The 72,089-nt window shown below is 38.9% G+C and overlaps 5 protein-coding genes across 5 annotated transcripts in view; all 5 read right to left on the minus strand.

Annotated features, from left to right (window-relative positions):
* Nucleotides 1–10,024: 10,024 nt before the first annotated feature.
* LOC130040178 (olfactory receptor 2W1-like) lies at nucleotides 10,025–10,963 on the minus strand. Its single transcript, XM_056132184.1, has one exon. The coding sequence runs from the start codon at nucleotides 10,961–10,963 to the stop codon at nucleotides 10,025–10,027; it is 939 nt and encodes a 312-aa protein (XP_055988159.1).
* Nucleotides 10,964–27,380: 16,417 nt separating this feature from the next.
* On the minus strand, nucleotides 27,381–28,322 carry LOC130040179 (olfactory receptor 2W1-like). The gene has a single exon (XM_056132186.1). It carries the CDS (start codon nucleotides 28,320–28,322, stop codon nucleotides 27,381–27,383), a length of 942 nt encoding a protein of 313 aa, XP_055988161.1.
* A 9,218-nt stretch (nucleotides 28,323–37,540) lies between these two features.
* Nucleotides 37,541–38,479, minus strand: LOC130040236 (olfactory receptor 2W1-like). Its single transcript, XM_056132247.1, has one exon. It carries the CDS (start codon nucleotides 38,477–38,479, stop codon nucleotides 37,541–37,543), a length of 939 nt encoding a protein of 312 aa, XP_055988222.1.
* A 17,025-nt stretch (nucleotides 38,480–55,504) lies between these two features.
* LOC130040091 (putative olfactory receptor 2B8) lies at nucleotides 55,505–56,443 on the minus strand. Its single transcript, XM_056132108.1, has one exon. It carries the CDS (start codon nucleotides 56,441–56,443, stop codon nucleotides 55,505–55,507), a length of 939 nt encoding a protein of 312 aa, XP_055988083.1.
* Nucleotides 56,444–71,360: 14,917 nt separating this feature from the next.
* Nucleotides 71,361–72,089, minus strand: part of LOC130040180 (olfactory receptor 2W1-like) — a 936-nt gene continuing 207 nt past the window's right edge. Inside the window, exon 1 of the mRNA XM_056132187.1 lies at nucleotides 71,361–72,089. This exon is cut by the window's right edge and continues 207 nt beyond it. Within this exon, the coding sequence (XP_055988162.1) occupies nucleotides 71,361–72,089 (729 nt within the window).

The raw sequence follows: 72,089 nt of genomic DNA on the forward strand, positions 1-72,089 counted from the left end.
CCCATTCCCCACCACAAATGTTTCCAGTATACCTCTCCCCTTTCCAACCTTCCCCCTGCCTCTTTGGCAGACAATTTTTCCCATACTCTCTCTACTTTTGAGCATTATGGTTTGCAATACAGATACTGAGAGGTATCTCAGTTTGTATCTCAAACAGTATCTCAAACAGATACTTTTGGTCCTTTATCTACTTTGAGAACACATCTCCCATCTTGAGTGATTCCTCCAACCATCATTGTCTTAATGATCCATTCTCTATTCTAGTTGCCTTCTTCCACCAGCTCATGAGACAGGCCTACAACTATGGGCAATATTCCTGGCCCTTGTATCTACTGTCCTTGGGTATCAGTCTCATATTATGCTATTTTATATTCCACAGATTAGAGCAGTCATTCTATGTCTGTTCATCTTTTTCTGACTCATTTCACTTAGCATTGGACCTACTTTTATTTTTGAGATATGGATAAAACCTGTCAATTTTGTTCAGATTTTCCAGAAATCCTTAAAAATATATCTCACAATAGAGGGCAGATTAAAAAGTAATCTATCATGCCATACATCTATGATAAAACTGATAAAACTGACACGTATCTAGAAACTTAGTATAAATTATCAAGGTCTGTAGGTAGAAAAATATGTGTATGAGGATTGAATTCAGCTCTGGAGAACACTTGCCTGGAAAATATGAAATGAGGAGTTCAGTCCCTCAACTCACTCTACTGCATAAAGGAGGAAGAAAGAGAAGAGTGATCTGTGAGAAATCTTGGGAAAGACACAGGCTCTGTGTCTTTCAGGATGTGAGCTTGAAAGTCATTAACTAATGTGTCTGTTTAGCACCTGGTAAGTCTGTGATAAATATAGCATCTAAGAGGCATGACTTGCTGACTATTAATAAACTACACTATACACACAATATATGACTATTAATATGTGACTATTAATAATTATTTAATATCAAGTCAATATTAAAGATCAGTAACATCACATTCTTAAGCATTGCATCTGTTTTTGATGCTATGGAAAATCAATCTTTCTTAATATTTACCTTTATGTACATGTACAGAGACCATATCTTTTTTTCTTCTCTTTCTATTTGTGGCAGGACCTCTCAGATGTTGCGAAAGGACTTTACCCAATGATTCTTGGGTAAGTGGGCTCAGGTTTGCGTACCAGGACTTGCAAGTGTGGTACTGCTGGGCCCTTTGTTGCCAGGGAGTATCTTAGGGGCCATTTGGATCACACCTGGTGATACATGATGGTCAGGAGGCCATGGGGGGTGTATGCAAGGGAAAAGCCTTTACCGCAGTGCTGTTATGAATCATCCCCCCATGTTTATGGGATAAATTCTTGTTCCCCATATTACACTGTATCAAAAGCTTTTCTGATTTTTTTCCAGTTAAAACCAGAACTAATTTTAGAATCATTTGGTGTCACATACACAGCAGTCATCTGTCTGATTCCTCAGCATTGGACATTGAACAAGATGAGCAAGGGATGCAATTCCTACAGAAAATACTTCATTACAATGTCAGTGTTGTTTGAATTTTCCAATTATGGGAGTTGATTATTTGCCTTTTTTGAATTCTATAGTTGAATTCAACCAAATATTCACTCTATGGGAACACAAATATGAGATAAGAAATCAATTTTAGTATTTCTGAATACTGTACCCAAAATGAGATCAATGAAATGCTTGATGATGAAATTAATTAATATATTATCATGTGTATATTGTGACCATGAACCCCACAACGTGGGTCCTTAAAATTTCTAGTATTTGTTGCATTAACATCAGGGTAAGAGAAGAAATTCAAGGTAGGTTATCTTACCTATCAAATAATTTGAGATAGAGACATTGTCAATTCAAAAAGGTACTCAGTGTAACAGTGCGTACTGTTTTTGTGAAGTGAGAGTTAAACTGAGTGATTCAACTTAAGATTCTGGACTCAGTTTGGGTTGCTTTGGGTTAAATCCCAGTTTCAGAGTGGGAAGCAGTATGTGCTTGGGAATTGAGTGAGCATATTTTCAGAACAATTTCTTTGTCTATTAAGTGAAGATAATATTTTTTCCCAAAGGAAAGGTGAGAGCATTAATATTCCTGAGAACATTTGGTACTGTGGACGGTTTAGATTTCTTTCTGAAAAATTAAAAATTAACACACCCATAAATAATTATTATTCTCTCAACCATGATTTCATATGTTTTAACTTTGGTGTTATAATGAAGTTTTGGACCTAAATCAAATTGCCTAAAATTTTCTATGTAACTTAGAAAATGCAAAACCTATATCTGGTAAGAGAATACTTATGAGCCCGACATACGTCTTGATTCGGTAAATCTCAGAAGATGAGAGTAAAACGTTTTGGATCAAAGCTTCCAAAATGTTTCTAATATTCATTTGATATTTTTTTGTCATCTAAATTGGGCTTAGTGACAGGAATTATAGCACATAGAATTTTAGGGCCATATTGGACTCCAGATGCCACAGGTCCAGAGTCTGCCCTTGGTTGGCCTCACAATATCTCTACCAAATTTCTGTTTTTAAGTCTTCAGTAATAGGGACTCAAGTTGCACATAAAGCAATCTCCTTCCCTTACTCAATGCCCCATACTGACTTTGTATGTTGAGTTTAAAGGTACTTTTTTTGTGGCACCCAGACTGACTTTTGTTCATTGTTTGGAAAATAACACAAAACAGTCATGTTACCCCATATTAAAAATAGTTTTGTCATCAAACAAGAACACCTAAAAACAAAACTCAAAAATGAAGGTGAATATTGCATAACTTGATCTGAAGAACTGAAGTCAAAAGTAGAATATTGCCAATCACTTGAGTAGCTTCTGCTGATCCCTCATCCCAATCACAGTCATTCCTGTGCCCCAAATAGTCCCAATACTAATGATGTTTATAGTAATTGCCTTTGTGACTCGTACTCGCTGAATTATTCAAATGTCCATTTCTAGATAGTATTGTTTAATGTGTCTTTTAACTCACTATTATTATTGCTAATGTTTATTAAGTATATTCTTAGATTGTTCAGCCTGTATGAACTTGGTACCATGTGTTCTTGATTGCTAATGAATTTGACATACTTGGACTTTCTCAGATTATTAAACAAAAATATTGGTATGCTATATTTCAAATGAATTATAGTTTTCAATTTTTATTGCAGATATTATATCTAATAACAGGCTAATTTTAACAGATTACATTTTCAGTGATATTTCAGACAAATGGATCAAACATAGTTTAACATACTTTGAATGAATATCTTTGATGATAGTGAGGGAAAACTGAAAGCAAGCTGTCACAGTTGTCTGACATTTTCGGTTTCATTCATCATAAGGGAAGAAGTACATATTATTGTAGGCACAGTTAGTCAGTGGAGAAAATGATTTAAAAATAGTTCAGGTGCCAGACTTGAGGGCACTGCATGAAGAGTCTTTGAGATTCATTTGAAAGTATTTTGTGAAGAGAACTGAGCTCTCTCAGTTCATCTTTTCTCCTTCTATCACCTGATTTTAGGATGGTTATGAGGAAAATTAAAATGATAGATAACATATGCTTTGTGCCTCTTGGCACACAGAGATTATTGGGCAATTGAAAACTCTAGTAACTCCTCTAACTGAAATTTAATTTAATTTCCAACCTTGAAACAACATGGACTCTTATCGGTAATTCACACACATATTACAATTTTTTTTATCCTTTAACCTCTTTTGTTTGAAATTTATGCATTGTAGGATGTTTTACTTGTATTTTTTATATATCATAGAGAAAACTTACCAGAAAACAAAACTATAGGAAATCATCTTGTTCGAATGAGGAAAGAAGTCCCAACTCTCACGCTCTCATGTGGTTCAGTGCCTTTGTGGTCCCGTGGTGATGATCCCTGCATGTTTTTTTCCTTTCAGATAAGCTCTTCATAGGCAATGGTCCCCTAGAACTCTTGGAGTGGTCTCTAGTTCCTTCCACTCACACCACAGTCACATTCACATCAGAGGGTCACTAGAATTTAATAGATGTCTTTTAAAAACATGGGAACAAACTAAATGAGAGACTGGCAAAAGAGCTGATAAATTTAGGTAAATGTATTTTTGATGTGCTGCCTCTTTATTTTGAGCATTGCCAGCGATCAAACCCACAGCCTCATACGTGCTTGGCAAGTGCTCTTCTGCTGAGCTATACTACTGGGCAAGTATGCTTTCTTAATGTGATCTTAGAGACACATTTGCAGGTAGATTTCAGCGTAACCTAGAGAGGAGACTACTATAGTCATTTGTACATAAATGCAAGGATCATTTTTTTGTTACATGGAAATATTTTTGTGCAATACTAAATATTGTACCTGTGTGAAAGTGATTAAGACCTTAGAGACTGGTGCTCACAAAGGAATTTCTTCATTAGGAAGTCCATGTCTTACAGCAGAGACTTAATTCTAAAAGCAATTGTGTAGAATGTTCCCTTAGGTGCTAGGTCTAATTTTTTGAAATTTCCTTGTACATCTAACATGGAAAATTTTATCAAATGATTTTATGTTTTACTATGCTGCTTGAAGTTGAAAATATACACAATATGAGCACATTTAATTGCAATTTGTTTCATTTAATAAATTCATTATCAAGAATTTGGATAAATAAGAAAATTATCTCGATTTTGTGTCCACAGGAAAGAGAATATTTAATAAAATTTTATGGAATAAGAATAACTTTAGGTTCAACAATAATATCTTTGTTTTACTATCTATCTATTTAAAATAGATAATGTTTATGGATACTTTGAGCTACTGATAAGTATTTTTGTTCTCCTGCTTCCTGCCTAAGCCATTATGATTCATCAGACTGTATAAGGATATCATTTCTATATCAGCAGACTCATAAACATGTAGTTACCTAAATAGCTTGCCACTAAAATTGAGTTGGTTTTGAGCTTCACAAAGGGGTTTTTACTGAATCTATGACTTTTGTCATTTTTTTCACTTAGCTTTTTACCGCTAAGCTGATCCAATATATTTGTGTTCTTTTATTTTTACTGCTATATAAAATTTCACTACCAAGATCTCACCATTCTACAAAGAAGTAATCATCCATATCAAGAGAGGGGTTTGGCAGGGTGATACCATTTCACCAAAACTTTTCAGTGCCACCCTTGAGAACATCATGCAACGACTGAAATGGGAAAGAATGGGAGTGAAGATAGATGGTCGGCAACTACACCACCTCCGCTTTGCTGATGACATCATTCTAATAACACCAAACATCAGCCAAGCGGCACAAATGCTGATCGACTTTGACCGTGAGTGTGGAAAGGTCAGACTACAGCTGAATCTTACAATGTTTATGAGAAACAGCCTCGTTCCTGACGCCCCATTCGCTCTCAATGGAACGACCATCTCCGAATGCAACAGTTATATCTACCTAGGTCAAGAAATTAACATGATGAATGACCTGGCACCTGAGTTGTGCAGGAGGAAGAGAGCGGCATAGAATGACTTCAAGAACATTGAAGAAATAACTAAAAGGACAAAGAACCTCCAGCTACGAGCACATCTCTTTGATTCCACTGTTCTTCCTGCATTAACATATGCCTCAGAGACCTGGACCCTACGAAAACAGGATGAGAACACTATTCGGGTCTCTCAAAGAGGAATCGAAAGAGCTATGCTTGGAATATCACGATTCACTCAAATGAGAGATAGAATCCGGAGTTCTGATCTTCGTCAATGCTCAAGAATCAGGGACGCTGTCTCATTTGCCAAGGCATCGGAAATCAGATGGGCTGGACACGTAATGAGGTTTACAGACAACCACTGGACTAGAGCCATTACTGATTGGATTCCACGGGACATCAAAAGATCACGTGGACGCCCACCTACAAGATGGTCAGACTTCTTCGTCAAGACCCTGAATGATCGGTTTGAGGCTCTGCATGTTCCTAGAACGAACAGATACCATTGGGCTATGCTAGCACGCAACTGGGATGAATGGAGACGTTACTGGCACCTGCTCGAGTAAATCAATGAATAACGGGGATTAAGTGATTAAGTGATATAAAATTTCATTGAGAAAATACATTAATTTTTGTCTATTGACATGTTTATGGGCTGGAGCGATAGCACAGCGGTAGGGCGTTTGCCTTGCATGCAGCCAACATAGCCGACCCGAGTTCGATTCCTCTGCCCCTCTTGGAGAGCCTGGCAAGCTACTGAGAGTATCTCGCCTGCGTGGCAGAGCCCGGCAAGCTACCCATGATGTATCCGACATGCCAAATACAGTAACAACAAAGTCTCCAATGGAGACGTTACTGGGCCAGCTGGAGCAAATCAATGAACAACGGGAGGACCTTTACCTTACCTTTATGGTAATTTTTAAAATTTATGTCTTTGGTCTCTGTGGAAGACTGAACTATGAAGGACAATGTAGTGTATGTTACTCGGGACACTTACTTGAGTGTGATTGTTGGGCTTTGAATTAGTAAACAGTGCTTTGCTCATAAAGGCTTGTGTCCCTGTCATTAGTTGCCCAACTCGGCCTTCTCCCTCTTTATTTTGATAACTGTCATCTATGAGAGGCTCTGTCAGATGGTCAGGGCAGATGGATAGGGAATATATTCAGACAAATGCACAGTTAGTTGATTAGGTTTTTGTTCAATTATTGTAGATTATAATGACATGAAATTCGATGGTGCAGCCTACTGCAGACTTAGGTGATATGATATAGCCTGTTAACAACACTGGTGTCTCTTGAACCTTGACCCTACGAAACATGGTTCTGTGTAGTTACCATTAGTCTATTAGCTTCTACCATGCAAGACAACTTTTATGTTGCTACCATGTGATGTTTTCACTAATGCTAGTTGTTAATTTTGGCAAGTGTGTGAAAACTCAGATGAACTACATTTTGAATTTTGATATAGTTCTCATAATAGGAAATTCAATATGAAGACACTGAATTTCTGTTAGTACTGCAATTGGATTCATGAAAAAATTGGAAAATAATAACCATTAAGAAAAATAAATAGGTCATTTTTATACTCCAAGTTCACACAATATTTCTCACCAATAAGAAACAATATCAGGAAGAACAGGCCTACCTTTAGATATTTCTTTGTAATTTGTTCATGATGTCAGCTGGAAACATTTTTACTACCTAAGATATTTGAGAATTCAGTGTGAGTAAGGGACTGTATCTATATTAACCATTTTTAGAAGTTCCAGTTGTTTCTTTACAAATCTTTATGTAACAGGAGATAACTAAAATAATGAAGAACTAATGAGTTCTATTTTCGCATGACCACCAATATAATGTTTTAGAAAATCTTTGGATGCTAGTGTATTTCAAGCATTTAACTTGTATTTTGTGACAGGGTTCTCGTAACCTGTTAAAACCTGCTAAAAACAGGTTAGACATCCTTATTTTTTTGTGTTACTTCTGATAATTTTGGAAAACAATGTCACTACACTACAAACACTACAAAAGCCATTGTCCCTCCACCACAATGTCTAGGTCCTACCTGCTTTTTCTTAGTCATCATTGTCTCCTCTCTAGTGGTTTTTAGTTTTATTTATTTTTTTTAGTTTAGGGCCACACCAGATTATATTTAGAGGTTACTCCTGGATCTGCACTCAGGATTCTCTCTTGGCATGCTGGGGACCATATTAGAGGCTGGGGTTCAAAACTGGATCTGCCACACCCGGGGCAAGTGTTTTAACTGCTGTGCTACTCCTCTGACCCCTTCAGTTGTATATATAAAAATCACAGTTACATGGCAGATATTTGTACTCAGACTTACTGGAGGACCAAATCATGGTTCTATCTAAATTTTTGCAATGCTCCAAAGTGATAGTAGCTATTCTATCTTGACTATGAGAAAACCAGAAAGTTTATTTTTCATTCTTTCCTTTTCCAGTTACAAACACATACTTGTACATACTTCTAGGCTTATGATGAAGATTCTATAATATGATAGACATGAGAGAAAAACTACAGTGTCTTTCTCATCCCCAAAGTCCAGGTGTTTCATTGTCTTAGATGTAAAAAATCGCGACTGTGCTCCATTATTTATTATCAAATAAACATTTCTTATATGCATAAATTACATAACATTTTATTATAGATTTCTTAAACTTATTATAGGTCACACCACAGATATTGTTTGAATATATTGTAGAAAACGATTAGAAACAGAAAGATCTACATTGTCGAAAAGCTCACTAAAGCCTTTTTGTCAAATGTAAGTACAAAGGAGCACATATACTGACAGCCAAAGCACAGATGTGGACATATTTTGTTTGAACTGATAGGATGAATCAAGCAGCTACGTAAGAGCATCACAGATGATGAGCTAAAATTTCAACCAAGTTTAGAAGACAAAGGATTTAAGAAAATATAAAAAATTAGAACTCAAGATTTGTTATTAGTAATTTTCACAACAAAAAGCTGATACTCTATTCCAAGCCTACTTAGTTCACATTTCCAGAGGAAAGTAACCTGCATTTTAAATTTCTAGAGGCTCCTTCCTTCCTTCCTTCCTTCCTTCCTTCCTTCCTTCCTTCCTTCCTTCCTTCCTTCTTCCCCTCCCTCCCTCCCTCCCTCCCTCCCTCCCTCCCTCCCTCCCTTCCTTCCTTCCTTCCTTCCTTCCTTCCTTCCTTCCTTCCTTTCTTCCTCCTTTCACCACTCCCTCCTTCCCTAAATCTCTCCTTCCCTCATTCATCCTTCTTTCCTACCCTCCTTTCTTCCAACCTTCCATCCTTCCTTCCTTTCTCCCATACCCAGCAGTTCTCCAAAGTTCGTTCAAAGCCAGCTACATTTCCCATTTGCTATCATGCAACAAGCAAGTAAAGGGGAAGAACTTTTTATTTGAGCAGATGACCTGAAATTTGCACATATAACCCTCCTGGCCTTGTGTTGGTGTAAGTTAGCCTTCAGCTATGTATGTTGCCCAGTTAAGTTGGTACTGAAGGTAGAAGGAAGTCAGTAACAGGTGAATGGAAGAGAGTGGCAACCCTGTGAAATAAAGTCATTGTCCGTGTCATCAACATTAGGGCAAGTGTTACTTAAAATCTATTCTCAATACTTTGTACACATATCTAGGACTGGTTCAGCACATGCTTTTATTATACTTCTATGTATTTCTAATAACCGTGAAGTTTTTCTCACTAATGAGTTGCATTCATTTATGCATTTGAATCTCTTATTACCATGCTGCTCTGCAAAAGCTCTCTAGCAAAATTATTGGTACACAGCAAAATCCCAGGCAATAATCTTTTTCTTTATTTAAAAATTTTCTATAAAGTAGTTCACAATATTTGATTACATTTAATATTACATTTAATATTTAATAATCCCACCACTATTACACATTCCCAACACCAAATTTCAGACGTTTCCATCCTGAACCCCAATCCTTGCCCTAAAGCAGAACTGAAATAATAGAGTTTGTGTTGTTTCTTATGAAAAATTGCTGAAAATGCTACATAAAAGGTTTCTTAAAAGAAAGAGTGTGAAGGTTGTTGTATTTCACCCAGTGGCCATTAAGCCCTTGTATAAGAGATCACTAACTTGTTGTTAAATATTGAGCCTTGTGTGCTTATATATACATAGGTGTATATATATATATATATAAATATATACATACACATATAAATGTATATATATGTGTAAAAATATTAAAATTGGTTGCCTCCTACTATGAATCTCTTCAAATGTGGTGCGGTGCTCTTGCAGTATGGGTGGTGTATAGTATGAAGTATGGGGGTGGATACATGGGGAGGGTACCTGTTCCCAGTCCTGTTGAGCCCAGAGTTCTCAGTCACAAAGTCCGGCATATGGGTTTTCTGGGGATTCACTTGTGGGTGAGGCTCGGCCTCAGCATGAGGAGAATGTCGTGAGCATGCTGGCGGTTGAGTTATGGAGGTTTTTGGCTTCAGGCAATAATCTTTGAATAATATTGAACAATATCAATTTCTGTTGTTCAAAACCAGTATTTTTTTTCTGTAGCTCATTGCATTGATCTTTCATGTTTCTCATAACTTTGTTGACCAGTTTTTCACACACAGGATTTTCTTGACTGCATTCTTTACATCTTTGTTTCTTAAGGAGTAGATGAGTGGGTTAAGGCTTGGTATAAGTATGATGTACACCAGAGCAATGAACTTCCCCTCGTTTTGGAACGTGCTTCTCTGTGGTTTCAAGTACATAGACATGGCTGTTCCATAGAAGAGGGCCACCACGGTGAGGTGGGAGCCACAGGTGCTGAGGAGCTTCCGCCATCTTGTAGCTGACTTGATCCTCATGACAGTGCGAGTGATGACGCCATAGGAGAAGAGAATTGCTGACAGAGGCACCAGAAGGAATATCACTGAGAGAGAAAGAAAAACGACCTCAAGGACTTTTGAATAGACACAAGCAGTCTTGATGAGATCGAGGATCTCACAGAAAAAATTATCTACCTCTTGGTGACCACATCTTGGCAATGAAAATGTTAGGAGTGAAATAGATACGGTACTGCCAACAGCACCCAACCAGCAAGTTATGACCATCCTGTTGCAGAGCTGAGGGTGCATGATCACCGTGTAGTGCAGAGGCTGGCACACAGCTGCATAGCGGTCATAGGCCATCACGGCCAAGAGCAGACACTCCGTGGAGCCCAGGTCCAGGGCGATAGAAGCTTGTAGCATACATCTAACATGAGGAATGGATTTATCTGGACCCCACATATTTACCAGCATCTGGGGGATAACACTGTTGGTATAGCAGAGATCCAAGAAGGACAGATTGGAGAGGAAGAAGTACATGGGTGTGTGGAGCTTGGGGTCCAGGTGAGACACCAGGATGATCATTGTGTTTCCCACCAGAATCACAACATAGAAGATGAGGACAAGCCCCGAGATGATACATTCCAGTTGGGGCCAGTCAGAGAACCCCAGAAGGATGAAATCCGTGGAGGAACTTTCATTGTTCATTTTTACTGCTCCTTATGAGAGACTAGGAGAAGTAAAATTGACCATCAGTCCTAGGTTGTAGCACTGATCTCCACAAATTGCTCAGGTGAACCACCAATTCCCTCTTTCAGTGTTATTTCATATGAAACTTCGTTCACTATTTCCCTGTTGTTCAAAACTCAAAGCCCCTTCATATCTAATCACAGCTGGGATGGTGGTAAAAGTAAATTGTTGAATCTATTCATTCTTAACAGTTAGTTATTGAAAAGGTCTAATATGTTATTTCATCTAATATTCAATATATTTTGATGAAGCATATATCCACAAACTAGTGTTCCAGTTTTTAAAAACAAGTACACATGTAGGTATAAATGCATGACTTGAATTATGAATATTTGATTATGTGGGAGCCACCTTCCACATTGGCACTATTTATTCTGGCTCACATTTTTTCATCAGGTCACACCTGCATCCCTGGTCAGAGGTGGGGATGTAATCTAAGACTTTGCTCTTTCTTAAACCTATGTTAGAAAATCACTTAATCATTACAAACCTTTCCACTATCAAAGAAGTAAGATAAAAAGTGAAAGTTTATTTTTTGGGATAAAGACCATTGAAAAAACCATAAGAATCAGAATCACTATGCATATTCCCAGTCAAATTTCTTCATGTTAACCATTGATAGCAATTATAATCAAAATATGAATCACCATGAGTACCATTATTCATAACATTCTGTCTATTCACCTTGTACACTAATGTTGCTGCATCAACTTCTGTGTTACCGAGTATTATGCTCTTTTTTGTTTTTGCAGCTATTTTTTTATTGAATCACCGTGAGATACAGTTACAAAGCTTTTATGTTTGAGTTTTAGTCACACAATGATCAAACTCCCATCGCTCCACCAGTGCCCATTCTCCACCACAAATGTTTCCAGTATACCCCTCCTCTTTCCAACCCTCCCCCTGCCTTTTTGGCAGACAATTTTCCCCATACTCTCTCTACCTTTGAGCATTATGGTTTGCAATACAGATACTGAGAAGCCATCACGTTTGGTCCTTTCTCTTCTTTCAGCACGCATCTGACCTAGCGAGCGATCCCTCCAACCATCATCGTCCTAGTGATCCCGTCTCTATTTCAGCTGCCTTCTCCCACAGCTCATGAGACAGGCTTTCAACTATGGGGCAATATTCTTAGCCCTTGTATCTACTGTTCTTGGATGTCAGTCTCATGTTATGTTTTTTTATATTCCACAAATGAGTGCAGTCATTCTATGTCTGCCCCTCTCTTTCTGACTCATTTCACTTAGAATTGCATCCATTTTTTGAGATATTGATAAAACCTGTCATTTTTTTCAATTTTTCCAGAAGTCCTTAAGAATATATCTCATAATAGATGGAAGATTAAAAAGTAATCTATCATGCCATACATCTATGATAAAACTGATAAAACTGACTCATAACTTGAAACAGGATAAATTATCAAGGTATATAGGTGGAAAAATGTGTGCATGGGGATTGAACTCCGCTCTGGAGAACACTTGCCTGGAAAATATGAAGCCAGGAGTTCAGTCCCTGTGACTGCAGGAAAGAAGGAAGAAAGGGAAGAGTGATCTGTGAGAAGTCTTGGGAAAGACACAGGCTCTGTGTCTTTCAGGATGTGAGCTTGAAAGTCATTAACTGATGTGTCTGTTTAGAGCCTGGTAAGTCTGGGATAAAAATAGCATCTATGAGGTATGACTTTCTAACTATTAAAAACTACACAGTACACACAATATGAAACAATTATTTAATATAAAAATTATTAAAAATCAAGTCAATATTAAAGATCAGTAACATTACACTCTTAAGCTTGCATCCAATTTTTTTTCCCTCCAGCTTGCTTCTATTTTTGATGCTATGGAGAATCAGTCTTTCTTAATATTTATTTACCCTTATGTGCATGTACAGAGGCCATATATTTTTTTTCTCTTTCTGTAAAACCCAGCTCCTGGAAGTGCGCGGCCGCATTTGCAGCCACGCAACATCTTATTATCTCATTCCTACTTTGGACAAACTGGCAGGCTACTGAATTTAACCTGCCCACACGGCAGAGTCTGGCAAACTCCCCGTGGCGTACCCAATAAGCCAAATACCAGTAACAATGATGGGTCTCATTCTCCTAACTCTGAAAGAGCCTTGAATATGGCACTTTTTAAAAAATCTCAGGCTAGGACGAAGGAGACGTTACTGGGTCCTGCTCGAGGCAATCGACGAATAACAGTATGGTCGTGGTCATGGTCTGTTTGTGGCAGGACCCCTAAGATGCTGCCCAAGGCCTATACTCAATGATTCTTTGGTAAGTGGGCTCAGGTTTGCGTGCCAGGGCTCGCGGCTGTGGTGCTGCTGGGCCCTGCATTGCCAGGGAATATATTAGGGGCCATTTGGATCACACCTGGTGATGCTTGATGGTCAGGAGACCATTGGGATGTATGAAAGGCTCAAGCCTTTACCCCAGTAGTGTTATGAATCATGAACCCACATTTATGGGATAAATTCTTGTTCCCCATATTACACCATATCAAAAGCTTTACTGATTTTTTTGCAGTTTTAAACAGAACTAATTAATTGGTGTCACATACACATAGCAACTGTCTATATGACTCTTTGGCATTGGATATTGAACAAGAGGAGCAAGGGAGGCAATTCCTACAGAAAATTCTTCACTACAATATCAGTGTTGTTTATTTCCCATGAAATTTTCCAACTATGGGAGTTGATTATTTGACTGCTTTCGATTCTATAGTCAAATTCAACCAAATTATTTTCACTCGATGGGAGTACAAATATGAGATAAGACATTAACTCACTATTTCTGAATACTGTATCCAAAATTAGATAAATGAAATGCTTGATGATGAAATTAATAATACATTTTCATGGTATAATGTGACCATGGACTGCACACTGTGGGTACTTAAAATTTCTATTATTTGTTGCATTTACATCAGAGTAAGGTAAGAAATTCATTGTAGATTATCATAAGTATCAAATAACATGAGAAGAGACATCGTTTTTGTCAATTCAAAAAGGTAGTCAATGTAATAGTGTGTACTATTGTTGTGAAGTAAGTTGAGAGTTAAATTAACCTGAGTAATTCAACTTAAGATTCTGAGCCGAGTTTGGGGTGTTTTGGGTTAAATCATAGTTTCAAAGTGGGGAGCAGTATGTGCTTGGGAATTTAGTGAGCACATTTTCACGGCTGGAGCAATAGCACAGTGGTAAGGCGTTTGCTTTGCAGGTGGCCGGCCTGGCCAACCCCGGTCGATTCCTGCCCCTCTTTTGGAGAGACCGGCAAGCTACTGAGAGTATCTCACCTGCATGACAAAGCCTGGCAAGCTACCTGTGACATATTCGATATGCCAAACACAGTAACAAGTCTCACAATGTTACTGGTGCCTGCTGGAGCAAATCGATGAACAACGGGAGGACAGTGCTACAGTGCTACATTTTCAGACCAATTTCTTTGTCTATTAAGTGATAATAATATTTTCTTGCAAAGGAAAGGTGAGAGCATTAATATTTCTGAGAACATTTGGCACTGTGGATGGTCTACATTTATTTCTGAAAAATTTAAAAATTAACACACTTCCCTATATATAGTTATTATTCTCTCAAACATGATTTTTTCTGTTTCCACTTTGATGTTATAATGAAGTTTTAGACCTAAGTCTAATTGCCTAAAATTTTCTACGTAACTTAAAAAATGCAAAACCTATACCTGGTAAGAGAATACTTATGAACCCGACATACATCTTGAATTGGTAAACCTCAGAAGATGAGAGCAAAAAGCTTTGGATCAAAGCTTCCAAAATGCTTCTAACATTCATTTGATATTTTTTGTCATTTAAATTGGGTTTAGTGATAGGAATTAAAGCACATAGAATTTTAGGGTCAAATTGAACTCTAGATGCCACAGATTCAGAGTCTGCCCTTGGTTGGCCTCGCAAAATCTCTACCAAATTTCTGTTTTTATGTCTTCAGTACTTGGGACTCAAGTTACATATAGAGCAGTCTCTTTCCCTTAATCAGTGCCACATACTGACTTTGTAAATTGAATTTAAGGGCCATTTATGTGGCACTCAGACTGACTTTTGTTCATTGTTTACAAAAATAACACAAAATAGTCACTTTCTTGTTACCTGGAATTAAAAATAGCTTTGTCATCAAATAAGAACTCATAAAAACATAAAACTAAAAAATAAAGGTAGTTATTGCATAACTTGAACTGAAGTCAAAAGTAGAATATTGCCAATCACTTGAGTAGCTTCTGCTGATCCCTCATCCCAATCACAGTCATTCCTATGCCCCAAATAGTCCCAGTGCTGATGCTTTTTACAGTAATCACCTTTGTGATTCATACTAGCTACATTATCCACATGTCCATCTGTAGGTAGTAGTGTCTAATGTGTCTTTTAACTCACTATTATTATTACAAACGTTTATTAGATATATTCTTAGGTTGTTCAGCCTGTATGAACCATGTTTTCTTGATTGCTAATGAATTAGACATACATGGACTTTCACTGTCTCAGATTATTAAACTAAAATATTGGCATGCTCTTTTTCAAATGAAATATAGTTTTCAATTTTTATTTCAGAGATATTACATCTTTTAACAGCCTAATCTTTACAGATTACATTTTCAGTGATATTTTAGCCAAGTGGACCAAACATAGTTTAATGTAAGCTGAATATCTATGATGATAGTGAGAGAAAACTGGAAGCAAAATATCACAGTTGTCTGACATTTTTGACGTTTCATTCACTGCAGGGAAGAAGTACTTATTACTGTAGGCACAGTTAGTCACTGGAGAAGATAATTTAAAAATAGTTCAGGCCCCAGACTTGAAGGCACAGCATAGGACTCTTTGAGATCAGTTCAAAAATGTTTTGTGACTTGAGCAAGAGAACTGAGCTCTCTCAGATCCACTTTTCTCCTGCTATCGCTTGATTTTAGGATGGTTAGGAGGAATATTAAATTGATAGATGGAATATACTGTGTGTCTCTTGGCACCTAGAGATTATTTAGCATTTGAAAACTCTAGCAACTCCTCTTGCTGAAATTTAACTTCCAACCCTGAGACAACATGGACACTTACTGGTAACTAACACACGTTTAACGCATTTTGTTTTGGTTTAATCCTATCGCCTCTGTTGTCTGAAATTTATGCATTTTAGGATATTTCACTTGTATTTTTCATGATAGGATAGAAAAAAACTTACCAGAAAACAAAACTATAGGAAATCATCTTGTTTGGATGAGGGAAGAAGTCCCACCTGTCACGCTCTCATGTGGTTCAGTGTCTTGTGGTCCTGTGGTGATGATCTTTGCTTCTCTGCTTTTTCAGATAAGCTCTTCATAGGCAATGGTCCCCTCGAACTCTTGGCGTGGTCACTAGTTACTTCCACTCACACCACAGTCACATTCACATCTGGGGGACACTGGAATTTAATAGAAGTCTTTATTAAAAACAAGGGGAACAAACTGAACGAGAGACCGGCAAAAGATCTGATAAATTTAGGTAAGTGTATTTTTGATATGCCACCTCTTAATTTTGAGCACTGCAGCGATCATACCCACAGCCTCAGACGTGCTTGGAAAGTGCTCTTCTTCTAAGCTATACTCCTAGGCAAGGATGCTCTCTTAATGTGCTCTTAGAGACACATTTGCAGGTAGATTTCAATCTAACTAAGAGAGGAGACTACTATGGTCGTTTGTACATAATGCAAGAATCATTCTTTGTAACATGGAAATATTTATGTGCAATACTAAATATTTTGCATGTCTGAAGTGATTAAGACCTTAGAGACTGGTGCTCACAAAGGAATTTCTTCATTAGGAAGTCCATGTCTAACAGCAGAGACTTAATTCTAAAAGCAATTGTATGGAATGTTCCCTTAGGTGCTCGGTTTCATTTTTGAAATTTCCTCATACATTTAACATGGAAAATTTTGTCAAACAATTTTATGTTTTACTAAGCTTTTTGAAGTTGAAAATATACACAGTTTCGGCACATTTAATTGCAATTTGGTTTATTCAATAAATTTGTTACCAAGAATTTGGATAAATAAGAAAATTATTTGTGTCCACAGGAAAGAGAATATTCATAAAATGTTATGGAATAATAATAACTTTAGGTTCACCAATAATATCTTTGTTATAATATATATCTACTCAATAAATAATGTTTATGACTACTTTAGAGCTACTGATAAGTATTTTCATTCTCCTACTTTCTGCCTAACCCATTTTGATTCATCAGACTGTATAAGAATATCATTTCTATATCAGCTCGATCATACACATGTAATTACCTGAATAGCATGCAGCTAAAGTTAAGTTGGTTTTGAACTTCACAAAGGACATTTTACTGAATCTGTGATTTTGATTAATTTCTGTTTTCACTTACTCTTTTACCACTAAGATGATCCAATATATCTGTACTCTATTACTTATGCTATCTCAGATTTCACTGAGAAAATCAGTGAGTTTTGTCTATAGACATGTTGATGGTAATTTTTAAAATGTACATTTTTGGCCTCTGTGTAAGACTGAGTTATGATGGACAATGCTGTGTATGTCACTTGGGGCATTTATGTGATAATGATCGTTGGCTTTGAGTTAGTAAACAGATCTTTGCTCATGAAGACATGTGACACCTCCCTCTTCTTCCTCTTTATTTTGATGACTGTCAGTTTTGAGATACTCTGTGATGGTCAGGGTGGATGGATAGGGCATATATTCAGAGAAATGCACAGTTAGTTGATTTTGTTTTGTTCAAACATTGTAGGTTATAATGACATGAAACTTAATGGTGTAGCCTTAGGTCACATGATATAGTCCATTAACAACACCATTGTCTCTTGATCCTTGACCCACTCAAATGTGGTTCCTTGTAGTTATCATTAGTTTATTAGCTTCTATCTTGCAAGACAACTTTTATGTTGCTATTTTGTAATGTTATCAGAAATTGTCGTTGTTTATTCTGGCAACAGTGTGAAGATTCAGATGGACTCCATTTTGGATTTTGATATAGTTCTCATAATAGGAAAGTCAAAATGAAGACACTGAATTTCTGTTAGCACTGCAGTAAGGTTCATGAAAAAATTGGAAAATAATAACATAAAGAAAGAAAAATAAATAGGTCATTTTTATACTCCACTTAAATCACTTAATCACTTAACTTCCCGTTAGTCGTCGATTTGCTCGAGCGGGCGCCAGTAACGTCTCCATTTGTCCCTGTCACGTGCCAGTGTAGCCCAATGGCATCTCTTCGCTCCGGGAACATGAAGGGCCTCAAACCGATCGTTCATGATCTTGATGAAGAAGTCTGACCATCTGGTAGGTGGGCGGCCACGCGGTCTCTTGACATCCCGTGGAATCCAGTCAGTAACAGCTCTAGTCCAGCGGTCGTCTTTAAATCTCATTACGTGACCAGCCCATCTGATTTTCAACACCTTGGCAAATGAGACAGCGTCCCTGATCCTTGATCGTCGACGGATGTCAGAACTCCGGATTTGTTCTCTAATTTGAGTGAAACGTGATATTCCGAGCATAGCTCTTTCTATTCTTCTTTGGGAGACCTGAATAGCGTTCTCATCTTGTTTGCGTAGGGCCCAGGTCTCTGAGGCATATGTTAATGCAGGAAGAACAGTGGAATCAAAGAGATGTGCCCAGAGCCGGAGGTTCTTTGTCCTCTTAGCTATTTCTTCGACGTTCTTGAAGGCGTTCCAAGCAGCTCTCTTCCTCCTGCGCAGCTCGGGTGCCAGGTCATTTGTCATGTTGACCTCTCGACCTAGGTACACATAGCTGTTGCATTTGGAGATGGTCGTTCCATTGAGAGCGAATGGGGCGTCAGGAACAAGGCTGTTTCTCATAAACATTGTCTTCGTAAGATTTAGCTGTAGTCCTACCTTTCCACACTCACGGTCAAAGTCGGCCAGCATTTGTGCCGCTTGGCTGATGTTTGGTGTTATTAAAACAATGTCATCAGCAAAGCGGAGGTGGTGTAGTTGCCGACCATCTATCTTCACTCCCATTCCTTCCCATTCCAGTCGTCGCATGATGTTCTCGAGGGTGGCACTGAAGAGTTTTGGTGAAATGGTATCACCCTGCCGCACCCCTCTCTTGACATAAACGATCACTTCTTTGTAGAATGGTGAGATCCTGGTAGTGAATCCGCAATACAGCTCACGGAGGATCCTGATGTATTGGGCTTGAATGCCCTGATTGGCTAGGGCTTCAATGACCGCTTCCGTCTCAACAGAATCAAAGGCCTTCTTTAAATCAATGAACGTTAAACAGAGTGGCATCTTGAACTCCCAAGAAACCTCAATGAGCTTGGTTATCGTGTGGATATGGTCGATGGTGCTGAATCCTTTGCGGAACCCTGCTTGCTCGCATGGTTGTCCTTCATCTAGTGTTCTGCCAATTCTATTTAGGATGACTCAAGTGAACAACTTGTAGATGACAGACAATAGGCAGATGCGGCGATAGTTGCCAATGTCATGGATGTCTCCCTTCTTGAACAGTAATATGGTCCTGCTGGTTTTCCACTGGGACCGAACCTTGCATTCAGACAGGTAGCGAGTGAAGAGCCGAGCCAGTGTATTGATGAGTACTGACGGCAGGTTCTTCAGGTGTTCAGGTCTGATCTTGTCTGGGCCGGGTGCTGTTTGTTTCTTTACCGACGAAATGGCGTGTCGGATTTCGGAAGGGAGAATGTTGGGAACGACATATCCATCCTGTGGAATTTGGTATGTCGGCAAGTGGACATGGCTATCGAAGAGATTTGAGTATACTCTAAGTTCACAAAATATTTCTTACTACTAAGAAGTAATAGCAGGAAGAACAGAACTAGCTTTAGATATTTCTTTGTAAACAGGTTCATGATGTTAGCATAGAAACATTTTTACTTTCCAAGACATGTAAGAGTTTTCAGTGTGGATAAGGGACTGTATCTACATTAATCATTTCTAGAAGTTCCTATTGTTTCTCTACAATTCCTTTTTATAAATTTTTATTTAATTTTATTTTTAAAAAAATTTATTGAATCACCATGAGATAGTTACAAGGTTTCATGTTTGGATTACAATCACACAATGATCAAACACCCATCCCTTCACCAGTGCACATTCCCCACCACCAAAATCTCTGGTAACCACCCCCCCCCCCCCCGCCTTCCCACCCTCCAACAGCCTCCATGGCAGACATGATTCCCCATAATCTCTCTCTACGTTTGGGCATCATGGTTTGCAATACAGACCCTGAGAGGTTATCATGTTTGGTCCTACATCTACTTTCTGCACATATCTCCCATCCCGGCCAATTTCTCCAGCCATCTTTTTCTTAGTGAGCCCTTCTCTATTCCAGCTGCCTTCTCCCTTTTGTTCATGAGGCAGGCTTCCAGCAATGGAGCAATCTATCTGTCCCGTGTATTTACTATCCTTAGGTGTCAGCCTCATGTTATGTTGTTTTATACTCCACAAATTAGTGCAGTCCTTCTATGTCTGTCCCTCTCTTTCTGACTCATTTCACTTAGCATGATACTCTCCATGTCTATCCATTTATAAGCAAAGTTCATGACTTCATCTCTCCTGACAGCTGCATAGTATTCCATTGTGTAGATTAAAGTAAAGTAAGTAAGTAAAGGCCCTCCCGTTGATCGTCGATTTGCTCGAGCGGGCCCAGTAACGTCTCCATTGGAGACTTTGTTGTTACTGTGTCTGGCATATCGAATACTCTCGGTAGCTTGCCGGGCTCTCCGAGAGGGGCCAGGGCTGGAGCGATAGCACAGCGGGTAGGGCTTTCGCCTTACAAGCGGCCAACATGGCCGACCCGAGTTCGATTCCTCCGCCCCTCTCGGAGAGCCCGGCAAGCTATCGAGAGTATTCGATATGCCAGACACAGTAACAGACACAGTAACATTGTGTAGATTAGATGTACCAAAATTTCTTTAACAAGTCATCTGTTCTAGGGCACTTGGTTGTTTCCAGATTTTGGCTATTGTGAATAGTGCTGCAATGAACATATAGGTACAGATGTCATTTCTACTGTTCTTTTTTGCATCCTTGGAATATATTCCCAGAAGTGATATTGCAGGGTCATATGGAAGCTCAATTTCTAGTTTTTGAAGGACTGTCAATATTGTTTTCCAGAAAGGCTGGACTAGTGGGCATTCCCACCAACAGTGAAAGAGTGTCCCTTTTCCCCCACATCCACGCCAGCACTGGTTGCTTTTGTTCTTTTGAATGTATGCCAGTTGTTCTGTGGTGTGAGATGATATATTATTGTTGTTTTGATTTGCATCTCCCTTATGGCTAGCAATGTGGAGCATTTTTTTATGTGCCTTTTGTCCATTTGTATTTCTTTTTTGAGGAAATTTATGTTAATTTCTTCTCCCCATTTTTTGATGGGGTTAGAGGTTTTTTCTTGTACATTTCTACTAGTGTCTTGTATATCCTGCATATTGGGTATTGGGTAAATATTCTTTCCCATTCTGTGGGCTCTTTCTGTATTTTGGTCACTGTTTCTTTTGAAGTGCAGAAGCTTCTTAGTTTGATGTAGTACCATTTGTTTATGTTTGCTTCCACTTGCATGGTCAGTGCTGTTTCATCCTTAAAGATGTTTTTAGCTTCAATGTCATGGAGAGTTCTGTCTACATTTTCCTCTATGTACTTTATGGATTCATGTCTGATATTGAGGTTTTTAATCCTCTTTGATCTGACTTTTGTGCCTGGCATTAGACAGAGGTGAGAGTTCATTTTTTGCAGTAGTTATCCAGTTTTCCCAGCACCACTTGTTGAAGAGGCTTTCCTTGTTCCACCTGACATTTCTTGCTCCTTTGTCAAAGATTAAGTGGTCATATATTTGGGGGTCTGTGACAGAATATTCAACTCTGTTCCATTGGTCTGCAGGTCTGTTTCTAGCCCAGTACCATGCTGTCTTAATTACTACTGCTTTGTAGTACAGTTTGAAGATGGGGAGGATGATGCCACCCATCTTCTTTTTCCCAAGATTTGTTTTAGCTCTTCATGGGGGTTTATTGTTCCATACAAATTTCAGGAGTGTTTTGTCTATTTCTTTGAAAAATGTCATGGGTATCCTGATAGGGACTGCATTAAATTTGTATAGTGCTTTGGGTAGTATTGTCATTTTGATAATGTTAATCCTCCCTATCCATGAGCAGGAGATGTGTCTCCATTTCCTAGTGTCTTTTATTTCTTGAAGTAGTGTTTTGTAATTTTCCTTGTATTGGTCCTTCACCTCTTTGGTTGAGCTGATTCCGAGGTACTTTATTTTATGAGGTACTATTGTGAATGGGATTGTTTTTTAATGTCTATTTATTCTCTTTCATTATTTGTATATAAGAAAACCATGGACTTTTGGGTGTTAATTTGTTTCTCTACAATTCTTTACCTAACAGGAGATAAGTAAAAGACTAAAGAACTAATGAGATCTATTTTGGCCCAACCACCAATATATTGCCTTAGAAAACCTTAATTTTGATTCTCGTGCCTTTCAAGCATTTGACTTGTATTTCTGAGGCAGGGTTCTAATAACCCGTTAAAACCTGTCAAAAACAGATTAGGTACCATGATTTTTTTCATGTTTCTTCTGATGAGTTAGGAAAACAATGTCACTAAACTACATAGAGCACAAGAGCCATTCTCCCTCCACCACGATGTGTAGTTTCTATCTGCTTTTTCTTCATCATCGTCATCTCTCTTCCAGTGATTTTTAGTTTTATTTTAATTTTTTCAGTTTTGGGACACACCTGATGATGCTCAGGGGTTACTCCTAGCTCTGCACACAGGAATCCCTCTTGGCAAGCTTGGGGACCGTATTGGATGCTGGGGATCAAATATGAATCGACCACATGCAAGGCAATTCGCTAACTGCTCTACTATTGCTCTGGCCCCTCCAGTGGTTCATAAAATCAGTTACATGGTAGATGTTTGTACTCAGGTTTATTGGAGGACCACCATCATGGTGCTATATAAATTTTTGCAATACTCCAAAATGTTAGTGGCCATTCTATCTTGACTATGAGAAAATGAGTAACGTTTGTTTTTCATTCCTCCCTTTTTCAGTTACTGGGATATTCTTGTATATACTTCAAGGGTTATGATGAAGATTCTATAATATGATAGTCATGAGAGAAAAACTAAACTGTCCCTCTAAACTAAACATTACTCAATTTCCAGATGGTTCATTGTCTTAGATTTAAAAAAAATCGTGAAGATGCTCCACTATTTGTTATCAAATAAACATTTGTTATATATATGCATATATATATAGATTGCACAACAGTGTTCTATAAATTTCTTGAACTTGTTATTTCTCATACCACAGACATTGTTGGAACTTATTTGTAGAGAATGATTAGAAACAGAAAAATTTACATTGTTGGAAAAGCTCACTAATGCCTTTTTGTTTATTATAAATACAAAGAAACACATAAAGTGACAGATAGCCAAAACACTGATGTGGACATATTTTGTATGGACTGGACAGGATGAATCAATTAGCTAATGTAAGAGCATCTCAGATGATGAGGTAAAATTTTTACTGAGTACAGAATACAAAGGATTTAAGCAAATAAAAAATTAAAACTCAAGATTTGTTATTAGTCATTTTCACAATGAAAAGTTCATACTCTTTTCCAGAGCTCACTAATTCACTTTTCCAATGGAAAATAACTTGTAGTTTAAATTTCTAGAGTCTGTCTTCTTCCTTCCTTCCTTCCTTCCTTCCTTCCTTCCTTCCTTCCTTCCTTCCTTCCTTTCTTCCTTTGTTCCTTCCTTTCTCTCTTCCTTCCCTTCCTTCCTTCCTTCCTTCCTTCCTTCCTTCCTTCCTTCCTTCCTTCCCTCCCACTCCCTCCTTCCTTTCTTCCTTCCTTCTTCCAATACTCAGCAGTGCTCTAAAGTTCTTTCAAAGCTAGCTACGTTCCCATATGCTATCATGCAACAAGCAAGTGAGGGGAAGAGCTATCCTTTTTTTCCCCCTTTTTGGGTCACACCCAGCAATGCACAGGGTTACTCCTGGCTCATACACTCAGGAATTACCCCTAGAGGTGCTTGGGAGACCATATGGGATGCTGGGAATTGAACCCGGGTTGGCCGCATGCAAGGCAAATGCCCTACCCACTGTGCTATCACTTCAGCCCCAGTGAGGGGAATCACAATCACAAATCATCCTGTTAATCGTCGATTGCCTCGAGCAGGCCCCAGTAACGTCTCCTTCATCCTAGCCCTGAGATTATATTCAAGGCTCTTTAGGAGAATGAGACCCATCATTGTTACTGGTATTTGGCATATTGGGTACGCCACGGGGAGTTTGCCAGACTCTGCCGTGTGGGCAGGCTACATTCGGTAGCCTGCCAGTTTGTCCAAAGTAGGAATGAGATAATAAGATGTCATAATAGAATGTCTCCTGCCCCTGCGCCTGACTGTCCTCGCTGCTGGGGCCCCTTGGAGGGGAGTGGGTTGAGCTTTCCTCCCCGCCCCGACCAGGGCTCTGGCAGCCAAAGACCTCCAGGACCAGCCACCACCATGCTGAGACCACTCTCCGCACACATGAAGGTACTGGCAGAGGGACAAAGTAACGCGGGTTCCGGAGCTGAGATCTCCAAGCCTACTCGGATTTGGGCCGAGCATCCTCCACCCAGTGAGGGGAAGAGCTTTATATTTTAGCAAATGACCTGGAATTTGCACATAGAACTTTCCTGGCCTTGTGTTGGTATAAGTTAACCTTCTGCTATATATGTTGCCCAGTTAAGTTGGAGCTGAAGGTAGAAGGAAGTCAGTAACAGGTGAATGGAAGAAACTGGCAACCATGTGAAATAAAGTCATTGCCCAGTGTTATCCAACATTAGAACAAGTGTTACTTAAAATCTATTCTCAATACTTAGTACACATATCTATGCATGTGGCTCACCACATGTATTCATTACACTTTTCTTTAGGTGTTTATGAATAACCATGAAGTTTTTCCCACTAATTGTAAGATAACATTGGTTTGTCCTTTCTGCCTTCCCACATGGAGCTTTGGTTTATTGGAATACTCCCATCACTATGCTCCTATTCCTCTGGGTTTATTTGTAACCTCTTTCTTTGTGCTCTCCTTTCCCAACCTGTCAGTAACTTTTATCTCTTAATCAAACTCTGTTAACTTGTAAATATTGCTTTTCTCTTCTCCTAGTCCTTTGCATAGTTAATTCCAAGTAAAGTCCTTTTTGTATAGTTAATGCTATGCTTTTGTAACTTGGAAGTTAATTGACTCCACATAATATTTACTCCAGGCCATCTGGTCTCTCAACTTAAGCCTCAGTTGCCCTTAGTTCCTAGCACCCCAAAAGTAGGGTCCTGATGAGGGACTGAATGCACTCAGGGCAAGTGGTGAGCTACTCTGGCATCGAAATGGGCCAGGCCAAAGTGCCATGATACTTAACTATAAGATAAGAGCATGGTAATAGACAAATTCTGTCATGATCCAAAAGGTAGCAACTAGATTAGGACCCTGCTAGAGTTAGGAAAGATTAATCTGGCCTGAGCACTGTAGTCTGAGATCTATAGCAAAATGTGTCCAGGAGAGCAACTCTATAAGCTTAATGTATCTCTTACTGTGTCCACACAAAATAACGAATATTAAGAGGGATGGGTGTTTGATCATTGTGTGATTGTAACCCAAACATGAAAGCTTGTAACTATCTCACAGTGATTCAATAAAATTAAAAAAAATAGAATTAAGGTTTTAATTAAAATGTTAATTAAGCTATTGAACTAAGGCAAGGAGAAAAACCCCTAAATGGCATTTTGTCCTTGAGCCCAATCTCCTGGCTGCAGGCGACCAGGACAGGCTTTGATATGTTGATGGTTCTACTGGACCTAGGTGTGCGGTTGCTACCCTCAATGTAGGGAGTTGGTGAGTGACTAGAGAGAGACCAAGGTGGCGAGTCGGAGTGGAAAGACAAGCGAGAGACAGGAGGAGATTGGAATGAGAGGCCATGTGTGACTGAAATGGGAAGCTTAGTGAGATTGGAACAGGCACGTGGGGAGAATGGAATAAACAGCAACTGAAACAGCCTGACCCTTGTTTCCTCCTTTGTCCCCCCATGGCATTGGCCGCCTCGGGGAAAGTGACTCCAGACCACCGAAAGCAGGTAGTGAGAGAGAGCTGCAGGGTTCCTTAGCCGCTTGGTGATCACACAACTAATGAGTTGCATTTCACTTATGCATTTGAATCTCTTCTTACCATGTTGCTCTACAAAAACATCTCTAGTAAAATTTTTGGTACAAAGCAAAATCCCAGGCAATAGTCTTTTTAAATTTTTTAATTTGAAAATTTTAAATTTTATAGAGTAGTTTACAATATTTGATTACATTTAATATTCAAACACCAATCCCACCACCGTTACACCTTCTCACCACTGTATTTTGGATGTTTCCATCCCTAACCCCAATCCTTGCCCCAAAGCAGAACTGAAACCATATATTTTGTATTGTTTGTTATGAAAAACCGCTGAAAATGCTACAAAAGAAAGAGTTTGAAGATTTTTGTATTTCACCCAGGGGCCATTAAGCCATTCTATAAGAGATTTCTAACATGTTGTTAAAGGTTGAGCCTTAGGTGCTTATATATGTTTATATACATATATACACATATACATATATATGTATGTATATATTTATCTATATATTTAAAAAATATTTGCCTCTAAGATTGGTTGCCTCTTACTTTGAACTCTATCAAATGTGGTGCTGTAATATTGGAGTATGAATAGGGTGTGTGGTATGAAGTGTCCAGGAATAAATTCACTTGAGGGTGAGGCTTGGCCTGAGCATGTGGGGGGGCAGCGTAGAATGTTGTGGCAGTAGAGTTCTGGAAGTTTTCAAATGTGTCCCTTGGGGAAAGGAGGGATTTCACCTGCCCTCTTCAGGACCCCCTTGACCCCCCACCCCCTTTCCTGGTGAAATAGTCTGGCGCAGGGTCCGGGGGCATGGCTATGATGAGTGCCATGTTATGCTCCCTTCTGGGAGTGAAGGACATGTGATCTGGATGGTGGCTGATGACAAGATTATCAGGTGCCAGCAAGAGGTGGCTTATGGGCTGACTGCTGAGTTGCTGGAGACAGGGGAATACAGGTGGAGGATTCTAGTTGAACCTAGAGTACTCAGTTACAAGTTATGCATACCTGGGTTTTCTGGGGATTCACTGGTGGGTGAGGCTCATCTGGAACAAGTGAGGAGTGGCAGTGAGCATGGCGGCGTTGAGTTCTAGAGGTTTTTGACTGCAGACAATAATCTTTGAAAAATTATGAACAATATCACTTTGTATTGTTCAAGACCAGTAATTTTTTCTGTAGTTCACGGCACTGATTTTTCATGTTTCTTATTACTTTGCTGACCAGTGTTTTACACACAGAATTTTCTTGACTGCATTCTTTACGTCTTTGTTTCTTAAGGAGTAGATGAGTGGGTTAAGGCTTGGTATAAAGATCATGTACACGAGAGCAATGAACTTTCCCTCATTTTGGGTGGAATTGTTCTGTGGCTTCATGTACATAGACATGAGAGCCCCATAAAAGAGAGTCACCACGGTGAGGTGGGAGCCGCAGGTGTTGAAGAGCTTTCGCCATCTTGTTGCTGACTTGATCCTCATGACAGCGCGAGTGATGACGCCATAGGAGACGAGAATTGCTGATAGAGGCACCAGAAGAAATACCACTGAGAGAGCGAGGACAACTACCTCAAGTACCTTTGAATAGGCACAAGCAGTCTTGATGAGATCTAGGATCTCACAGAAAAAATTATCTACCTCTTGGTGTCCACATCTTGGCAATGAGAATGTCAGGAGTGAAATAGATAAGGAACAGCCAACAGCACCTAACCAGGATGTTATGACCATCCTGTGGCAGAGCTGAGGGTGCATTATCACCGTGTAGTGCAAAGGCTGGCAGACAGCAGCATAGCGGTCATAGGCCATCACAGCCAAGAGCAGACACTCCGTGGCACCCAGGTCTAAGGCGATGGCAGCTTGGACCATACACCTAAGATGAGAAATGGATTTATCTGGACCCCACATATTTACCAGCATCTGGGGAATTACACTGTTGGTAAAACAGAGATCCAAGAAGGACAGATTGGAGAGGAAGAAGTACATGGGCGTGTGGAGCTTGGGGTCTAGGTTAGACACCAGGATGATCATTGTGTTTCCCACCAGAATCACAACATAGAAGATGAGGACAACTACTGAGATGATGCGTTCCAGTTGGGGCCATCCAGAGAATCCCAGAAGGATGAAGTCCGTGGTGGAACTTCCATTGTTCATTTTCATTGCCCCTTATGAGAGACTTGGAAAAGTAAAAATTACTCTCAGTGCTAGGTTGAAGCACAGATCTCCCAAAATTGCTCATGTGCACCACCACCTCTTTCCTCTTTCGGTGTTATTTCATACAAAATTTCTTTAACTATTTCCCTGGTGTTCAAAACCCAAAGCCCCTTCACATCTAATAACAGCAGGGAAGGTGGTAAAAGTAAAATGCTGAATTTATTCATTCTGAATTGTTATTGAAAAGGTCTAATATGTTATTTCACCTAAATTTAATATATTTTGATTACATACTAGTTTTCAGTTTTTAGAAAGGAGTGCACTGATAGGTATTAATACATGAATTATGAATATTTGATTATGTGGTGGCTACCTCTGAAACTGGTACATTTTTACCTAGGTTCACATTTTTTATTAGGTCATTCATGCATCCGTAATCAGGGGGGATGTAATCTCAGATTTTGTTCTTTCTTAACGTATGTCAGAAAATCAGTTAATCATTACAAAACCTTTCCACTATAAATGGAATAAGATAAAAAGTGAAAATTTATATTTTTCACAATTATAAAAAGTAAGAATCAGAATCACTATGGATATTCCCTTCAAATTTCTACATGCCAACCATTGATAGTGACTTTAATCATAATAGCAATCACCGTGAGTAGCAGATGTCATAGCATTCCTTCTATTCACCTTGAACACCTGTGTTGCTGCACCAACTTCTGTGTTACTATTATTCAGGTTTTTTTGCATCTATTTTTGTTGCTATAGAGAATCAATCTTTCCTCTTTTTTTTTTTTTTGGATCACACCAACGATGCTCAGGGGTTAGTCCTGGGTCTGCACTCAGTAATTACTCCTGGTGGTGCTTGGGGGACCATATGGGAAGCCAGGGATCGAACTCAGGTTGGCTGCAAACAGCCCTACATACTGTACTATCGTTCTGGCCTGAATCAATCAATCTTAATATTTACCTTTATGTGCATGTACAGAAAATTCTTCATTACAATGTCAGTGTTGTTTATTTCCCATGAAATTTTCCAACTATGGGAGTTGACTATTTGACTCCTTTGAATTCTATAGTTAAATTCAACGAAATTATTCTCACTCTATGAGAATACAAATACAAATATGAGATAAGACATCAACTCACTATTTCTGAATACTGTATCCAAAATGAGATAAATGAATGCTTGATGATGAAATTAATTAATATATTTTCATGTGTATATTGTGCCCATGAACCACACACCATAGGTATTTAAAATTTCTAATATTTATTGCATTTACATCAGAGTAAGATAAGAAACTCAGGTAGATAAGTATCAAATAATATGAGATAGAAACATCATCTTTGTCAATTCAAAAAGGTATTCAATGCAATAGTGTGTACTATTGTTGTGAAGTATGATGAGAGTTAAATCAAATTGAGTGATTTAACTTAAGATTCTGGACTCAGTTTGGATAGCTTTGGGTTAAATTTCAGTTTCAAAGTGTGAAGCAGTGTGTCCTCGGGAATTTAGTGAGCATATTTTCAGACCAATTTCTTTGTCTATTAAGTGATGATAATATTTTGTTCCAAAGAAAAGGTGAAAACATTAATATTTCTGAGAACATTTGGAACTGTGGAGGGTTTACACTTACTTCTTTAAAATAAAAAATTCACCACTCGGAAACAAAGATGAACCACTTCAGGCACTCTCTCCTCATTCAAACAGGTACTCGCCCAGCGCCAGGAGCCTTTCCGGGCATGCGCAGCTAGCTAGATCCCCTGAGTACAGAGGTTTTCACCTTTGGTCTTCGCGGGACAGGAACTGAGGCATATAGCAGAGACACAAAGCTGAACCGCTCCGGGCACTCACTCCTCATTCAAACAGGTACCCTCCGGTGCCAGGGAACCTTTCTGGAGCCGCGGCTGCTAACGTGGCTGCGAATTATTCTCCCACTACATATCCCATAGGAACCATAAGTTACCCTTTTAGATGGAACCTTCACTAGGTTAGCTTAACCACCAGAAATACATTAGCCAATAATTCATTAAGCCCATCTCAAATCATTCTGCATCTAAAGCAGAATAGTAACAGTGAACGTGAAGGTCAAAACTACACTGATCACAATGGTAAAGCAACACAAAAGCCCACCAAGCTTTCTTATTGAAGGAGCTAGCTCAGAAGACACCAACAGTATTGGAGTGCTAGACATCCTTTCTGACAAGGAATTTAGACAAGAGCTACTGAGGATGCTTAGGGAGCTAAAAGAAACAATGTAAAGCAATGCCAATAAAAGGCAAGAGGATTTGAAGGTAGAAATGAGGAAAATGCAAACGGAAATGTCAGACCTGAAGAACTTGGTAGGTGAATTGAAAAACTCAGTGGAAGGCCTCGGCAGCAGAGTAACAGCTGCTGAGGACAGACTCAGTGAGCTCGAAGATGAAGTCCAGAGACTCTCCAGAAAAGAGGAGAAAATGAAAAAGAGACTCACAATTCGGGAACAGATGGCAAGAGAAGATCGTGATGAAGCCAAGAGAGGTAACATAAGAATTATTGGAGTCCCAGAGGGACAGGAAGAAAACCCTGATGAAGAAGAAACTGTCAAAGACATCATTGCTACGACATTTCCAGAGCTGAAGAAAACATGTGACCACATTCAGGAGTCCCGAAGGGTACCAGCTAGAAAAAATCCAAATAAAAATACCCCAAGACACATCCTGATCAAAATGACCAAAACCTTAGATAGAGACAAAATTCTGAAAGCAGCAAGATCAAAGAAAGAAATTTCCTACAAAGGAGCATCCTTAAGATTCACAGCTGATTTGTCTGATGAAACCCTCATGTCCCAAAAACAGTGGTGGGATATAGTGAAAAAACTCAATGAAATAAATGCCTCATCAAAAATACTTTACCCAGCGAAACTCTCATTCATAACAGAAGGAACAACACACAGTTTCAGACAAACAACAGCTCAGGAACTTCATAGACTCAAAACCATGGTCACAAGAACAAATAAATGGGCTATGTTAAGACAAGACAGATCCCTCAAATACACCAAATTTCAACAGAAAATGGGACAAAACCCCATAACAATAATCTTTCTTAACGTCAATGGTCTAAACGCACCAATTAAAAGACACAGAGTGGCAGGATGAATTAGAAAATTGAGCCCAACATTCTGCTGCCTGCAAGAAACACATCTCAATAGTCAAAACAAACACAGGCTCAGAGTCAAAGGCTGGAAAACAATCCTACAGGCAAATAGCTCCCTTAAAAAAGCTGAGGTAGCCATCCTAGTATCAGACCACAATGATTTCAGACTGAAGAAGGTCACAAGAGACTGTGAAGGCCATTTCTTATTGGTCAAGGGATCTGTACAACAGGAAGAATTTACAATACTAAATGTATATGAACCTAATAAGGGATCAGCAGTGTACTTAAAACAACTACTCATAGACTTGGAGAAAGACATTGATAGCAACACAATCCTAGTGGGAGATTTCAACACTGCTTCATCACCTCTTGCTAGGTAAACCAGACTCAAACTTAGCAAGGACATACTTCATCTGAGGGAAACAATCAAAGAAAGGGACTTAGTAGATATATACAGGACACTTCATCCTCAAAATGCTGAATACACATTCTTCTCAAGCATGTATGGAACATTCTCCAAGATAGACCACATGCTGAACCACAAAACATACCTCCATAAAATTAAGATAGAGATTTATCAACAATCTTCTCACACCATAATGCGCTGAAATTAGAAGTAAATCACACACAGAAAAAGAAAACTAAATCAAACACTTGGAAATTAAACAGTGCTCTATTGGACAACGAGTGGCTTAGAAAAGAAATCAAAGAGGAAATCAAAAGATTCCTAAAAACAAAAATGAGGACACGAGTTACCAAAACTTATGGGACACAGCAAAAGCTGTGTTAAGAGGAAAGTTTATAGCTCTACAAGCATTCCTCAGGAAGGAGGAGCAAGCCCACATAACTAACCTAACCTCGCAGCTTAAGAGCTTGGAGAAGGACCAACAAAAGGAGCCCAACCTGAACAAGAGGAAGTAAATAATAAAACTTAGAGCAGAGATTAATGAGATGGAAACCGAGAAAACAGTTCGAAAGATCAATAAAACCAAGAGCTGGTTCTTCAAGAAAATAAACAAGATTGATAAGCCTCTAGCAAAACTCACAAAGAAAGGGAGAGAGAAAACTCTAATAAATCGAACCAGAAATGAAAAGGAGGTCATTACAACAGAAACTACAGAAATTCAAAGGATCCTCAGGGAGTACTTTGAGAAACTTTATGCCAGGGAACATGAAAACCTCGAGAAAATGGATAAATTCCTAGATTCCTATAGACTCCCAAGGCTGAACCAAGAAGACCTGGAATACCTGAACAGACCTATAACTATTAAAGAAATTGAAATGGTAATAAAAAGTCTCCCCAAGCACAAAAGTCCTGGCCCAGATCGATTCACTAGAGAAATCTTTCAAATCGTTAAAGAGGACTTACTCCCACTCCTCTTTAAGCTTTTCCACGAAATTGAAATTTCAAAAACACTTCTGAACAGTTTCTACAAAGCAAATATCACCCTGAAACCAAAAGCAGACAGAGATACAACAAAGAAAGAATTACAGGCTGATATCCCTGATGAACACAGATACAAAGATCCTCAACAAACTATTAGCAAATAGAATCCAATGACTCATAAAAAAGATTATACACCATGATCAAGTAGGATTCATCCCAGGGATGCAAAGATGGTTTAACATTCAGAAATCGATCAACATAATCTATCATGTCACCAAAAGAAAAGCCGGCTTTAATCCCCAACATCTCATATAGTTCTCAGAGCACTACCAGGAGCAATTCTGAGTGCATGAGCCAGGAGTAACCCTTGTGCATCCTGGGTGTGACCTCAAAACCAAATATATATATATATATATGTATATGAGAACTTGAGCAAGAGAACTGAACTCTCTCAGATCAACTTTGCTCCTACTATCACCTAATTTTAGGATGGTTTTGAGGAATATTAAAATGATAGATGGAATATACTGTATGCCTTCTGACTCATAGAGATTATTTGGCAATTGAAAACTCTAGTAACTTCTCTTGCTGAAATTTAATTGAACTTTCAACCCTGAGACAACATGGGCATTTATTATTAACTCACACACATTTTACATTTTTTTTTATTCTGTAAGCTCTGTTGTCTGAAATTTATGCATTGTTTGATGTTTTACTTGTATTTATTATATATATCATAGAAAAAACTTACAAGGAAACAAAACTAAAGGAAATCATCTTGTTTGGATGAGGGAAGATGTCCCACCTGTCATGCTCTCCTGTGGTTCAGTGTCTCCATGGTCCTGTGGCGCTGATCTTTTGCTTCTTTGCCTTTTCAGATAAGCTCTTCATAAGCAATGGTCCCCTCTAACTCTTGGCGTGGTCACTAGTTCCTTCCACTCACACCACAGTCACATTCACATCTGGCTGCAAATGGGCACTAGCATTTAATAGAAGTCTTTATTAATGACACAGGAATAAACTAAACGGGATACTGTCAAAAGATCTGATGAATTTAGGTAAATGTACTTTTGATATGCTACTTCTTTATTTTGAGCAATGCCAGGGATCAAACCCAGAACCTCAAACCTGTGGCGAGTGCTCTCCTGCCGAGCTATACTCCTAAGCAAGGGTGCTCTCTTAATGTGCTCTTAGAGACACATTTGCAGGTACATTTCAGTCTAACAGAGAGGAAACTACTATGGTCATTTGTACACAATGCAAGAATCATTCTTTGTAACATGGAAATATTTAAGTGCAATACTAAATGTTGTACATGTGAGAAAGTAATAAGACCTTAGAGACTGGTGCTCACAAAGGAATTTCTTCATTAACAAGTGAATGTATAACAGCAGAGACTTAATTCTAAAAGCAATTATAAGGAATATTCCCTTGGGTGCTAGTTTTCATTTTTAAAGTTCCTTGTATACCTAATCACTTAATCACTTAATCACTTACTCCCCGTTATTCATCAATTTATTATATCTCATTACCACTGTAATGTTTCCACCCCAACCTCCAAATCTGCCTTCAAAGCAGGGCATAAATAATTTAATTTCTATTGCTTGTTATGAATACTCTGCTGAAAATGATCCAAAAAATTTTCCTAAGAGGAAAGAATGGGATAGTTGTTGTATTTCATCCTTGAGTCAAAAATCCCTTGTATAAGAGATTACTAAAGTGTTGTTAAAAGTTGAGCCCGGTGTGCTAATATACATGTGTGTGTGTATATATATATTTTCCCCCACCCTGAGATTGGTTGTTTTCAACTTTACACCCTATCAAATGTGGTGTGCTACTCTCAGTACATCATCAGTGGAGTAGATATTGCTCCAGGAATTCTAAATTTTAAATATGGTGATACAGCTGAATGAATTTATTATTATTTTTAACTGGATGGTGACTTTGGCGTCCTGAGGTATGTATGTGGCATGTCACTCTCATGTTGCTCTCTTTTGAGAAATTTATTTGTGAATCTCTGGATCATGGCTTTTAATGAACTTCTATGGCTCTAGAGGCAGTTTGTGGGTGTGACTGCCAGACTACCAGAAGCACAGGGAGATGGGAGGAGGTGACCCCTTCTTGACTCTGTGTGAGGCTGGAGATTTCAGTCACAGATATTGCCTATCTGGGTATTTGAGCAGGTTCACTCATGGATGAGGTTCCTCGAAGCCTGTGGAGATCGACCATGAGATTGACAGCGATGAATTCTAAAGGTTTTTGGCTGATGGAACTCTGTTGGGGCGGGTGGGGAGACTCACCTGTCCCCCTCTGTGTTGTCCCCATGAGACAGCTGGCGCAGAGTACAGAGGCGTGTCTGCAGTGTGTCACTTCTGAGTGATATTTTTAAGTATTACAGTCAAGTGTAAATATGTTTGTGTGGTAGCTGCTTGGAGGACCACAGTACACTGTATTGTTTAATCACCATCTAGGGTATTTGCATTTCCCTGAGAGTCAATATATACTCGTAAGAGGAGATGTTTGGGTATAAATAAACACATTGGGAGAAGTAAATCAGGATTCTAAATGTGACAGAATCTTTAATAGAGATGGATATCCATGAAATCAAATGATTAAAGGTAAGTTGCTCATTATATCTGGGCTGTGAGAAAATTTGTAACATCATTTTATTTCCCTGTCTGTACCTTCAAATACATTCTGACATCTACTTTTAAGGACACACACACACACACACACACACAAAATATTGTGTTTATGCTTTTTCTTTAATTTGGTCTTTTCATTCTCTAGCAGATTTTTAATTTTTATCACTGGTTGACTAATGACTACTGTAAAATTACCTACGCACAGAAGTAAGAATTTCAAAGTAAGATATACCGCATGAATGTGGAAATTTGAAATCACAGATGAAGAGATCAGAGAGAGTAAATCACAACCCTACAGGTCTCTCCCACCCAACTCTAGAATTTGATGTAGATGGCGACATGGTGTAGCATGGGCAATATACATATGAGAAACATTTTATTTCTAGGGAGGATTTTAATTTTCTAAAATGGGCCCTAGGTGGTGAAACTCCAGTGGTTCATTCTCTATCATAAGAGTATCCCAGAATTTAAATAATTTTATAACTAAAACAAATAAAAATATTTGCTAGCAAACTTGAGATTATTAAAATTTTATTTTGTGAAATAAAAGCATCCAATGTTTTCCAACAAAATGTCACTTATAGCCACCATTATTCAGCAGAAAAAACACTTATAAATCAGTGCCAGAAAATTATATTGACATAAGAATAACCTTTACCAACGAAAGTGAAACTTTCAAGTGAAACTCTTTTTTTCCTTCTTTCTCAAGATTCTACCCAAGTTTTTCTTGGACAGACCCTATTATGGCATATCAAGAATGAAATTTGGGAAATTCTTTTGGGAAGTCACACAATGCTTACAAAACCATTGAGAAATTAGAGATCAACCAACTTTCACCTATCTCTCATAAATGACTAACAAGACAATTTTGTTTTAGAAACAGTATGTCTCTATTCTCTATAATACTGGTTCTCAAAGTTCAGTCCGTCATCCTGGGTGCTTGTCAGGTTCCCAATATCTGCAGGAAATCTGAGATGATAGTCAACCTTCTCCTATTTTTGTTATTTTTTTTTTTTGGCCACACCCAGTGGTTTTCAGGTCTTGCTTCCTGTGGATCACTTCTGGGAGAGTGGTGGTGTCACCTTACTGACTGTACTGTTTCTCTGGCCCTAACCCCGTTACCTTTCTTATAACTCGCTAGGATATGGTGATGCTACTGTCCAGGGAAAATATGGTCCATTTTCCTCGAACCATTTTATTCCCTTACAAAGTTCTTTCAAAGTAGGTACAATTCCTATTTGCTATCTTGTAACAAGGATATGAGGGGGAGAAGCTTTTCTGTTTTAACAGATGTCTTGGAAATTGCACATATCACTTTCCTGGCCTTGTGTTAGTACATGTTAGCCTTCACCTATGTGTGTTACTCAGTTAAATTGGAGCTGATGGAAGAAGGGAGTAGTAACAGGTGAATGGGAGGGAGTGGCAAACCATGGGGAATAAAGTCATTGTCAGTCATTGTCCATCCAACATTAGAATAAGCGTTTCCTAAAATCTATTCTCAAGCTTTAATACTCATATCCAGGACTGGATCACCACTTCATTCTTTACACTTCATCTCAATGTAATTATTTATAACCGTGAAGTTTTCTGCACTAGTAAGATGCATTTAATTTATGAATTTGAATCTCCTCTTACCATGTCTCTCTACAAAAACATATATTTAGTAAAATTATTGGTACATGGCAAAATTCCAGACAATAAGCTTTGAAAAAATTGAACAATATCCCCTTCTGTTGTTCAAGACCATTTTTTTTTCTGTAGCTTATTACATGGGCTGGAGCGATAGCAATGTGGGTAGGGTGATTGCCTTGCATGTGGCTGACCTGGGTTCGACTCCTCAGCCCTTCTCAGAGAGCATGGCAAGCTAGGAGAGTATCTCGACCTCACGGCAAAGCCTGGAAAGCTACCTGTGAGTAGTTGATATACCAAAACAGTAAAAACAAGTCTCACAATTTGTTGGGAGACGTTACTGGTGCCTGCTCAAGCAAATCGATGAACAACAGGACAGTGCTATAGTGCTACAGCTTATTACATTGATTTTTCATGTTTCTCATAATTTCGCTGACCAGATTTTGACACACAGGATTTTTTTGACTGCATTCTTTACATCTTTGTTTCTTAAGGAGTAAATGAGTGGGTTAAGGCTTGGTATAAGTATCATATACACCAGAGCAATGAACTTTCCTTCATATTGGGCGGAGTTGTTCTGTGGCCTCATGTACATAGAGATGAGAGTCCCATAAAAGAGGGTCACCACGGTGAGGTGGGAGTCACAGGTGTTGAGGAGATTCCGCCATCTTGTTGCTGCCTTGATCCTCATGACAGCGCGAGTGATTGCACCATAGGAGGTGAGAATCACTGTTAGAGGTGCCAGAAGAAATACCACTGTGAGAGAAAGGAAAAGTACCTCAAGCACCTTTGAATAGACACAAGCAGTCTTGATGAGATCTAGGATCTCACAGAAAAAATTATCTACCACTTGGTGCCCACATCTTGGCATTCTCAAAGTCAAAGTGCAAATAAGTACGTCACAGCAAGCAGTAGTTAACCAGGCAACCAGCACCATCCTGTGGCAGAGTTTAGGGTGCATTATCACTACGTAGTGCAGAGGCTGACACACAGCAGCATAGCGGTCATAGGCCATCATAGCCAAGAGCAGACACTCTGTGGCACCCAAGTCTAGGGCGATGGCAGCTTGGAGCATGCAACTAAGATGAGAAATGGATTTCTCTGGACCCCACATATTTACCAGCATCTGGGGGATAACAGTGTTGGTAAAACAGAGATCCAAGAAGGATAGATTGGAGAGGAAGAAGTACATGGGCATATGGAGCTTGGGGTCCAGGTGAGATACCAGGATGATCATTGTGTTTCCCACCAGAATCACAACATAGAAGATGGGGACAACCACCGAGATGATGCGTTCCAGTTGGGGCCATTCAGAGAACCCCAGAAGGATGAAGTCTGGGGTGGAACTCCCATTGTTCATTTCCACTGCTTCTTATGAGAGACTAGGTGAAGTTAAATTTACCATCAGTCACAGGTCAAAGCACAGACCCCCAAAACTTGATCATACGCACCACCTGCAATCCCCACTCAGCTTGATTATTTAAAAATGAAATAAAAAATGTATTCCTCGTGTTCAAAGCCCCAAGGCCCCCCTCCACATCTCATCACAGCCAGGAAGGTGGAAAAGAAAAATGTTGAATCCATTCATACTTAATTTTTAGCTATTGAAAAGGGCTAATATGTTATTTCAACTAAATTTCAATATATTTTGGTTAACTATTAATCCACAAACTAACTTTTCAGTTTTAAGAAAGGAGTGCATAGGTTGGTATAAATACATGCTTTGAATTATGAATATTTGGTTATGTCAGGGACAACTCTCACAATCGACAACTCATCAGCTTAATCAATGTCTGAATAAATAGCTGTACTCTTACAATAAAAACAATAACAACAACAAAACTATGTCAGACATAAGTTAATCATTAAAAACCTTTCCACTATCAAAGGAAAAGATAAAACTAAAAGGTGAAGGGGATAAATACCATTAAAAAACACAAGAAGCCAAATCACCATGTATATTCTGTGCCAAATTTCTACATGTCAATGCTTAATCATAATTATAATCACATTCGTCATAGTAAGCACCATGAGTACCAGACTTCATAGTATTCCTTCTATTCACTGTTCTCTGGTATTGCTGCATCAACTTATGTGTTACCTACTATAATGCTATTGTTGTATATATTTTTGATGCTATGGAGAAACAATCTTTCTTAACATTTACCTTTATGTGCTTGTACAGAGGGTGTATCTCTTTTTTCCTTTGTCTTTGTGAGATAGGACCTCTCAGGTGTTGCCCAGGTACCATACTCAATATCCTCTTTAAGTGGGCTAACATTTGAGTGCCAGGACCTGGGAATATCCCAGGGCTATCGAGATCTGGTGATGTTTGATGGTCAGAGGTCATGTGTCATCGTGGTTGGGTGTATGCAAGGCACAAGCCTTAATCCCTTTAGTGTTATGAATCACCCCATATGTTCAAGTGATAAATTCTGGTTCCGGATATTACATCGTATCCAAATCCTTATTGATTTTTTTACAGTTAAAAACTGAACTAATTCTAAAACCATTTGGTTCACAAAGCAACCATATCTATATCTCCTAATCATTGAAGATTAAGCAAAATTAATAAAACAGGCAATTCAAACAACATACTTCATTACATTATCATTATTGTTTATTTCCCATGGAATTTACCAGTTCTGACAGGAGATTATCTGGCTATAGTTAAGTCCAATTAAATCCAATCAAAAATGAGCAGAAGTCCAATCAAAAATGAGACAGAAAGTTAATCCTTTTTTTAAATTCAAAAATTTATTCAATTTAATTGTGTGTACTATTGTTGTGAAGTGAGATGAGAGTTAAATTAAACTGAGTGATTCAACTTAAGATTCTAGACTCATTTTGGGTTGCTTTGGGTTAAATCCCAGTTTCACCATGGGAAACAATAAGTCCTTGGGAATTTAGGGAGCATATTTTCAGACTAATTTCTTTGTCTATTAGGAGAAGATAATATTTTTTTTCCCAAAGGAAAGGTGAGAGCGTTAATATTTCTGAGAACATTTGGCATTGTGGAAGGTTTAAATTTATTTTTTAAAGACTAAAAATTTAAAGCACTTACCCATAAATAATTATTATTCTCTAGACCATTATTTCTTCTGTTTTCACTTTGATGCTATAATGAAGTTTTAGACCCAAATTGGATTGCCTAAAGTTTTCTACATAACTTAAAAATGCAAAACATACTTACAATAGAAGAATAATTTCTTCAGTAACTGGAGCCTCGTTACATAAAAAGAAATCTCTTTTCCTTAATCAATGCCCCTACTGACTTTGTATGTTAAGTTTAAAGATACTTTTTTTGTGGTACCCAGATACTGACTTTTTCTTAGTTTGGAAAAAAACACAAAATAGTCACTCCCATGCTACCTGAATTTAAAAAGACTTTTGTGGGGGTATGGTGCCCCTAGCAGGTCAATCTGTACCTGTGAGGTGACTGCATCAGCAACTTGATGGCACCTTCAGACTTCCAGATACCCCCAAATTGCTGTTGTGCCTTTGGCCAGACCCCAAAAACTTGGGGCAAAGTTTACCAAAAAAGTGAATGGCCAAAAGTTAGGTATGTGGGAGACACACCCACAAACCACCTCCGGCTCAGCTATATAATTGGAGGCATGACCTCTTTGGTTCCTGATCAAACTGCTTAATGGCTATGATCCCAGAGACTCAGAAACAAATCTTGAAACCCAACAGCTTTTGGCAGAAATGCGTCTGGTCCCTGCAGTAGGTTACAGGCGCTGGGCCAACCCAGGTGGTAATAGGTTTCATGCCTTCGCCTGTTCCCCCTCCAGAGGCCACTGGACAGTCAGATTTGGGCCCACAGTGACGAAACACGTGGGGCCTCATGAGATTGGGGTGGAGCCAGCTCTTCCCCCCCTCCCCCCCCCCCCAATCCCAACAAGACCTCCAGTCGCCGCACATGAACTGCCTTTCTGGCTCCTGATGAAGCTGCTTAACGGCCATGATCTAAGAGATTCAGGAACAAATCTCGGAACCCAGCAGGTTTTGGTAGAAATCCCTCCAGATTTAATTGTTAAAATTTTGGAATTTCAAAATCGCGCCGCCACTACTGCAGCTGTGCAACATCATATGTTATTCATGACCAGCAATAGAAAACAAATTGTCTGCTGTTGCATTTTCAGCAGATCTGAATGTTGGGGTAAAATCCCAAATAATAATGGTGGGTGTGGTGTTAAAATGTTGAATGTAATCAAACTAGAGAGAGTGTAATGTGGAGACCATTTGTCCCACAGGTAGGGGGAGGGGGAGGGATGAGGGTATACTGGGGTTTTTGAGGGTAGAGAATGAGTACTGGTGAAGGTACGGGTGTTTCATTGTATGACTGAGACTTAAACCCGAGAGCTTTGTAACTGCTCTCACGGTGATTCAATAAAAAAAATTATAAAAAATGAAAAAAAAGTAAGGTGGAGTACATGCCCAATTCAATCAGCTAATCAGTGGCTGACTAAATAGCAATACTTCTAAATATAAAAAAGGTAAAGGTAAAGGTAAAGGCCCTCCCGTTGATCATCGATTTGCTCGAGCGGGCCCAGTAACGTCTTCATTGGAGACTTTGTTGTTACTGTGTCTGGCATATCGAATACTCTCGGTAGCTTGCCGGGCTCTCCAAGAGGGGCGGAGGAATCGAACTCGGGTCGGCCATGTTGGCTGTGTGCAAGGCAAACGCCCTACCCGCTGTGAAAATATAAAAAAATACTTTTGTTATCAAACAAGAACACATAAAAACATAAAACTCAAAAAATGATGGTGATTATTTGTGTAACTTAAACTGAAGTCAATAGTCGAATATTGCCAATCGCTTTAGTAGCTTCTGCTGATTCCTCATCCCAATCACAGTCATTCCTGTGCCCCAAATAGTCCCAGTGCTGATGATGTTCATAGCAATCCCCTTTGTGACTTGTACTAGATGAATTTTCCAAATGTCCATCTTGAGATAGTATTGTTTAATGTGTCTTTGAACTCACTATTAATATTAGGAACGTTTCTTAGATATTTGCTTAGATTGTTCAGCATGTATGATCCTTAGTTCCCTGCTTTCTTGATTGCTAACGAATTAGACATACATGGATTTTGAGTGCCTCAGATTGTTGAGCTAAAAACATTGGTACTTCTGGTGCACTAATCACAGAGTTCATTGTGAAGATATATTAACAAGGCTATCCGTTTAAACATGACTGAGCCCCTTTCCTCTCTGCAGGGAACCCCCAGAGATTAGAAGTGCTGCAAGGGTCTGGAATGATAGGACAGTGGACAGGGCATTTGTCGTGTATGAAGCCAACCAGGATTCTATCCTGGGTATGCCAGATGGTCCCGTAAGCACCTCCAGGAGTAATTCTTGAGTGCAGAGTCAGAAGGAACCCCTGAGCATCTCGAAGTGTGACCAAAAAGTGAAAAAAAAAGAAGTGCTGTTAAACCAGGATGTATTCTATGTACGTAGTTTAATGATGTAAGCTCAACTAGACGATAATCTTTTTATGTATATTCATATACATTTTGCATTTAATTTTAAGGTTAGAAACTTTCTCTTTCTCTCTCTCTATTTATATTTTTGTGCCTGGAATTGAAGTAGTTTATATACACGCCAGACAAGTGCTGGACCTGGATCACATCCCCAACCTCTTGGATCTCTACAATTTGATATATTTTCATTTTAATATAAAGGTGAATATGTTTTAAAAACACAAAAAGCATATGTCAAAGAATGTGTTGTTTAAATATTGGTGTGCTACTTTTTCAAATTAAATACAGTATTCAATTTTGATGGTACAGATATTATTTCTGATAATAGCACAATTTATTCATGTTGCATTTTCAGTGACATTACAGACAAGTTGGGTCAAATGTAATGTAACATAAGTTGAATGTCTATGGTGATAGTGAGAGAAAACTGGAAGCAAAATACACAGTTGTCTGACATTTTAGTGTTTCATTCATTACAAGGGAAGAAGTACATATTACTTTAGGCACAGTTAGTCGGTGGGGAAGTTGATTTAAAAATAGTTCAGGCCCCAGACTTGAGGGAACACCATGAGGACTCTTTGAGGTCAGTTTGAAAATATTTTGTGAACTTGAGCAAGAGAACTGAGCTCTCTCAGATCACCTTTTCTCCTACTATCATCTGATTTTAGGATGTTTATTAGGAAGATTAAAATGATAGATGGGATGTACATGTGCCTCTTAGTACATAGAGATTATTCAGCAACAGAAAAGCTACTAACTCCTCATAGTGACATTTAATTTAATTTCCAACCCTGATACAACATGGACACTTACTGGTAACTAACACACATTTAACCCTTTTTGGGGTTTTATCCTGTAGCCTCTGAAAATTGTGCACTGTATGAAGTTTCATTTATATTTTTCATGATATGATAGAAAAAAACTTACCAGTAAACAAAACTATAGGAGATCATCTTGTTTGCATGAGGGAAAGAAGTCCCACCTGTCATGCTCTCCTGTGGTTCAGTGTTTCCACGGTCTTGTGGCAATGATCTTTGTTTCTTTGCTTTTTCCAATAAGCTCTTCATAGGCAATGGTCCTCTCTAATTCTTGGCGTGGTCACTAGTGCCTTCCACACACACCACAGTCACATTCTTATCTGGTTGCAAAGGGGGCAACTAGACTTTAATAGAAGTCTTTATTAAAGACACGGGAATAAACTCAACGAGAGACTGGCAAAAGATCTGATGAATTTAGGTAAAAGTATTTGTGATGTGCTGCCTCTTTATTTTGTGCGATGCCAAGGGTCAAACCTAGAACCTCAAACACGTGGCAAGTGCTCTTCTTCTGAGCTATTCTCCTAGGCAAGGATGCTCTCTTCATGTGCTCTTAGAGACACGTTTGCAGGTACATTTCAGCCTTACTAAAAGAGGAGACTACAATGTTCATTTGTACATAATGCAAGAATCATTCTTTGTAACACGGAAAAATTTATGTACCATAGAAAAGGAAACTGTGTTAATTGTGATTAAGACCTTAGGGACTGGTGCTCACAAAGGAATTTCTTCATTAAGAAATCCATATCTAACAATAGAATTAATGAAAAAGCAATTGTCTGGAAAGTTCCCTTGGGTGTTAGTTTCATGTTTTTAATCCTTGTACATTTCTGTGGCACTGTAGCACTGTCCTCCTGTTCATCGGTTTGCTCGAGCGGGCACCAGTAATGTCTCACAACAAATTGTGAGACCTGTTGTTACTGTTTTTGGCATATAATACGTCACGGGCTGAAGCAATAGCACAGTGGGTAGGGTGTTTGCCTGCATGCGACCAACCCGGGTTTGATTCCTCCACCCCTCTCAGAGAGCCTGGCAAGTTACCAGAGTATCTTGTAAGTTAGAATATCTTGCCCCCACAGCAATCCCCGTACATTTCTAACATGGAAAATTTAATCAAGTGATTTTATGTTTTACTATGATGTTAGAGGTTAAAATATATATAATATTGGCACATTCAATGGCAATTTTATTGAGTAAATGCATGAGCAGGAAGTTGGCTAAATATAGGCAGTTATCTATATTTTGTGTCCGCAGGAAAAAGAATATTTGATAAAAAGTCATGAAATAATAAATTTAGGTTCACAAATAATATCTTTTTTATACTATACATCTATTCCATAGAGGATGTTTATGGATATTTAGAGCTACTGATATGCATTTTCATTCTCCTATTATATTATATAGCATCTATATATTATATTATATATTATATATAATATATTATAATATTTATATATTATATATTATATTATATAGCATCTAGCTAAAGTTGAGTTGGTGTTGCTTTTTTTACTGAGTCATTAAGTTATTTATTTATTTAATTTAATTTTTATAAAGAGTTCAGAATATTTGATTACATTTAGTATTCCAACACCTGTGGATCTATCACATCTTCCAGAAGGGCAATGGAGAAGATTATCTATGACTTCTACTCATATCTCTTTCATAGTCACGTCCACCTGTCCACATACCAAATTCTGCAGGTTGGATATGTCATTCCCAATGTTCTCCCTTCTGAAATCTGGAACGCCATTTCATTGGTAAAGAAATGAACAGCACCTGGCCAGGACAAGATCAGACATGAACACCTGAAGAACCTGCTGTCAGTACTTGTCAACACACTGGCTCGGCAGTCACACACTACCTGTCTGAATGCAAGTTTTCGTCCCAGTGGAAAACCAGCAGGACTGTACTACTGTACAAGAAGGGAGACATCCACAATATTGGCAACTATCGCCCCATCTGCCTATTGTCTGTCATCTACAAGCTGTTCACTAGAGTCATCCTGAATAGGATTGGCAGAACACTAGATGAAGTACAACCATGAGAGCCACCCGGGTTCCGCAAAGAATTCAGCACGATCTACCATATCCACATGATAACCAAGCTCATTGAGGTTTCTCAGGAGTTCAAGATGCTGCTCTGTCTAACATTCATTGATTTAAAGAAGGCCTTTGATTCTGTTGAGACTGAAGTGGCCATCGAAGCCTTAGCCAATCAGGGCATTCATACTCAATATATCAGTTTCCTCCATAAGCTGTGTTGCGGATTCACTACCAGGATCTCACCATTCTACAAAGAAGTGATCATCGATGTCAAGAGAGGTGTTTGGCAGGGTGATACCATTTCACGGAAACTCTTCAGTGCCACCCTCGAGAACATCATGCGACGACTGGAATGGGAAGGAATGGGAGTGAAGATAGACAGTCGGCAACTACACCACCTTCGCTTTGGTGATGACATCATTCTAATTACAGCAAACATTAGCCAAGTGGCATTATTGCTGGCTGATTTCGATTGTGAGTGTGGAAATGTAGGACTCCAGCTGAATCTCACAAAGACAATGGTTATGAGAAACAGTCTCATTCCTGACATTCCATTCACTCTCAATGGAACTACTATCTCCGAAAGCAACAGTTATGTGTTCCTAGGTTGAGAAGTCAAGATGACCAATGACCTGGCACCTGAGTTGTGCAGGAGGAAGAGAGCAGCTTGGAACATCTTCGAGAGCATTGAAGAAATAGCTAAGAGGACAAAGAACCTTCGGCTCCAGACACATCTCTTTGATTGCACTGTTCTTTCTGCATTAACATACGCCTCAGAGACCTGGGCCCTACGAAAACAGGATGAGAATGCTATTCAGGTCTCCCAAAGAGGAATCGAAAGAGCTATGCTTGGAGCATCACGTTTCACTCAAATGAGAGAAAGAATACGGAGTTCCGAATTCCAGGTCAGCACAGCTGCCGGCTTGCGACCCTGGGACCTCCATCTTTCCCTGCAGGACCCCAGGTGTCCCCCGAGATGCCTGAAGAGAAGCAGTTTTGAGCGTCTGCCCTGCCCTCTTCACTCCTGACCGCGGTGCCCATCTCATCCCAAACCCAGGGTTCTGTAGAGGCGTGGCCTCCTCAAAGTGGGCGTGGCCTCAAAAGTGAGCATGGCTTAATTTCCAGCGGGCAGCCACTAACGCGGCTGCAGGTTGTTTTCCCATACTAAGGAACCTAGTCCCCAAGGAATCTAGTTCCCAACCTACTCAGCAATATGAAGAAACAAAGAAAATCTCCAACACAAGGGGAGAACAACGAAAACAATCTAGACCATTCTGTCAATACAGCTCACCTAAGGGACCTCTCTGACATAGAATTCAGATATGAAGTCATGAAGATGTTCAATCAACTCAATGAAACAGTCAGACAGACAGCCAGTAACACCACAGAAAAAATCGACAAATTACGAGAAGAAATGAGGGCAGCAATGTCATGATTAAAAGATTCCATAGATGAAATGAGAAACTCAGTTTCTTCTCTTAAAAATAGAATGACCGCAGCTGAAGAGAGAATCAGTGACCTGGAAGATCAGCTGCAACAAGCCAACACGCAACAACAAACAGTGGCAAGGGACCTCAAAATGGCTCTACAGAGAATCAGAGTCCTAGCAGATGATTCCAAGAGAAATAATATTAGAATCATGGGACTACCTGAACCTGAGGGAAACAATCCCAATGAAAAAAAACACCGTCAAACAAATCATTGCTGAAAACTTCCCAGAGCTGCACAATGCAGCCATTCAGGTTCAAGGAGCCCGAAGGGTGCCAGCTAAAAGAGACCCCAGCAAAAACACTCCAAGACATATCATAGTTAGAATGATTGATACTGCCGATAGAGACACAATACTGCAAGCAGCAAGAGCAAAGAAGGAAATCACATACAAAGGAGCATCCCTTAGATTCACAGCAGACCTATCAGAGGAAACCCTACAAGCCCGAAGGCAGTGGCGAGATATAGTAAAAAAACTCACGGAAATGAATGCTTCCCCAAGAATACTCTACCCGGCTAAACTCTCCCTCAAAATCGAAGGAACAGTACACTATTTTATAGATAAACAGCAGCTCAGGAACTTCATAGACTCAAAACCAAACCTAAAGCAAGGCCTAAAGGGGCTACTATAAGAAAAGACAAACCCTACAACCACAACACACCCGCACAGAAAGATGACACAAAACCCCATAACCATTCTCTCTCTCAATGTCAACGGTCTAAATTCACCAGTTAAGAGACACAGAGTGGCGAAATGGATACAGAGACAGAACCCAACATTCTGCTGCCTACAAGAAACTCACCTCAACAGCCAGAGCAAACACAGACTCAAAGTCAAAGGATGGAAAACAATCCTGCAAGCACACAACTCCCTCAAAAAAGCTGGGGTGGCCATACTAGTATCCGACAACATTAATTTCACCTTGAAAAAGATTCGAAGGGACAGTGAAGGCTATTTTCTCTTCATCAAGGGATACGTACAACAGGAAGAAATCACACTCTTAAATGTATACCCACCTAATGAGGGAACAGCTAAATATTTAAAACAACTGCTAACAGATTTTAAGGAGGACATCACTACCAACACAATAGTACTTGGAGACTTCAACATTGCCTTATCACCTCTGGATAGATCAACAAGAGCAAAACCCAGCAAGGAATTATTGGCTTTGAAAGAAGTAATAGAAGAGAAAGGGCTTATGGACTTATACAGGGCTTTACACCCCAAAAAGAAAGAATACACATTCTTCTCCAGTGTGCACGGAACATTTTCCAAAATAGACCATGTGCTAGGACACAAAACATACCTCAACAGAATCAAGAAGATAAAAATAGTATCAGCCATCTTTTCAGACCATGATGCACTGAGGATAGAAGTGAACCACACAAAGACACGGAGAACCAAATCAAACACCTGGAAATTAAACAACTCGATGCTGAACAATGAGTGGGTCAGGAACGAAGTCAAGGATGAAATCAAAAGATACCTGAAAACAAATGAGAATGAAGACACAAACTACCAGAACTTATGGGATGCAGCGAAAGCTGTATTAAGGGGAAAATTTATAGCTCTGCAAGCATACCTTAAGTCGATAGAAACGATGCACATAAACAATTTGACCTCACAGCTCAAGACCTTAGAAAAGGATCAACAGAAAGAGCCTAAATCAGGCAGAAGGAAAGAGATCATAAAACTTATAGCAGAAATCAACGACATGGAAAACAAAGAAACAATCCGAAAGATCAATGAAACCAAGAGCTGGTTCTTCGAGAAAATAAATAAGATAGATAAACCACTAGCAACACTCACAAAGAAACAGAGAGAGAACCCTAATAAATCGAATCAGAAGTAAGAATGGGGATATCACAACAGAAACTAAAGAAATTCAAGAGATCATCAGAGACTACTTTGAAAGTCTCTATGCCACGAAACACGAGAACCTGGAAGAAATGGATAAATTCCTGGATTCTTACCATCTCCCAAAGCTGAATCAAGAAGATATAGAGTACCTGAATAGACTTATTCACATCAAGGAAATTGAAACTGTAATCAAAAGTCTTCCCAAAAACAAAAGCCCAGGCCCAGACGGATTTACTAGCGAATTTTTCCAAACATTTAAAGAGGACCTATTGCCAATTCTTCTCAAGCTTTTCCAGGAAATTGAAAAAACAGAAACTCTCCCAAACAGCTTCTATGAAGCCCATATCTCTCTAATACCAAAAGGAAACAAAGACAACGCAAGAAAAGAAAACTACAGGCCAATATCCCTGATGAATACGGATGCGAAGATTCTCAACAAAATATTAGCCAATAGAATACAACAACTCATCAAAAAGATCATACATCATGACCAAGTGGGATTCATCCCAGGGATGCAAGGATGGTTCAACATTCGGAAATCAATCAACATAATCCATCATATCAACAAAAGAAAAGATAAAAATCATATGATCATATCAATAGACGCAGAGAAAGCTTTTGACAAGATCCAGCACCCATTCATGATGAAAACCCTTGCCAAAATGGGGATAGAGGGGACTTTCTTCAATATAGTTAAAGCCATCTACCACAAACCTACAGCAAACATCATCCTCAATGGGGAAAAACTGAGACCCTTCCCCCTAAGGTCAGGGACGAGAGAAGGATGCCCACTCTCTCCACTACTGTTCAATATAGTACTGGAAGTACTTGCAATAGCTATTAGGCAAGAAAAATATATTAAGGGCATCCAGATAGGGAAAGAAGAAATTAAGCTCTCACTATTCGCAGATGACATGATACTATACTTAGAGAACCCTAAAACCTCTACCAAGAAACTCCTAGAAACAATAGGCTTGTATAGTAAAGTGGCAGGCTATAAAATCAATACCCAAAAATCCATGGCATTCCTATACGAAATAGTGAAAGAGAAGAAAGTGACATCAAGAAAACAATCCCATTCACAATTGTGCCCCAGAAAATCAAGTATCTAGGAATCAGCTTAACTAAGGAAGTAAAGGACCTGTACAAAGAAAACTACAAAACGCCACTTCAGGAAATAAAAGAGGACATGAGGAAATGGAAAAATATCCCCTGTTCATGGATGGGGAGAATCAACATCATCAAAATGGCAATACTTCCCAAAGCACTGTACAAATTCAATGCAATCCCTATAAGGATACCCATGACATTCTTCAAAGAAATGGAGCAAACACTCCTGAAATTTATATGGAACAATAAGCCCCCACGAATAGCGAAAACAATTCTTGGGAAAAAGAAAATGGGAGGAATCAACCTCCCTAACTTCAAACTCTACTACAAGGCAGTAATAATTAAAACAGCATGGTACTGGAACAAAAGCAGAGCTGCAGACCAATGGAACAGAGTTGAATATACTCACATTTCCTCCCAAACATATAATCATCTAATTTTTGATAAGGAGGCAAGAAAAGTGAAATGGAGCAGGGAAAGCCTCTTCAATAAACCGTGCTGGCAAAATTGGACGGCTACATGCAAAAAAGTGGGCTCAGATCTCTCCCTAACACCATGCACAAAAGTAAGATCAAAATGGATTTATGACCTCAACATCAGACCAGAATCCATAATGTTTATTGAAGACAATGTCGGCAAAACTCTCCATGATATTGAAGCTAATGGTATCTTCAAAGATGTCACGCCACTGGCCGAGCAAGTGAAAACAGAGATAGACAAATGGGACTATCTTAAACTAAGAAGCTTCTGCACCTCAAAAGAAACATTGACCAAAATACAAAGACAGCCTACAGAATGGGAAAGGATATTCACCAAGTACACATCCGACAAGGGGTTGATATCAAGGATATACAAGGTACTGGTTAAACTCCACAAGAAGAAATTACCCAACCCCATCAAAAAATGGGGTGAGGAAATGAACAGAAACTTTCACAAAGAAGAAATTCGAATGGCAAAAAGGCACATGAGAAAATGCTCTACATCACTAATCATCAGAGAGATCCAGATCAAAACCACAATGAGATATCATTTCACACCACAGAGACTGGCCCACATCCACAAGAACAAAAGCAACCGGTGCTGGCGGGGATGTGGCGAGAAAGGGACCCTCCTTCACTGCTGGTGGGAATGCCGGCTGGTCCAACCCTTTTGGGAAACAGTATGGACGACTCTCAAAAAATTAGAATTTGATCTGCCATTTGACCCAGCTATAGCACTCCTGGGAATATATCCCAGAGAGGCAAAAAGGTATAGTCGAAGTGACATCTGCAATTGTTTGTTCATTGCAGCACTCTTTACAATAGCCAGAATCTGGAAAAAACCTGAGTGCCCGAGAACAGATGACTGGTTAAAGAACTTTGGTACATGTACACAATGGAGTACTATGTAGCTGTTAGAAAAGATGAAGTTATGAAATTTACATACAAGTGGTACTACATGGAAAGTATCATGTTTAGCGAAATGAGTCAGAAAGAGTGGGATAGACACAGAAAGATTGCATTTATCTGGGGAACATAAAGCAACAAAAAGGGAGATTAACACTCAGGAATGGCTGAGATTAGTACCAGGAATTTTGCTCCATGAATGGAAGGCCAGCCACAGGCTCTAGGTGAAAAGGAAGCTCAGATAGAGAAGAGACTACCAGATGAAGGGTGTTGTGAGGGCCCTCCCAGGGTAGGAGAAGCATGCTAAAAGTAGTCGATAGACCAAACATGATTGCCACTCAAAGTCTCTCTTGCAAAACACAGTACCCAAAAGAAGAGAGAGAGAACAAGGGGGAATACCCTGCCACAGAGGCAGGATGGGACGGGGGGGGGGGGGGATGAGGGGTTGGGGGGATGCTGGGACCCGTGGGGATGGATGACGGGCACTGGTGGAGGGATGAGCACTTGATCATTGTATAACTGAAACCCAAGCACAAAATTTGTAAGCCTATAATTGTACCTCATGGTTTTTCACTAAAAAAAAAAAAAAAAAAGAATCCGGAGTTCCGACCTCCGTGGATGGTTAGGAATCAGGGACGCTATCTCGTTTGCCAAGGCATCAAATATCAGATGTGTTGGACATGTAATGAGATTTGGAGACGACCGCTGGACTAGAGCCGTTACCAACTGGATTCCATGGGACGTCAAAAGACCGCATGGCCGCCCACCTACCAGATGGTCAGACTTCTTCATCAAGACCTTGAACGATTGGTTTGAGACTCTTCGTGTTCCTAGAATGAACAGACGCCATTGGGCTACACTAGCACACGACAGGGACGAATGGAGACTTTACTGGTGCCCGCTAAAGCAAATCCATGAGTAACAGGAAGTCAAGTGATCAAGTGATATATATCTATATATACACATATGTATGTATACATGTATCTGTAAAATATATTTCCCTCTAAGATTGGTTGCCTTCTTTTAACCTCATCACATGCGGTGTTCTACTCTTGGAGTATGAGTGGTGTGAGGTATGAGGTTCATGGCTGTGTGGTTCACAGATAGGTTCACTCATGGGTGAAGTTCAGACCGAGCATGTGAAGGGCCATGAGTGCGGTGATGGTTGAGTTCTGGAGGTTTTCAGCTGCTGGAGCTGGGTCTTTTGGGTCAGGGAGGGGCCTCACTCACACCCCTCCAGGGTGCCCCAAATGAAACAGCCTGGTGTGGGGAATGATGTCTTGGCTAGGGCAGTGTTGTTTTTTGTTCTCTTCCAAGAGAGAATGACGATGAGTCAAGTTGAGTTGGTTTTGAACTTCACAAAGGAGATTTTACTGAATCTATGATTTTTTCTTTTTTCACTTAACCTTTTACTGCTTAGATGATCCAATATATCCGTATTCTTTTACTTCAACTGCTAATATTTCATTGAGAAAATTCAGTGATTTTTGTCTCTTGACACCTTGATGCTAATTTTTAAAATTTACATTTTTGGTCTGTGGAAGACTAAATTGTGATGGACAGAGTTGTGTATGTCACTTAGGAAATTTATGTGAGAGTGATTGCTGGGCTTTGGATTAATAAATAGATATTTGTTCATAAAAACATGTGCCTCTGGTCACTAGCCACCTTTTTATTTTGGTGGTCGTGAGAGGCTCTATTAGATAGTCATGGGGGATGGATATGGCATATATTCAGATTAATGGACAGTTAGTTTATTTTGTTCAAACATTGTAAATTATAATAACATGAAATCGATGATGCAGCCTACAGCAGACTTAGATCATATGATACAAACTGTTAACAACACCATTGTCTCTTGATCCTTGACCCACCCAAACATGGTTCCGTGTCGTTATCGTTAGTCTATTGGCTTCTATCTTGCAGGACACTTTTATGTTGCTACCTTGTGATGCTTTCATAAATGGTAGGTGTTTATTCTTTCAAGAGTGTGAAAGCTCAGATGGACTCCCTTTTGAATTTTGAATTTTGATATAGTTCTCATAATAGGCAAGTCAAAATGAAGACATTGAATTTCTGTTAGTACTGCAATAGGGTTCATGAAAAAAATTGGAAAATACTAACCATAAAGAAAAAGAAATAGGTCAATTTTATACTCCAAGTTCACAAAATATTTCTCATCACTAAGAAGTGTTAGCAGGAATAACAGAACAAGCTTTAGATATTTCTTTGTAAATTGGTTCATGATGTCAACATGGGAACATTTTTATTTTCCAAGATATTTAAGAGTTCTCACTCTGAATAAGGGACTGTATCTACATTAATCATTTCTAGAATTTCCTGTTCTTTCTTTACAATTTTTTATGTAACATGAGAAAACTAAAAGAATGAAGAACTAATGATGTCTATTTTCAAACTACCAACAATATTGCTTTAGAAAACCTTAATTTGGATGCTAGGGACCTTCAAGCATTTAACTTGTATTTCTGAGAGAGGGTTATAAACCCTGTTCAAACCAGTTAAAAACAGGTTAGGTGCCTGACTATTATCATTTTACTACTTATGAGTTAGGAAGACAAGAGTCATTGTCCCTCCACCACAATGTCTAGTCCTATCTGCTTCCTCTTCATTATTGTAGTTTTTAATTTTTTAAAATTTTTTCTAGTTTTGAGCCATACCTGGTGATGCTCAGGGGTTACTACTGCCTCTGCATTTAGGAATCCCTCTTGGCAGGTTCAGAGGACCATATGGGATACCAGGGATCAAATCAGCCACATAAAAGGCAAGTGCTCTAACTGTTTTACTATTGCTTCTGTCCCTCCAGTGGTTTATAAAAAAAAAATCACAGTTACGTGGTTGATGTTTGTATGCAAGCTTCCTGGAGGACCTCCAATCATGGTGTTATCTAAATTTTTTCATACTCTAAAATGTTGGTGGCCATTCTATCTTGCCTATGAGAAAATGAAGAACGTTTGTTTCTTATTCTTTTCTTTTCCAGTTACAAACACCTTCTTTTATATACTTCAAGGGTTATGGTGAAGATTCTATAATATGATAGACATGAGATAAAAACTAAACTGTCCTTCTCATCCCTAAAGTCCCAGGTGTTTCATTTTCTTAGATTTAAAGAAACATTCTGAAGATGCTCCACTATTCATTATCAAATAAACATTTGTTATATGTATAGATTTCATAACACTTTTCTATAGAATTCTTCAAGTATTATTGCTCACTCCACAGACATTTTTGGAATATATTTGTGAGAAACAAATTGCACACAGAGAATCTACATGGAGCAAAAGCTTACTAATGCCTTTTCTTCAAATATAAATCCAAAGGAGCACATAAAGTGACAGAGAGCCAAAGCACCACTGTGGACATATTTTGTATGGACTTGTTAGGATGAATCAATTAGCTACATAAGAACATCTCAGATGATGAACTAAAATTTTAACTGAGCATAGAAGACAGAGGACTTAAGCAAATTAAAAAAAATCAAACCTCAAGAATCTGTCATCAGTCATTTTCACAATGAAAAATTGATTCTCTTTTCCAGTTCTCCCTGATTCACATTTCCAACGAAAGTAAGTTACATTTTAAATTTCTAGAGGCTTCTCTCTATCTTCTTTTATTCTTTCTTAGCTACACTTCCCATTTGCTATCATGCAACAAACAAGTAAAGGGGAAGTGCTTTTGATTTAAGCAGATGAACAGGAATTTACACATATCACTCTCCTGGCCTTGTGTTGGTGAAAATTAGCCTTCCCCTATGTATGTTGCTCAGTTAAATTGGAGTTAAATGTAGAAGCAAGTCAGTAACAGGTGAATGAAGAGAGTAGCACCCTGCTAAATAAAGTCATTTTCTCCAGTGTTATCCAACATTATAACAAGTGTTACTTAAAATCTATTCTCAATACTTAGTACACATATCTAGGACTGGCCTACCACATGCATTCATTACACTTTTCTCTATATATTAATGAATAACAGTGAAGTTTTCCCCACTAATAAGCTGCATTTCATTTGTGCATTTGAATCTTCTCTTACCATGTTGGGCTACAAAACATCTCTAGTAAAATTATTGGTACATGAAAAATTCCCAGGCAATAATCTTTGAAGAATATTGAACAATATCTCTTTGTATTTTCATGACTAGTACTTTATTCTTTAGCTTACTGCACTGATTTTCTTTGGTTTTCATAACTTTGCTGACCAGATTTTGACACAGAGGATTTTCTTGACTGCATTCTTTACATCTTTGTTTCTTAAAGAGTAGATGAGTGGATTAAGGCTTGGTATAAATATCATGTACACCAGAGCAATGAACTTTCCTTCATTTTGATTGGAGTTCTTTTGTGGTTTCATGTACATAGACATGAGAGCCCCATAAAAAAGAGTCACCACAGTGAGGTGGGAGCCACAGGTGCTGAGGAGCTTCCGCCATCTTGTTGCTGACTTGATCCTCATGACAGCACGAGTGATGACGCCATAGGAGATGAGAATTGCTGATAGAGGCACGAGAAGAAATATCACTGAGAGAGAAAGGACAACTACCTCAAGTACTTTTGAATAGACACAAGCAGTCTTGATGAGATCTAGGACCTCGCAGAAGAAATTATCCACCTTCTGGTGCCCACATCTTGGCAATGAGAATGTCAGGAGTGAAACAGATAAGGAGCCACCAACACCACCTACCCAGGAAGTTATGACCATCCTGTGGCAGAGCTGAGGATGCATTATCACTGTGTAGTGCAGAGGCTGGCACACAGCAGCATAGCGGTCATAGGCCATCACAGCCAAGAGCAGACACTCTGTGGCACCCAAGTCTAGGGCGATGGCAGCTTGGACCATACACCTAAGATGAGAAATAGATTTATCTGGACCCCACATATTTACCAGCATCTGGGGGATAACACTGTTGGTAAAACAGAGGTCCAAGAAGGACAGATTGGAGAGGAAGAAGTACATGGGCGTGTGGAGCTTGGGGTCTAGGTGAGACGCCAGGATGATCATTGTGTTTCCCACCAGAATCACAACATAGAAGATGAGGACAATCACTGAGATGATGCGTTCCAGTTGGGGCCGTTCAGAAAATCCCAGAAGGATGAAGCCCGTGGAGGAACTCCCATTATTCATTTCCACTGCTCCTTATGAAAAATTCAAAGTTAAAATATCATCCATTTTAGGTGTTACAAATCTACACAGTTTCTCATGTATACATACATCACCTACTTACATGTTTATCTGTATGGGACTGTCTTTTTCATATTTCTTTTGCATTGAAAAGCCTAGGCCTCCCCAGATTCAGTTACAGCCAGACAGTTCTGAAAATAACATGTTGAATCTATTCATACTCAACTGTCAACTGTTAAAAAGGTTTAACATGTCGTGTCACCCAAGTTTTAATTTTTGATGAAGAAATTAATTTTTTAAGAAATTATTTCATATATATCTGCGTGTACACACCTATGTATATGTATATATGTTTATACACGTATGTTTAATAGTAGTGGCCTACCGTAAGTACTGCTATTACTTTGGTGCTTATTTGCTAAGAAGGTCACACCTGGAAGTACTTGGGTGTGATAGTTAGTGCTGTCAATTGAACCCAGGCCTCAGTCATACAACTGTTCTCCCACTTGAGATATAGCCCTGGCTGAGGGGATGTTTTTGAGGTTTTTCTCTTTTCTGAAACTATGTCGTATTGGTGAACTTGAGGAATCCACCTACATACTACTATAGCATCATGGTGAAAGAGTGCAGATCACCACCTCAGAAGTAGATGAGAAAAAGAGCCCTGAACCCTCAACAGGGAATACCCACAAACATTATCTGATAAAGATTCAGAAATGAAATGGTGAGGATGTTTAATGAGCTCAAAGCACTAGTGGAATGGACATCCAATAAAATACAGGAGGTTATGAAAGAAATAGTAAAATGGACATCCAATAAAATACTGGAAAAAATGAGAGCAGAAATAAGAATGCTACAAACAGAACTGTCACCAATGAAATATTCAGTAGATGTCATTAAAAACTCAGTGAGTGCCTTCAATAGTAGAATCACAACAAGAAAGACAGAATCTGTGAGCTTGAAGATGAGCTGCAGAACACATACAGGCAATAACAGAAGAGGGAAAAAGACTTTAAAATAGCTCAAGGGTGAGTAAAAGACATGTGGGATGAATCAAAGTGAAAAAGCATATGAACTTTAGAGGTCAAGAAGGACAGAGAGGCAACCTCAATGAGGGAGTAATAATTAAAGACTCTTTGCTGAGAATTTTCCAGAGCTGGAGAATGCAGGCATCCAGATTTAAGAGTTCCGTTGATACCAGCTAAAAGAATCCCTAATAAAATACTCCAAAACATACCTTAATCTGATCCTTGAATACCATAGATAAGACACAACACTGCAAGCAGCAAGATCAAAGAAGGAAATCACATACAAAGGAGCATCCCTTAGGTTTACAGCAGACTTATCAGAGGAAACCTTCTGGGCCTGAGAACAGTGGCGTTATATAATGAAAAAACTCAATGAAATGAACACGTCACCAAGAATACATTATCCAGGTGGACTCTCATTCAGAATCAGAGGAATGATACACAACTTCATGAATAAACAACAGCTCAGGAACTTCATAGATCAAAACCAACCTTAAAGAAGATTTGGAGGATCTATTTTTTTTAAATATCATTTATTCAAACATCTGTAATCATCATATTTGTGCTTACACTGTTTCTCATATTTATAACAATCTGTGGCTATTTTTTTCTTTTTTATTAGTGAAACGACATGAGGTACAGTTGTAGATTTACAAATTTTTGTGCTTGGATCTCGGTCATACCACGATCAAATACCCATCCCTCCACCAGTGCCCATTTTCCACCACCAGGATAATATCCCTCCCCTCCCATCCTCCCATCCCCCCATCCCCCCCTGCCACTGTGGCAGGGCATTCCCCCCTGTTCTCTCTCTCCTCCTGGGCGCTGTGATCAGCCAAAGAGGCATTGAGTGGCGAACATGTTCAGTCCAGTCTACTTTCAACCTGCATCTCCCCTCCTGGGAGGATCTGGAGGATCTATTTTAAGACAAGATAAAACCCACAAACACAACAAATTTCTACAGAAAGATGACACAAAACCTCATGACAATAATTTCTTTCAATGTCAATTGTCTAAATACACCAATTAAGAGACTCAGAGTGGCAAAATGGGTTAAATAACTGAATCCAACATTCTTCTGCCTATAAGAAACACACTTGAATAGTCAGAGCAAACACAGACTAAAAGTCAAAGGATGGAAAACAGTCCTTCAAGCAAACAACTCCCTCAAAAAAACTTATTGGCCATGCTAGCATCTGATAACATAGATTTTCAGACTGAAAAAGATTAGCAGGGAAACAAAGGCCATTTTTTATTATGCAGGGGATATGTACATCAGGAAGAAACTACATTCCTAAACATATGTATATATACCCAATGAGTGGCCAGAAAAATTCTTAAAGCAACTGCTAAAAGACTTCAAGGAAGATTTGGTAACAACACAACAGTAGTCAGAGACTTCAGCACTGTTTTGTCACCACTTATAGATCAACAAAACTAATACTCAACTGAAGTAGTGGCTCTGAAGGAGGAAATGGAAAAGAGTGGGATAGTAGATATACATAGGACTTTCCATCCCCCCAAATCCAAATACACGTTCTTCTCCAATGCACATGAAACATATTTCAAGATAGACCACATGCTGGAGCACAATACATACCTCAATAGAATCAAGTAGATAGAAATTGTATCAACATCTTTTCAGACCATGATGCACTGAAGAAAAAAACTAATCACACAAAGAAATGGATAATCAAATCAATCACCTGGAAATGAAACAGCTCGATGCTGAACAATCAGAGAGAAATCAACAAAGAAATCAGATTCCTGGAAACGAATGAGAATGAGGACACAACTACCAGAACTTGTGGGACACAGGTAAAGCAGTGTTAAGGGCAAAGTCTATAGCTCTGCAAGGGTTTGTCAGCAAGGAATAAAGGTCCCACATGAAAAACTTGACTTCACAGCTTAAGATCTTAGAAAATGACCAACCAAAGGAACCCAAACTAGGCAGGAGGAAAGAGATAACAAACCTTAGAGCAGAAGTCAATGAACTGGATTCCCGAAAACAATCCAAAAGATCAATGAAACCAAGAGCTGGTTCTTTGAGAAAGTAAACAAGATTGATAAACCATTAGCTACACCGACAAAGAAAGAGAGAGAACTCTAAAACCAAATCAGAACTGAAAAGGGGGACATCACAACAGAAACCACAGGAATTTAATAAATCATCAGAGATTTCTTTGAGAGTCTGTAAGCCTTGCAACAAGAGAACCTAGAAGAAATGGATAAATTGCTGGGTTCCTATAACCTCCCAAAGCTGAACCAAGATTTGGAATATCTGAATACACCTATCACTCTCAAGGAAATTGAAATGGTAATCAAAAGTCTTCCCAAAAACAAAATCCCAGGCTCAGATAAATTCACTAGTGAATTCTTTCAAACATTAAAGAGGACCCATTGCCAGTCCTTTTCAAGCTTTTCCAGGAAATGGTAGAAACAGAAACTCTCCCAGTGTTTTAGAGGCACATGTCACTCTGCTACCAAAAAGCAGACAGAGACACTACAAAAAATAATGGCTAATATCTCTGATGAACACAGATGCAAAGATCCTCAACAGAATTCTAGCAAATAGAATTCAATGACTCATGAAAAAGATCTTACACCAGGACCAAGTGGGATTCAACCTGGGGATGTAAGAATGATTTAACAAGTCAATTAACATAATTCATCATATCAATTATAATTTATATCAACTATATAAATAATATAAATTAGAATTCTCAATGAACATAAATCCTAATATCAATAAAAGAAAAGATAAAACCATACGATCTTATCAATAGATACAGAGAAAGCATTTGACAAGATCCAGCACCTGTTTATGATGAAATCTCTGAACAAAACGGGAATTGAAGAAATTTTCCTCAATATAGTTAAAGCCATCTACCACAAACCCACGGCGAACATTATTCCAAATGGAGAAAAAACTAAAAGCTTTTGCTGTAATATCAGGGACAAGGCAGGATGCCCTGTCTTGCTAGTTCTATTCATATGGTACTGGAATTACTTACCATAGCAATTAGGAAATAAAAAGATATTAAGGGCTTCCAGGTAGGAAAGGAAGAAGTCAAGCTCTCACTATTTGCAGATGACATGAGACTAGGAGAACCCTAAAGCCTCTACCAAGAAGCTCCTAGAAAAAATAGATTTGTATATTAAAGCGACAGGTTATGAAATCAATAAAAACAGTCCATGGATTTCCTATATGTAAATTATAAGAGAGAAGAAAAGGACATAAATAAATTCCTGTTCACAATTGTGCCTCAGAAAATCAGCTTAACTAAGGATAGGTAAAGTATCTGTACAAAGAAAACTATAAAATTCTACTTCAAGAAATAAAAGAAGACCAAGGAAATGGAGATACATCCCCTGCTCATGGACTGAGAGAAGTAACATTATCAAAATGGAAATCCTTCTCGAAGTATTATACAGATTCAATGAGGATAGCCAGGGAATTTTTCAAAGAAATTGATCAAACACTCCTGGAATTCATATGAAACATAACCTTTCATGAATAGCTAAGTCAATCTTTGGAAAACAGAAGGTAAGAGGCATCACCTTCCCAATTTTGAAGTGCACCACAAAGTGGTAATAATGAAAACAGCTTGGTATTAGAATAAAACCAGACCACAGATCAGTGGAATAGAATTGAATATCCTGACACACATACTCAAATATATGATCATTTAATCTTTGATAAGGGATCAAACAATATGAAGTGGAGCAAGGAAACCCTTTTTAACAAATGGTTCTGATAAAACTGGATAGCTATATGCAAAAAGCTGAACTCAGACCTGTATCTAACACCATGCACAAAAGTCAGATCAAAATGGATTATAGGCCTCAACATCAGACCAGAATCCATAAGTTACAAGGAAGAAAATGTAGGAAAAACCTTCCACAATATTGAGGCTAAAGTTATCTTCAAAGATGAAATGCCACTGACCAAGCAAGTGAAAGCAAAGATAATCAAATGGGACCACATTAAACTAAGAAGCTTCCATACCTCAAAAGAAACAGTGATCAAGAAACAAAGTCGGTTTATGGATGGGACAGTTCATTCACCTAAAACACTTCTGATAAGGGGTTTAATACCAAAGATATAGAAGGCACTGGTTGAATTTTCAAGAAAAACCATCCAACCCCATCAAAAAATGAGGTGATGAAATGAACAAAAACTTTCTCAAGAAAGAGACTTGAATGGTCAAAAGGCACATGAAAAAATGGTCTTCATCACTAATCATCAAGGAGATGCAAATCAAAACAACAATGAGATATTACCTCACACCAAAATCAACCAGTGCTGGCACAGATGTGAGGAGAAAGGGCCTCTCCTTGGAGGAATGCCAACTGGTCCAGCCATTTTGGAAAATAATATGGACATTTCTCAAAATCCTAGAAATTGAACTCCCACTTGACCCAGCAAGATCAGTTCTGGGAATATAATCTGGGGACCCAAAAACACAAAGCAGAAATAGCATCTGCACTCCTATGTTTATTGCAGCAGTAGTCACAGTAGTTAGAGTCTGGAACCAACCCAAGTGTCTGAGAACTGACGAATGGATAAAGAAACTATTGCATATCTGCACAATGAAATACCACGCAGCTATTAGAAAAAATGAAGTCATGAAATTTACCTATAAGTGGATAGACATGGAGAGTATCATGCTGAATGAAAAGAATCAGAAAGATCTAGAATGACTAAATTCATTTGTGGTTTATATGTCTCTTCTATATGTGTATTTGTGTGTATAAATATATTATATATGTTCGTGTTTTAATATATATATTAGAAGACGAATATGGCCAAGTCAGTGATTGGAATCAACCACAAGTGTGTGGGAGGCAGAGGGTAGGTAAGATAGAGAAGGGACCAATACGACAATCATAGGTGGAAATTATCACGCTGGACAAGAATCTAGTGTTAAAAGTAGGTAAACTTGTTGTTACTGTTTTTGGCATATCGAATATGCTACGGGGAGCTTGCCAGGCTCTGTTGTGCAGGCGGGATTCTCCGTGAGGGATGGATGAATCGAATCCAGATCAGCCGCTTGCAAGGCAAACGCCATACCCTCTGTGCTATCACTCCAGCCAGGTAAAGTAATATACCTGAGAAACTTTCAGTATTTGTATTGTGAACCACAATGCAAAGCGCCCAAAAGGGGGGTGGAAAGGGAGAGGGGGAGAGAGAGAGAGAGAGAGAGAGAGAGAGAGAGAGAGAGAGAGAGAGAGAGAGAGAGAGAGAAGAGGAGAGAGAGGAGAGGAAAGAGGAGAGGGAGAGGGAGACACAGGGAGAGAGAGGGAGATAGGGAGAGGAAGAGAGAATGAGGAGAGAATGAGAGAGAGAGAATGAGAGAGGGAGAGAGGAAAAGTGCTTGTCATAGAGGCAGACTGGTGTGGGGGGCTGATGGGAGGGAAACTGGGGACACTGGTGGGAAATGTACACTGGTGGATGGATGGACATTGAAACACTGCATGACTGAAACCTAATCATGAACACTTTTGTAAGGGTCTGTTTCACAGTGATTTAATACAAAAATTAAAAAAAAAGAAACCATGTCATAAATGTCATTAAGCCCCTATACATCTTTCTCCTGTCTAAGGTGTGAGATTAAGGTAAAAGTGAAATGGTATGCTCTTTGCGATATGTTGTATCATTGGTAGCAGAATCAATTTCTGTATTTGCTTCCAAGTTTCTATAGGCCAACTATGAATCCTACTCATCACTGTAATCATCACTGCCTCCAATCTTCTCTTCATAATTTTCCTCTGAGTCAATATTGCAGCCTTGTTGCTTCTGCATTATTTATTGTGTTACTGCTTACAACACACATTTTATTTACTTGTTTTTATGCTAAGGAGAAATAATCTTTCCTAATTACTCACAGGTATCTGTAAGCACAGAGCTGATATATTTCTTTATCGCTTACCTAATTTCCACCTTCAGATCATGTCCAGCGTCATCATTCCCAGCTATTATTGTCACACTGGTCCCTTCTCTATCTTACCCTCCCTCAGCCCCACACAAATGGGTTTAGTTCCAAACATTGACCTCTACTTCTAGCCCCTGTTTTCTCTGGCCATGGATATTAGCCTTCTACTATATGTATTTTTATATCCCACAAATGAACTCAGTCATTCTATATCTGTCCCTCTCCTTCTTACTCATTTTACTCAGCTTGTTACTCTCCATGTCCATCCGTTTATAGACAAATTTTATGACTTCATTTTTCCTAACAGCTGCATAGTATTCCAAACACATGGATTTTTCAATTCCTCAGAATATTGAGTTAACAAAAGCACAAAGTCTCTGGATGAGCTTCTCCATAAGGTGGTGCATGAATACCTATGATCTACAAACATTTTCTGAGAAAAATATGACTGAATCAGTTTGCTCTCAGGTCTTGTAGAAGCCTAGAGATTAGCAGCAAGGTCAAACTGTTAGTGTTCTCTGTGTGATTTAATGTTTTAAGCCCCAATAAAGACTATTCATGAATTTTATTTTCATATACCTTAGTTCTTGATTCTCTCTCTCTTCTCTCTCTCTCTCTCTCTCTCTCTATCTCTCTCTTTCTCTCTGCTTTACTGCAGATACTTGTGTGTAATGCCTAGAGGACGGGGATCTTCAGCCTCTGTCTAGCAAGGGTCAGTTGCCGAGAATGAGACAAACACGTGCCTGTTCAAGCTTTAGGTGAGCTCAGTAGGCATCAGTCTATCACAGGCTGGACATTTATTCAACACATTATCGTTCCCCTACTGGCTAACATGGTTTGAGTTGACAAAAACACTAACATACAATAGATACATGAGAGAGGCTGTGGTACTTCACACAACTAATCAGCAGGCACCCTTAACAAGTACCTTTAAAAGTATAAAATCGTGACAATTTCCTATCCTAATTTTGCCCATGCAGCTCTCCACATCTAAAAAGTCCTAAAGTTTTATTTTATGCTCACTTGGCACACATTTGCAGCTTGAAGACCTGCTAGTCTAGCCTTTCTAGCTATTCTATTCTTTCTGAGGTGCACATTTGCAAACTATTTGCATTATAAGACCTAAACTATTTTACCTAGGGGCATACCCCATGGTTGGGTTTTTGTGTGTGTGGGTGAACTCCTACACAAATGTCTCTGGCCCATTGGAACACAATTTTTGGGTAAAGTTTTATTTTAATTTAAATCTGCCGTGCGGGCGAGATACTCTCGGTAGCTTGCCAGGCTCACGGCAGAGCCTGGCAAGCTCCCTGTGACGTATTCGATATGCCAAACACAGTAACAACAAAGTCTCCAATGGAGACGTTACTGGTCCCGCTCGAGCAAACCGAGCAAAATTTAAATCTAAGTGTGAGAAGACAAAGAAAGAGAACATCTGTCAAAAAATGGATGTCTAAATATTGGTATGGTACCTTTATGTTGAAATAGAGTTTAAAAATTTACCATATAGATACAATTTCCAATAAGAACCTAATTTTACAGACTACATTTGCTGTGACATATAAGATAAAGGAAAACGTGTTTAAATATAATTTGGATGTGTAGAATGATATTCAGAGAAAACTAGATGCACAATTTTACCATTCTGTGACATTTTTCTTATATAAATGGCAAGTAGGAAGTATATTATTGTAGTCACACTTTTCAAAGGAGAAGATGGTTTAAGAATAGTTAAGGGGGGCGTGAGAGTGGTATTTCAAAGGTAGGGTGTTTGCCTGTCTCACAACTGACCCAAATGTGATCCCCTGCAGCCCATATGGGCCCCCAAGCCAGAAGTAATTCCTCAGTGCTGATCCAGGAGTAACCAATGAAGCCAGACTCAGGTCTGATCATTTTGTCTATATTAGGGCAGGATTGTCTATTTCTTTACTGCATGAATCTGAGCAAGATAATTGAGTTTTCTTATCTGCATACTTTGGTTCTAATATTATCTGACTTTAAAGCTTATGAAAAGATTAAAATGATGTATGAGACAGAAAATATTGTGCTCCTGTTTACACATCGAGAATATTCAGCAACTAAAAAACGACTATCTTGCAAAAATTTAGTATAATCAGTATCCCTGAGATAACATTGGTAGTTATTTAAGAATAAATTTTTATTTAATTAAATAAGTAATTTAATTTTTTGAAAAACTTTTTTTTTTTGTTTTTGGGCTACCCCTGTCCGATGCTCAGGGGTGACTCCTGGCTCTGCACTCAAGAATCACTTTGGGCAGTGTCCAAGGACCATGTGGGATTCCAGGAATTGAACCCAGGTAGGCCATGTACAAAGCAAGCACCTTACCTCCTATTTTTATCTCTTCAGCCTTGGCAATTAAGTCACACATCAATTACTTCTTCTTTTTTTCTTATACTGAGGCCTATGCTGAGATCTTTGCAATGTAAGATGAGTTTGACTGTATTTTTTGTGAGATAGCAGAGAACACTTACCAGATGACTCAGACATGCAAAATCATCTTGTTTTGATCAGGGAAGAGCTCACAGTTGTCATGCTCTCTTGTGGCTCAAGTATATCTGCGTTTTAATTCTAATGATCCTTGACTTCACTGGGAATTCAGAAAAGTTCTTGGTTAGAAATGATCATCTCTAAATATTGGATTAGCTACCTGTTTCTTCTATTAATTCTGCAATCACATTCACTTGTGAACGCACAGGCTGAACTCAGATTTAATAGAGGTACTGAATATGGATAATGGACCAAAGTTAAATGGACGACTGATGAAAATCAGAGTTGATGAATTTAGGCATATGTATACTTGATAGGGTACTCTTATTTTTTCGTATTGCCAGGGATGGAACCCAGGGCCTTACATATGCAAGCGTGCTCAGCCATTGAGCTACATCTTGGTCCAAGATACTCTTTTAATGTATTCTTATTCAACACATTTACAGGTATATATTTTTGCCTATATGAATAAGGAGGGTATTTTGATCTCTCTGTACTTCAAAGAATCATTACGTTGCAGCTAGGAAGTATTTATGTACAATACTAAAGGTGACTATGTCGAAGGATTTAGACCACAGGGATTTGTGCTCTCAGAGGTGATTAAGAAACCTATGTCTAGCAACTAAGGTTTACCCAAAGAGCGATTTTATAGATATTTCCTCAGGTACTATATTTTTCCCAACTATTTTGACAAAGAATTTTTATCAGATAAATTGACTTGTTTCAAATTTGTCTTTTATGGTTGAAATGAATGTAATAAATTAACACATTTACTTGCAATTTATGAAATGAATAAAATTCTAGGTTCATGAGCTATATCTTTATTATATTGAAAAGAATTAAAATAATAGTGTGAATATCTTGAGCTTACAGTCAGTTCTGTACTGAAATGTATCATATTACTTATTAGAACTTTATATATGCTTTTTTAAAACTCTTTTTCATACTGGAATCATTATGTTTATTATACACTGGTTCGGATATAATTTCTGTATTAGCAAACTTATATGCACAAAATTGCCTAGAGAGTATGTACTTAAAGTTTAGTTGTTTTGGAATTCACAAGAAGATTATATTTGACATATGCTTTGGTGTTTATTTTTGCTTAATATTTTATTGCTAGGATGATTCAATATATTTCATACAGCTGTAGTTCTTTTATTTTAACTTCTGTATAAGATTCCATTGAGAAAATATATTACAATTATATGCCTATTAATTCATTGATAGTAATTTTTGCTAATAGCTCTTTTTGACTTATCTGAAAGACTGAGTTATGAAAAACAATTTTGTGAATGTCAACCGAATATGTATGTGAAACTGTCTTCTGGGTGATTACCTATAAGAGTAATTGTTGGTTTGGGAATGATACATAATAACCTTTGTAAATCATTATCCTCAAAGTGATTCTATTTACATTATTAATATATAAATCACTGCATGTAGCTACATTTTATTCAACAAATAGCCTGCAGATTTTAAATTGTTGCCAACCTAGGGAATTATAAGACTTGAGAGAGAGAGAATCTTTTCCAGAGGAGAAAGAGCAAAGGGTACCCATAAAGTCTAAGAAAGGAATTACACAGTTTAAGATGCGAGCAGCCCCCAGGATAGGGAATATGTACTATTTGCCACGGTAAATTTTAAATAGGGTTTTTCCTAAGCTTCCCTACTTGGGCCTTTCTATGCAGATAATAGTCTGTTGGTAGGGCATTGTCTCCAGGGGGAGAGTTTTGATATTTAAGTCGTCTTTCATATTCTTACCACAGACTTCTGTTCATGTTAAGGCTTCTGTGTTACTGTTGGGGTCTCTACTGATTGGGATGGTGTCTGTTTCTGCACCTTCAGAGGTCTATAGCCTGTGTGCCTTTAGGTTACCTTACCGCCTCGGGAGCACTGTGATGGGTGTAACCCGATAAACTTAAGCTCCCTGTGGCAGGTGACAAAGAAATTTCTCTAGAATTTCCAAGGAACTCAGGACCCCCACCTGCCTGCCTGATTTATATTTTCCTTGGGGATTTCACCCCTTTAAAGATTTAAGGGGAATGTGGTTGAAGTTCCCTTTTCTGGAGCTCCTTTATGCTGGCAAAAGATGTAGGTATCTCTAAGTAAGGTACCATAATTTTAATAGAGCCCAGAAATTGTTTATTGCACTCATGTTAAAATGTACATGGTAAAATTTCAATGGAGTTCCTGCAAATTTTTCTTTTTAAAAAAGTTTTTAAATTTTTCATTTTCATTTCATTTCTGATAGGTCAGATATTAAGTTTTGCTTATTCCTTGTTTCTTTTTCCCAACATATTTTTCAGGGCTTACTCCTGGTTTTGTGGTCAGAGATGAATCCTGGTGTGCTTGTGGGACCATATGTGGTGCAGGGGATGGAACCCTGGTAGCTGCATATGTGATCAGTACCCTATCTGTTGTACTAATTCTCTGGCCTGTGTTGCCACTCTTAACTCTTTGATATTTAATTTTATAAAGACTTTGTTGTTTTCCACAAAATTAAGTTTATTTTACATGAGAGTTTTTAAAACTCTCAGATCTATATTGGATGAGCGACACCTTGATATGTCATTAGTTTAAAAAAATTTGCTTTTCATTTTTCAGTGATCAGCAGGGCACCCACTTTCCTTACTATTTTCAAAATCTTTAACTGTCAGATTTTTGGACAAAAATTGGTGGTGATTCCTTGAGTTTTAGTTGACTTGTCAATCTGCCCATGGGATGAAATCAATCATGATGGATTTTCAGCTCCAGGAATAAGGCCTAGGTGACTGTTGGGAAGTTCAGAGCAAGCCAAAAGAGGACAAGATGGAGATAGTAGAGACCCTGAGAGGCTCTAGAACAGGTTTCCTGGAAGAGGCAAGGTGTGGGGAAACATGTTTGCTCCACAGCGTTCTGAACTTGGTTTCTTTGTGAAAATACTTAAAACTTCTTCCTGACCAGGTTAAAATTGGAAGTGGAACTCCCCCCACCTCTCCCCCCGCCCACTGTGTGATGCATTTAAAAACTAAGAAAAGAAATCCCAAGAATCTTATTAGGGGTAGAAATGTTAAAATATTAATCTAGAAGTTAAAAATTAATTCTTTTTTTAAATGTAGGAGTACTGCTATTTATTCACCCTTGATTAAGCTGATTGAACTGGACATGAACACATTACTTAAAAGAATTTTTTAATTGAATATCTGTAAGACAGACCATTGTAAAATTGTTCATAATTGAGTTTCAGTCATACGATGATCCAGCACCCACTCTTCCACCAGTGCACATTTCCCTCCACTAATGTCCCCTGTTTCCCTAGCACCATCCCAATACCCCATCCCCCACCCCAGCCTCCTTCTGGCAGGCACTTTTCTTATTGCTTTCTTTCTCCTTTTTCTTTTGTGCATTATCATTTGCAATACAGGTGCTCAGAGTTCATAGTGTTTGTTCAGGAGATTTGGTATTTTTATTGTGACAGTAAGGCTGGGGTAGCATTTCAATTCGGTGGCCACTTTGGGATATGGATATGACTGCAGAGGCTTCCGGAAGTAGAGGGAGGTGGGAGGAGGTAGCTCATTCCAACCCTGAGAAAGCCTGGGAATTTCCATCACAAAACCCATATAGTTCAATAAAAACTAATTCTTATTATAATCTATTTTAGTGACTCCAAAACAGAGTTATTTAGAGTGAGGTGTTTTTATTATTTATTTATTTATTTTTTAATTTTGATGAATAGCATCAAGACCTTATCCCCTATCAGATTTTGTCCCAGTATGAAGTTAGCTAAGTTGCTATAGCATAGGAACCCCAAATTCCTGGGCTCAATATCACACTCTGTATATCTCTTATACTTCCTATGTGTAGGCATTGCTCTGCTCATGAGGGTGGTACCTTTCCATCTTACTCTTCCATCCTCCTAGGAATTTTTCCCTATCGGTCAGATATAGGTACCCTCCACATTGGCTGTCTAGCAACAGGCAGAGGAGGGAGAAGCTGACTGAGTAAGAGGCTTCGTCTTGGAGAAGCTGCCATAGATTTCACACAGATTGTTCCTTAGCATTGGTGGAGGTGAGGGGTAATGTGTTTGCAGCATGACAGACTCAGACCCAGTCCCAAGAGAGCAGAGAGGGGAAAAGGCTGAGTGTGGTTAACCTGTTTTGGACCAGGTGAACAGAGGGGACTTGTTCATCCAAGTGCTATGTTCGTGAGGTAAAGTCACTGTCCAGCACCTTTCTTTCTTAGTACAGTATTTGATTGAAATAGTTCCTCAGGAATTAGTGTGCATACCTATGACTTGCTTATCACATTTATTTATTACATATTGTTGATATGTACTTACTGAGAGTCTGGAAGTAACTCCCACAAATAGCTTGCCTTTTATTTCTATATCTGGGCCCCCTCCCCTTATCATTTCTTGATAAAATTGTGTCTTGTGAAGTTATTGGTATATAGAAAAAGTCCAGATGACAGACTTTATGGGTGTGATTGATTGCTATTTGATTTCAACCTATGTCCTGTCTTGTAGCACTGTCCTCCCATTGCTTATCAATTTGCTCGAGTGGGCACCAGTAACGTCTCACAACAAATTGTGAGCCTTGTTGCTACTGCTTTTGGCATATTGAATACGGGGAACTTGCCAGGTTTTGCCATGAGGGGGAGTTACTCTCGGTAGCTTGCCGGGCTCTCTGAGAGGGACAGAAGAATTGAACCCGAGTTGGCTGCATGCAAGGCAAACGCTTTACTCGCTGTGCTATCACTCCAGCCCTTCAACCTATGTAAACAAAGAAATTCAAATTATTTAATACAACATAGTACATTGTCTATTCTTTGTTACATGATGTAGTTTTGAACTCTGGCTTCTAAAACGCAATTATAAGATGTTAAATAAGTTTCTAACCATAGATTAGGCCTCCTGGCCTTTCTTTCTACTTGCCACATGTAGGGAGCTGGGGAGCATAGTTAGGATGAGAAGGAACCACTATGACAGTAATATCTAAAAATAATCACTCTGGAAAAGAACTAAGTGTTGAAAGGAGGTAAAAGGATATATGTGATGACCTTTCAGTACCTGTATTGCAAACCATAATGCCAAGAAGAATGGAGGGAGTGAGGGAGGGATGAAGAGAGGGAGAGAGGGAGAGAGAGAGAGCGCGAGTGAGTAAGCAAGTGAGTGAGCGAGCGAGCGAGAGACAGAGAGAAAGTGTCATAGAGGTAGGCTCGGAGGGGGTGACAGGAGGGAGACAGGAGGGAAACTGAGGGTGTTGGTGGTGGGAAGTGTGCACTGGTGAAGGGGCGGTTGTTGCAATGTTGTATGACTGAAACCCAACCAGGAACAACTTTGCAAACTGTGAATCTCATGGTGATTCAATAAGAAGGAATTAAAAAGATGTTCAATAACATTATTTTCTGCGGCCAAGGCTTATGCTGTTTCTATAACTCTCTCTGCATTTTGAATTTTCTATCGTTTCACTTTACACTTTTAATACGCAGCATTTTCCTTATTGCTTTCTTTACATCTTTGTTTCTTAAAGTGTAGATGAGAGGGTTGAGACTGGGTATAAGTATCACGTACACCAGAGCAATGAACTTCCTTTCATTTTGTAGTGAGCTATTCTGTGGCCTCACGTACATAGACATGAGTGTTCCATAGAAGAGAGTCACCACGGTGAGGTGGGAGCCACAGGTGCTGAGGAGCTTCCGCCACCTTGTTGCTGACTTGATCCTCATGACAGCGCGAGTGATGATGCCATAGGAGATGAGAATTGCTGATAGAGGCACCAGAAGAAATAGCACTGAGAGAGCAAGGAAAACGACCTCAAGGACTTTTGAATTGGTACACGCAGTCTTAATGAGATCTAGGATCTCACAGAAGAAGTTATCCACCTCTTGGTGCCCACATCTTGGCAACATTAAAGTCATGGTGCAAACAATGATGGCGCAGCCAGCAGTAGTTAGCCAGGCAGCTAGCACCATCCTGTGACAGAGCTGAGGGTGCATGATCACCGTGTAGTGCAGAGGCTGGCACACTGCAGCATAGCGGTCATAGGCCATCACGGCCAAGAGCAGACACTCTGTGGCGCCCAGGTCAACGGAGACTGTGGCTTGAACCAAACAGCCCACGTATGTAATAGACCTCTTTGAGCTCCACAGATTTACCAGTGTCTGGGGGATAATACTGTTGGTGTAACAGAGATC

The sequence above is a fragment of the Sorex fumeus genome, unplaced genomic scaffold, assembly GCF_029834395.1.
Source record: "Sorex fumeus unplaced genomic scaffold, SorFum_2.1 ptg000094l, whole genome shotgun sequence".
Lineage (NCBI taxonomy): Eukaryota > Metazoa > Chordata > Mammalia > Eulipotyphla > Soricidae > Sorex > Sorex fumeus.

Bases quoted from the DNA above. Each gene is read 5' to 3' on its own strand.
- LOC130040178 (XM_056132184.1), bottom strand. From the start codon at position 10,963: ATGAACAATGAAAGTTCCTCCACGGATTTCATCCTTCTGGGGTTCTCT.
- LOC130040179 (XM_056132186.1), bottom strand. From the start codon at position 28,322: ATGAAAATGAACAATGGAAGTTCCACCACGGACTTCATCCTTCTGGGA.
- LOC130040236 (XM_056132247.1), bottom strand. From the start codon at position 38,479: ATGAACAATGGGAGTTCCACCCCAGACTTCATCCTTCTGGGGTTCTCT.
- LOC130040091 (XM_056132108.1), bottom strand. From the start codon at position 56,443: ATGAATAATGGGAGTTCCTCCACGGGCTTCATCCTTCTGGGATTTTCT.